This window comes from Bidens hawaiensis, unplaced genomic scaffold (assembly GCF_021521415.1).
Source record: "Bidens hawaiensis isolate Kalapana, Puna unplaced genomic scaffold, B.hawaiensis_p1.1 tig00002525_1, whole genome shotgun sequence".
Lineage (NCBI taxonomy): Eukaryota > Viridiplantae > Streptophyta > Magnoliopsida > Asterales > Asteraceae > Bidens > Bidens hawaiensis.
The window spans coordinates 743,785-815,873 of record NW_027491138.1 but is presented as its reverse complement, the minus strand read 5'-3'; the positions used below and the strand labels follow the sequence as shown (position 1 = coordinate 815,873).

The following is a 72,089-nucleotide window of genomic DNA, read 5'->3' as shown; positions in this document are numbered from 1 at the left end:
AGGGCTGTGGTGGTGGTGCTGGTGGTGTGGGGCTGTGGTGGTGGTGCTGTGGTGGTGGGGCTGCGGTGGTGAGTGGTGTCAGGTTGGGTGGAGGTGGGGTTGGGTATGGTAGAGTTCTCTGTTTATTTTCTCGTGTACCAAACAAGAGAAATGATTCTCATTCTCTATACCAATTCTCTTTCTCTACAATTCCATTTCTATTTCTATTTTCTCTCCTTTTCCATTCTCTGTACCAAACACCCCCTAATAGTTCTTGTTTTGTTTATGCAAAATCCAGTTACAAGATTTCGGACATATTATCAGAACTACTATTACTGGAAGTTGAGCCCATAGTAACTCAATGATCACCACTTATTGAGTTCCTTCATTAATGTTTGCTAAGGATTGAAAACCTGGTAATGGTGTAAGATCAAATGGTCTAGTCAAAACTTCCTGAAGGTGATGTATGACTAGTATATTCTTATGAATTTGGTTCATAAATATACGTTGGTGGGGATAAAAAAGGTACTAGGTGTCTAGGTGAGTTGATTGGTGGAATTTTTTTTGTTGGATTAGGTGATTTAAATTTAAAAAAAAAATTGGTTTTAAATGGTTGACTAGAATTTAAGTGGTTTTAGGTAATTTTCTATCTCAGATAGCGGATTACCAGTACACGTCAGCTTACTTTCCACGTGGCTGACCACGTCATCATCCATGTGGAATCTGCTATCTCAAATAGCGGATTACGCAGAGTTTCCAGATGATAAATGCGAGTAAAAGGACTTTGTGTTATTTGAGATAGCGGATTCCACATGGACGATGCTTGTTGAAAATTGGATAACGTGGACAGCCACATGCAATGCATACTGGCTTGTACTTGTAATCCGCTATCTGAGATAGCAAATCACCTAAAACCATTTAAATTCTAGTCGACCATAAAAATTAATTTTTTTTCTTTAATTAACCTAATCCAACAAAAAATTCTTGATTGGTGACTGTATAGTTTCTTCTTTTTAATCAACATCATTTGCATTGTTATTTACAAAATTCATAATTCTCAGTTTCATTATCAACTTGCGGACTTGTAATTTGACTATCCACAATTATGAAATCATCTCATTCTGGTTCTTCATGATCAAACTCACTTAAGAGTTAACCCAAACACCTCAAACTTTAATGGAATAATAGATTATATGAATATTGGTTTTAATTTTTAAATAATCTTAACTATGACCTATTGTCAAATAACAGTTTCAACTTAAACTTGGTTTGTGGCGGTCCCAACTAAAAGGGTATTTCTTTTTAACAGACCATGGCTAACGGTTGCTAACTCCGTTAGTGATCTGCTGACGCGGGCCTTCTTTTCTGGCCGCATCACGCTAGAAACCTGCAACTCGCCTACACTCTCCCTGATATCGTTACACCGTCTCCCTCCCTCTTCAAAACACATCGGAAATTAGAACATGAAGTAGATTTCATCTTCTTCCATGGCCAATCCCTAGATACCAAACCTGATCTTATTTTCAAAATTTTGAAATCAATGTTACACGATTTACAAAATAAACATAGGGCTTTTGTTAAGGAGATCAAAACGAGTCGAATGATGTGTCAATTACCTTGAATGGTGCACGATTAACAAGGGTGAACTTCACAGGAGACAACGACGGTGGCACGTCGGTTAGGTTTCAAGTGAGGGGGGAGAGAGAGAGAGACGGTGTAACGATATTAGGGAGAATGGAGGCGATTTGCAGGTTTCCGGCACGTTTCCGACGTGATGCAACCGAAAAAGAAGGTATACGTCAGCAAATCACTAACAGAGTTAACATACGTTAGACCCGGTCCGTTAAAAACAAATACCTTTTTAGTTGGGACAGCTATCAGCCAAGTTTAAAGTTGGGGCTGTTATATGCCAATAGGGCATAGTTGGAATTATTTAAAACCAATATTCCTAAATTATAAACGTGAAAATAATTTAAATACTCCAAACTGTTATATTGTTCAATATTAATCCCTACTAGCCTTCAAAAACAAACAGCACCTAAGTAGCGATAACCCAACTTTTAGTTTTATTACCAATAACAATCATAGTCTACTGGATTTTAAACTCCATTTATTTTTATATAGCGTTGTATGTGATGTGGCAACAGCTTGGACCTTTTCAATTTATTTGGATCTAATTTTTATTATGAAAATTCAAGGTTTTGTAGAATTTTGGTTGCTACTATGGCTAGCGATCCAAACATAAACAAATAAATAATTACGAGCTGAAAAGGTTTGATAGCCTTTTAGTTTGTTATGTGGCGATAACTTTGACTTTTTCAAAGTCATTGCCACATCACACGATACACCATAAAAAAAATAAACAGGGTTAACAATCTGTTATTTTGAGAATGTAATTGGTAAGTGGTAACTAGGGATGTAAACTGAACCGACAAGATTTTATTCGTGCTTGTCTGTTAAGTTCTTATCGGACAAGTGAGCAATTCATGAACATCTAACCGAACTAAATTTTGTGTCAGTTCATTAAGAAAATGAACTTAAACATGAATGGGTCACGAATACAAAACAAACGAACACAAATGAATGTCGGTGACAACGGTTTGGTCCGGCTACCAAACTTGTGTTGGTGTTTTTTTTAACATATATATTCATATGTTAATTTACATAAAAATTAATCACATAACACTCATGTGTATGTTTGTTTTATAGTAATTGGATTTTAGTATACAAACTTTGAGCTATTAATATGAACTAAAGAAATATATGACTAAACATATTATCTTTCACTTAGCCTTTTTAATGGAGTATAACCAAGTTAGTTGATGACATGGATGATGGTGTAAATAGTAGTGGGGCCCACCACATAAAAATAATCAAATAAAAAAATAGATAGTGGGCGGCATACCACCCGTCGCCACCACCACCCACCATCTCTTACAGCCTCTTTCTCCTCTCTGCCACCACCACCCACCATCTCTTACAGCCTCTTTCTCCTCTCTGCCACCCACAACCACCTCGCCTACAATCACCACCAAAATATCACATATTTCTTCCTCACTTGGCTGGTAAACACATATATAATTTGGAACACGTCAAACAAAGGTGACGCCATGGAAAGAAAAGCTTTTGTATATGACCACTCTATGTAGGTTGTGTTTTAAAATTTATCTTTAAAAAGGTTTTTACCATTGTACATGTATTTAATAGAAACCTTAATTGAAGTTAGTGCTCTTGGGAAAAACAACTCAATCTAGCCACAAGCGGTATACAAAAGGTGCGAAATTAATTTTCGTTTAGATAAACCTTTTTTCGACCGAATGAACATATGAGAATGCAGGCAAATAGGGAGTGAACCTTTGACAAACTTGAAAGTTCAGGTCAGCTCGGCCATGTAGTATTAATTATTAAATGTGCTACACTTACTTGGGAAAGCATGCATTCAACCGGTCATTACATGGAAATATCTAAGAAGGATCCTAGCCTTTTCAACCTAGTGACGTATGCATGTATCGGTAATAGGTGTGGGCTCCTGCAAAGATGTTCTTGGATTTGACCAATTCAGTCATTAACGAAGTTCAGTAATGTAGCTTTGTCAACCTATAGGTGTGCGTTGTGGAAAACATTAAATATGTGTACGTCCTTATTCATTTTCCAACCCCTATATAAATCCAAGCACCAGACCAGCATCAGGGCCAGAACACATACAGCTTCTGATAATGAAGTTCAATATGATTGTTACGTTGTTCTTGGCGGTTATTTTTACGCTTGTCTTGATTTCATCAGAAGCAAGAAACCTGCTTGATCTTGGCTTTCCACAACGCACACCTGGTATGTACTTCAGTAGTTGCGAACCAAAGATGTAATTTCAACAAAAAGTAACGAGTATGCACATTAACCGGTGGTAATGTGTAATCGGGTACCCGACGAGTTTAGGGTCGCCACTCGTCAGGTTGGGTATGTGATAAGATTTACAACTGGGTATAGGACTAGGATAAACTCGTTCCGTTGGTATCCTATTTGGGATCATTTGAGGACATTATATTTTCTAGAACAAGAGTTTTAAATGAATAAACCATATGTCATGCGAGAACATTTATTCTCATAGAAATGGAGTATTTTCACGTGAATTTAACTTCACACGTAAATATATACATACTACTATGTATTTGAAAATTTGAATGCATGTACGTTGATTATATTATTTTCGTTTGCGTTTACTCCATGAGTTATGAACAAAATAAATGTGAAAGGTAGGGCCAGGCCCGGCTCAAAGGTGTGGGCAGAGAGGGCGACGGCCAAAGACCCACCGGTTTTTTAGTCCATAAAATGTTGACGCATTTATATATATAATGTAAACCATATAATTCAATATATTTAATTTAGCTTAACCGGTAAACATGCCCCATCAAAACAAAGTTGCCCAAAGTTCAAATCTTGCAAAACTCATTTATACTTTCTAATTTTTTTTATCTTATTTTTCATTTTCATTAATAGCTATTATGTAATAAGCCCAATTCTTATTAATCTCATGTCAATAGTCATATTTTTTTCTTATTCATATTTAAAGAAAAAGAGACCATTTAATTTAAAACCAAAAATGATAGGATAACTACACGTTTTGTTTAAAAATTAAAAAAATATTTTGCTAATATACTTTCGTTTTGTTTATTGTTTCACAATTATCGTCGTATAATTTACTTTATATAATATATATGAGAGTTATTGGGTTTGTATTTTAGAGGCCCATTCTTCACTTGTCTTGGGTCCTTAATTTTTCAGGGATTCTAGGAAACGACCCTGGTGAGGGCAGTTGTTACCGGTGCTGGAAACCACCTGCAGGAGGATAAACGCCATCGCCTGCAGACCATATGGGTTGGCCGATATACGTGAGGACACAAGTTTGAGCGGGTTGATCGAGTAATAATCTATTGAAACTATATATGTGAGCTAATACCAATAACTATGATGTGCCATCATTCATGTACGTTGTACGCTGTTTAATGATAATATTTTAGTTGTTTTGAGGGGAAGTTCAAATATTATGTGGAAACTCATAACATTCACTGCATTCTTGCGTTTTTATTTAAGAGTTTGGAAAAGAAAAAATAATAAAATTTTTCTGTTTTCATTCTTGAGTATCTTTTTTTTTTTAAGAAAAAGGAAAGAGAATGGAAAGAAAGTTTGGTTTTTTTTCCTTCAAAACTTTCTAGCCAAATATAGCCTGATTGTAAAGGAAAGTTTATAGCTCAATACAATATTACTAATTTACCTATCTCAATTCTCTTTTCCATTTGACTATGAGAACATAATTGTAAAGTTACAATTTTTTGTCCTATCTTTTTCTTCCGATCTAACTCAAGAATGTAATTAACACTTTCTTTTCTTTTCTTTTCTTTTATTTTATTTAAACTCGAGAATGCCTTTTAACTATATAATTAATTTATTTTCTTTTCTTCCTCTGTCCAATCTTATCATTTATTTTCCTTGTATTTTAAACCCGAGAATGCAGTGTAAGTCTCGTCTGTCTTTGGGATCTTGATCCTTCTTCTAACCATGTATAGTTTCTAGCTAGAAATTTGACCCACGCGCGTTGCGGTGTATCAATACGCAATAGCATTAACATAAATGCATTATTGTATGTACATTATTTTTTTGCTAGAAGTAAAATATAAAGTTGTTCACATCTATGTCGCACGTTGAATTATACATTGGTAGTACGGTTTTCTTTCATGCAAATTGTTATATTTTTGGTCCTTAGAGATGTGAACATGTAACTACGCAGAATACCAACTCAGCTTTCTGTATTCGGTTCTGTAAAAAAACCCAAAAAATATTCACCACTATTGATGTGATGTGTAAAAATGATAAGGGGTTTATTACCTTGATTATGTGATCACCAACAATAATGTAAATCAGTTACCTGCAGGGATTTTCTGCAGAAGTGTGAATCTAAACTCGAATTTGGTAACCAATATTTGGTCAATTTTTTATTTGAAATCACAATATTCTTTAGATAGGTTCAAGGCAAAGCTTGATCTTAGTCATTTTCTGCAGAAGCGTGAATCTAAACTCGAAAAGTCAACAAATGATTAATCAGGCAAGTGGAATTTAGAATTTTTCACCTCAAATTGTTCTAATTTCCTATTTGGTCAGCTTTTGCATGCATAAGTTTTCAACATTGTTATGATGAAGATTTCTACCAAGCGCCAAGCGCTTATAGACTAGCTTGTGGTAGTAAGGTGGTCTAATGAGGTTAAATTCAAGTCCATATATAGTGGACCGAATTTAGACTTATGGCAATTTGCCACCGAAATGGGCATGATAGAGATCGAAAATAGTCAATCTCCTGATATACTCGTAGAGTGGGTTAGGCTCAAAAAACAAGAAAGAAGAAGAGAAACCAAATATGGGACAATTTTCTAATTATTTTTCTTATTCTTTTTCTCAAACGAGATTAAAATATATAAGAAAACAAAAACATAAAAATAGGAAAAGATAAACAAGGAAGCCTAATTATAATAAAATAAGGAAACTAAATAAAATATAAACTTAAATAATATTTACGATCATATCAGGGCATCTTCTATTCTCATGTTGTATAAAATGCATATGAACTAGTTATTTACCCCAAATACCAAACTGAATGCGGATGCCTCCGGTTAGTACCAAATATAAAGAACTTAGTACTCGTGAAATATAAGGAAATACGTTGGTAGTTGCATAGAGTTGTGAAGGTAGCACAAGCATAGGAGCAATAGTTCTTGGTTTTACGACAGTACTGTCCCGACATTCATATTACTATAACGGCCCTGGGTTGTTGGCTGTTGCAAAAGTTGGTTGTCTTTTCCATTTACATGGTGGCTGCTAACAGCCGCCTGTTGACCGCTGTTGGTGGCAAATATACTGAGAATTTGTTTGCACATTGATAGAATACAATCCCTTGCCTTCTCATTCATTATCATCAACTATTTATAACCACATAATACAATCATCTAAAATGGGATAAAGATACAACGATATCTCCTAAATATATGGATAGATTTATATTATTTATATCCACTATATACGTCTCCTATTATACCCCCGCAGTCGAAGCGGGAGGAGAACGTAAGCTGAGACTGGAGCGGAAGTCATTAAACAGAACCCGTGGTAGCCCTTTCGTGAAGATATTGGCAATCTGATAATGAGATGGGACATGAAGCACTCGAACTTTGCCTCGCTGAACAAGTTCCCGAACAAAATGAATGTCGAGTTCAATGTGTTTGGTTCGTTGGTGCTGAACCGGGTTCCCGGATAGGTAGATTGCACTTACATTGTCGCAATACACAATAGTTTCCCGATTAAGATGGTGTTGTAGTTCTAATAGGAGATTTCGTAGCCAACATACTTCGGCCACGGCATTAGCCACTCCGCGGTACTCGGCTTCAGCACTGGAACGAGATATTGTTACTTGACGTTTGGAAGACCAAGAAAGGAGATTGGGCCCGTAGTAAACACAGTAACCGCTTGTAGAGCGGCGAGTGTCTGGACACCCCACCCAATCGGCATTGGTATAGGCCAATAGGGAGGGGTCCGAAGAGCCGCTAAGCGTGAGTCCAAGGGAAGAGGTGCCTTTGATGTACCTGATGATGCGTTTTAGTGCGTGCCAGTGACCCGTTTTTGGTGCATGCATGTGTAGACATATCAAGTTGAAATGGCAAACGAGTACTTTTTCCAAACACACAAGATTGACAAACATGTTTATTCAATTTCTCAAAATCAATAGAACAATAAGTTTTTAAAGTACGTAATAACTTAGATCCCGGGTGACCAAGGCGTTGATGCCATAGTTGGGAAGAAATAGCTGCAAAGGTAGACGGTGTGTGAGGCTTGGATCCATTTGACGGTAGAAGAGGATACAAATCACCGCTGTTGTTGCATCGAAAGATAGGGGTCCGGGTCTTGTAGTCCTTCACAAGAAAACCAAAAGGGTCAAATTCAATGGAAATCCAATTGTCGGTGACTAACGGACGAACAGAAATAAGATTTTTGATTAACTTTGGGGCGTAAAGAACATGATTTAAATGTAAGGGAGGGAATGGTGAGGGTAGGTTCTGATTGCCATATCCGATTACCGGGATGGTTTGACCATCACCAACGATTATATTTTGATTGTTATTAAAAAACGATTTAAAATTACCTGGATTGTTGGTCATATGAGAGGTGGCCCCGGTGTCCATGAGCCAACTATCTGGTGGATTAAGGGACATCGTGTATAGAGCATGGTCGATGTCGGTCGGGGCATAAGCAGTGTTATACGCCTGAGCAGGACGAGGACCGAGTATGCCATTTCCAGTTCCTATTGTATTGGGCCTTGTGGGGTAAGGGCAGGGAGGGGTGGCCCATTGTGGCATTGGTGGGTTTTGAGCCCACTATTGATGTTGTTGTTGTGATGGGCCAGCCCACTGTTGGGTTTGTGAATTCCAACCATTATTGTTCCAATTGTTACCGGGTGGGGAGGCATAACCAGGGGTGTAACCAGGAGCAAATTGTTGTGAAGCAGATGGGATTCCTCGAACTCGACCCCAATTACTTCGTCCTCGGCCACGTCCACGAGAGCGACCGCATGCACGTCCGCGGTCAGCATATGGTTCCTGGTTCGAAGAAGAGTGGGACGGTGGTTTGGTGGTGTTGGTATGAAGGGCGTGACCGGCAACTTGTGCAGCATGTAATGCCCGATTAGCTTTGCGTCCTTCTTCAAAAATCAGCTTGGAACGAGCCGCATAAAAGTCAGGAACAGGATCGGTGGAGAGGAGGGTGGCCGAGGTTTCATACGCATCGTTGAGTCCGGTAATCAACTGGATAACCAGCTTGTCGTTGTCGACTGGAGCGCCGACATTAGCCAGTTGATCAGCAATGACTTTTAGTTCTCGACAATATGCGGACATATCTTTGAAATTTTCAAGTCGTGTATTAGAGAATTTTTGTTGGAGAAGAACTGTACGAGTGGCTTTGTTGTCTTGGAATATATTTTGCAGTGCAATCCAAGCATCATGGGCTGTTGTATTTTGTTTCAATATTGTGTGGAGAAGATCATTGGAGATAGTACCGTAAATCCATTGCAAAACAATGGCATCTAATCGTTCCCACGTATCCCCAGAATTATCAGGTTCTTTGCTTGCGGTGGCTGGATTTTGGCGTGGAGAGAGAGAGGTGGTCGGATACAAGGAAGGCACGACAGTGAATTTTGAAAAGTTCACTCCAAGATGAGTATTGGCTTGTTTCCATCTCTAGAGTGATGGGGATGTAGGTTTTGATATTCGAAACCGTGACGGCAGGATGAAGTTTGGAATCCATCGGTTATCGGTATGGAGTGGAAGAAGAAAATCGGTGAGATGGCTAGGATAGAGCCAGAGATGATGAGTAAGATAGAGAAGGCGGCTAGGGTTTTCTTTAATGGTTTAAGGATCGCTGGTATGATACCATGATAGAATACAATCCCTTGCCTTCTCATTCATTATCATCAACTATTTATAACTACATAATACAATCATCTAAAATGGGATAAAGATACAACGATATCTCCTAAATATATGGACAGATTTATATTATTTATAGACAGAATTACAAATTTTGTCCTTTAAAAATAGGCAAAAACCGGTTCGTGTCCTTTTCTAAGTTTCCTTGCAGGCGGTGTACTTTAAACTTTTTTTTCCTTCAAGTTTTGTCCTTTACGCTAACTGGGTTAGAAAAAGTCAGTTAAATGCCCTCACGTGAGACGCATGTGAGGGCATTTTTGTCTTTTCATCTACCTGCAACTTCTTCTACCTGCAACTTCTTCTTCCTCTACCTGCAACTTTATTATCACTATGGCCTCCATCTCTCTCTCTCTCTCTGTTGATATCCCGTCTACCATCACCGGCATACCATCAATCTTAAACCACGACCGAACCATCTTGGTTGTCAATCCAAGCCAGCAGAGGCTTCAGATACACATCATTACTAAGTCAAAGTCAATGATTTCAAATTATTCAAGAAGCTACACTTGAATGATAATGAAATTTATTCAAAGTCGCAACATAGCAGCGCAAATTGAAGTTCAATATGTAAAAGGTTACAACAAAACAACACAAAAAGTGCAGGTTAGTATCTTACGGCGGCGGAGAGAGGCGTCAAGACGCCACCGGACCACCGCTACCGAGGGTTTCCAAACATAACCCGGCAACTGTAGGTCAACAATGATGAAGAGATCGGTGGAACCCGGTAACAATCGGTAACAATCGGTGGAAAACTGGTTCGCCTGTTACCGTCTCCACCTAACCCGATTTTCCGGCGAGCCTACTTAACCTAACAAATCTGAGATCCGGGTTAATATATTAGGGTTTCGTGGTCGATTTAAAAAGTTTGGGCTTCGTGGTGGCAGTTGCAGGTGTTGGCTGTTGTGTAGTGGTGGTTGCGGTATGGTGGTGTGGTTGTTTCTGGTGGCCGGAATTTGTGACGGTGGCTGGCGGTGGCCGATTTAAGAAAGTATGGTCTTGTGGTGGCAGTTACAAGTGTTGGTTGGTGTGTGGCGGTAGCTGTGGGTTTTGTGTTCATGGTGGCCGGAGTTTTGGAAAAGGATGGGTCGGTGGCTTAGGTAGTGGTGGTGTTGGTGTAGTGAGAGGGAGGGAGAGAGTAGAGAGTAGAGAGAGAGAAAGAAGACGGGAAGAGAGAGAGAGAGTATATATTTAATATCTATTATTTATTTTTGTTATAATATATTAATTTATTTTTTAATTATAAATAACTACCAGTAGACGAAAAGACAAAAATGCCCTCACATGCGTCTCACGTGAGGGCATTTAACTGACTTTTTCTAACCCAGTTAGCGTTAAGGACAAAACTTGAAGGAAAAAAAAGTTTAAAGTACACCGCCTGCAAGGAAACTTAGAAAAGGACACGAACCGTAATTTGGCTTTTTTTAAAGGACAAAATTTGTAATTCTATCTTATTTATATCCACTATATACGTCTCCTATTACACATAAACCCATAACAACACTCTTTAAACCGTGTGTACGGGGTGGCCTTCTTGGGCTCAAAGCGCTCATAGCGCCGGGCACACCACCCCTTGGGGCGCTATGGGTTTTTTTTTTTGGCAAATTTGGCTTTGGTCGTTTTGTGCAAAGCGCTCCAAAATCACGTTAAGAAAAAAAAGAAGAAGAAAGAAAAATGTTCTAGCTAATAGAGTTGGGTGACGGGGCGCTATTTTTGGGCAAATTTGGCTTTGGTCGTTTTGTGTGTTTGAACTATTTTAGAAAGCAACTCTGTTTTGTTAAATAATATTTCATTATTAAAGTGTTGAAGCAAATCTTTATTCTCATGCAAGAGTAAGGTTACTTAGACCTACATTCTTATTTTCATTTCTTCAAAATTTAATAAAAAAGAAACGATAATAACATGACAAATACCAATTTGTTAAGAACAAAATGGCTACTAACTACTAAGTATGACCAAACACCAGCGTTGATCTACAAATTAGTATTAACAGCATCATCTTGAACCCCTATGTAAATTTAGGAGAAAATAGACAAAAAAACATAGAACCCCAAGCCTTCAATTAGGGAAAAAGATAACCTTTTGAAATTATCCCAAAACTAAGGACCACACCAATTAAGGTGGTAAATACAAAGAAGCAGGCAATAGGAGAACTCAGTGACGGTCTAATCATTTTGGTGATTTAAAGTGAATAAAAATTTAAGGCCTTTCTCAAACAAAAAAAATGGTTTGTAATATTCATTTTTTTATTCATTCTGCTTCACATTTTACCAAATAAATAAGTTACAACAAAAGCGAAAACAATTTCATTTCTCTCTTGATTTGCTTCTTAAAAAAACCAACCAAAATGAAAGTTTATTGAAACACAACATGAAGTAACTTGATTGGACGATATTTAAAAACATCTTGTGCACAATATCACACATATTAGACATTTTCAACTTGAGCATTTACAATTATAATGTTCATATATCATCTTAGTTTTGAGAGAAACGAACATTATAACTAGATTAATAGTGCACTTTAATCTTCCAGACTCCAAGCATTGTTTTTTGTTGCAATTGATACATTATTGTGTATGCTTAAGTTATTGAAATAATCTTTATTAAAAACAGAGTGCAATAGAAAAAATTAATAAATCAATCCTTTAGTTTGATAAAAGCAATTGGAATCGGAATACAAGAAAATACTGCGTTTCTCTTTACTTTTGGATTAAGCTGCTATTTCCAACCCTAAAGGTTAGATAAAAAAAATAATTGTAATAAGGGGGGATGAATGAGATTCTATACCAGGTCCACTAAATTACAAGTTTACAAGCATGACATTTTACTACTGCACTAGAGTAAGATTGTCTCATTATCAATTCAAACTTATTTTTTACATAGATTACTTATATATAGATTTTTTTTCTATAAGTTGAGGTCATAAAAACTTGGAGGCCTAAAACCTTAGCTTTGGGCTCTTCTACATACTGGCGGGCCCTGACAGAACTTCAATAACCAGTCAACCAGACGACATAAAATCTCTAACAACAACTCAACTACATGGATAAAATGCAGCAGCGAACCCGGCAGTGAAGGTGGGTGGTGGTATTGTGGGCCCCTATATCTATTTTTTTCAATATGGTTATTTTGGATTGGTGGGCCCTATTATCATCCACGATCACAAACTAATTAGCTTAGACTCTTTTAGAAAAAAAAACGTGGTTAAAGAAAATATATTATAAGTTGAGATTGTGCTCACAAAATTTTTAGTTGGGATTAAAGAAAATCAACAGCTTAAAGTTCGAATGATTAAAATCCAATTTCTCTTAATAATTGTTCTTACATTTATATTATATAAGAATTATAAAAGTGATTAAAATATTAAAACCTTTAATCAACAAACATAAACGAATAAACATTAACTAACATAAATGAATACATTATCGAATGTTCACGAACATAATTGAATGAACATAACCTTTGTTCATGTTCATTCATTTAGTTAATTGAATGAAATTTCTTGTTCATGTTCGTTCATTTATTAAACAAACGAATATAAACGAACTTCTCACCGAACAATTTGATAAACGTTCGGTTCGTTTACAACTCTAGTGGTAACAAAATAAAATTTGAGTTTTCCACTACTTAGATTGTTAGTATGAGATAATATTGACCAACGGTTAACAATTTAGATTATTAAAATCCAATCTTTCAACAAAGATCAAACATAATATTTTTTTCACAACCAGAAACTTATACGGGTTAAATATTAAAAACCCGAATGCACCCATGATCGGATACTTTACTAAACCATTCACATTGCACCCATGATCGGATACTTTACTAAACCATTCACATTAAAGTCTCTATGTCTATACTTTCTATATAATATAGAGAAAATAATAAAAAAAACAACTAAAAACAGGACTTGAAATCTCTGTAATAAATAAAAGTTTATAAAGAACTAAATTACACCTCATTTCATAAAGACTCAAAGTTAAAAGGTAGAATAGGGTGATACATAAACTAAAGGGGTGATACTGTGAACATACAGAAAGTTAAAACCCTAATAAAAACCCTGGTTCAGGCACGCCACTCTCAGGCATTTTTCAATCCAATCGCCATAAAAGGTATCATATTATCTTTCTTCCAATTGCTCTTTATCTTTCGATTGAATCTGTCAATTCTGTAATTTGTGCTTTCGTGTGTGGATGTGCGTTTAAACTGATTATAACGCCTTAGAGTATACTAATGGTACTCTGTTGATTGTTATGATTTTCAGATCGATTATCCCCAAATTAATTACAATAGTTATACTAACGATTACACTGATTATAACTAGAGTAGCTAAATTACATTTATATTTACTCTAGCTATGCTAAAAATTAAGCTACTTAGAGCATACGGAGTGGGCTGTAAACGAGACGAGCCGGCGTTAGTTCAAGCTCGACCTCGAAATTAACGAGGCAGCTCGGCTCAGCTTGAGCATGAGCTCGAATTTAAACGAGCTTAAGATCGAGCCGAGCTTTGGCTTGGTTACAAAAATGAGCCAGCTCGGCTCAGGTCGTTTAAAATCAAGTTTTTTTAGCTAGATTTATTCGAGCGAGCTACGAGTCAAGCTATGGGCCGTGAGTTTTTGAACAGCTTGAGATGGGAACACCATCACCCCCCTGGTTTCTCCCATATGATTTTCCACGGAATCCGGGGATAACTCCCCCTTTCTTTTGGATGATTTTTGTGTGTGGTGGGCCCTTTTGGAAGAAATGGGAAGAAGTGGAATGAAACCATGATGTCATAATTGTCAATAGCGAATATCGGTCAATAGCAATGGCCTACCAATATGCTACGTTGCGATAACGATGAAATAGCGCCCGCTATTTTGTGTTTAGCGGTAAGGTAGTGGAAATTTTTTAAGAAACTAATTACGGTTTTCATTAAGAAAAATAAGCTTTTACGATGGAATTGGTGAAGGGGCAGCTCTTTGTTCAAGAAACAAGCCTAAAAAATAGGTTTTTACATTTTTTGATATTAAAAAATAAAATTAAAATTAAAAAAAACCCTGAATGCCGCTATTTTCACGCTAAATGGTCATTATTTAGGGTATAGCAGCCTATAGTCGCTTCGCTCCATAGCTCTATTACTGCTTTTGACGACTATGCGTGATGTTTGGGGAAAAAGGGGAAAAGACCGGGAGAACAAGTAAAAAGCTGATGTGACGTTGGTGTGGCATGAGAGATAAGATGAGGAAAATGGGACAATGTGGAGGACTCCCTATGCTCTTATAAGTTATAGCTAGATGCCTAGATATGATATTTACACTTTTGGCACCGCGTGGATTTTTCTATTTGCTGTATACCATTTACACGATAAACACATTTTTACTTGTAGTATTCGGATCTGTATTTTTGTGATTTACTGATTGTTAGATGTTAGGATATTCAGTCTGTTTAGATTAATTTCATGATTAACTGACAACATTACATCAAATTTGCAGATTAGCTTACAAAAATGGCGAACCCAAAAGTTTTCTTTGACATACTTGTCGGGACAAGGAAAGCAGGCCGAGTTGTCATGGAACTATTCGCTGATGTCACCCCAAAAACCGCAGAAAATTTCCGTGCTCTTTGCACAGGTGAAAAAGGGATCGGGACTTCCGGGAAGCCGCTACACTACAAAGGGTCAGCATTCCACCGAATCATCCCAAATTTCATGTGCCAAGGTGGGGACTTCACGAGGGGTAATGGGACCGGGGGCCAGTCAATCTATGGTGCAAAGTTTGCTGATGAGAACTTTAAACTGAAGCACGCGGGGCCCGGGACTCTCTCAATGGCTAACGCGGGCCCGAACACTAACGGGTCGCAGTTTTTTATATGCACCGCTAATACTTCGTGGCTCGATGGGAAGCATGTGGTGTTTGGTAAGGTTGTTGATGGGTATAGTGTTGTGAAAGAGATGGAGGCCGTTGGATCTGATAGCGGTTCGTGCTCTTCAAAGGTTGTTATTGAAGATTGCGGTGAGCTTAAGGAGAATTGATTAATGACTATGAGCGGTTGTTTATGAGCTTGAATAATTATGTTTTGTAGCTTGGATTATTGTTTGTGTTTTGTTAAGATCAGTGACTGATGTAACATGGTGTTTTCAGTTTGAGGCCAAAGCTGTTCTTGAACATAATCATTTGGTTTTGGCTGGATACACAATTACACACCCCTTATGAACTGATTATAACGCATACAAGTAACTGTTTGGTTTTTAGTTTAAAGGGCCGGTCGTATGGTGTTCGTCGAATCGAATAACGAATTTTCAATTTAAATCAAATTGAATAATCCGAACAATTGTTTTTTTTTTCAGTATTCGTATTCAATTAAAAGTTGAATTATTCGATTTGTATTGGTATTGTATAACCAATTCGAATAAGTTCGATTTGAATTCGAATAAATTCGATCTGATTCAAGTTTAACAACCATAATTGCAAAACAAATATATAAATTTAAAGCAACTACAATACTACATGATAATAAGTTCAAAACTAAAGTACAAATAGTCTAAAATTCAAAATATTCAAAACGAGTAGTCAATAACACCTATAATAGGGTGGGGATTTTTGACGTGTGGTCAAAGGGGGCGATATGTAGTCCCCCCTGGGGGGGGGGGGGGGGGTTGTAGCCTAAAAATGTTCCCCCCCCTTCACCAATACTTGATCGCCACGTTAGCATGTTCATTACACAAATTGAAAAACTAATTTTATATATATATATATATATGGTAAGGTTAAAATGAAAACTCACTTGAGTTGTGAAAACCCACGAAAACCCTATGTAACATCGTTTTTTTTTGTTACATGTAATATTTGTTGTAACATTTAATACAAAACATCGAAACATAAAAAAAAATGTTTTGCTATTTTTTAACATTTTTTTACTAATTTTTATATATGTTTTCAGGAGAGAGAAAAAGTTATATTTATATTTACATTTTTTATTCACTTTAATTGTGGACCACAAGATTTAAACATTAATTAAAAACATGTGATTGAGAATGAGTTTCTAGAGTTTTCACAACTCAAGTGGGTTTTCATTTTATACTTAGCGTGTGTGTGTGTGTGTGTATATATATATAAAATTTATATTCGAATCGAATAATAGAAAAATAAATTCGTATTCGATTTATGTACTCGAATACGAATCGAATTAATTTTTTTAACCATATTCGAATCAAATTTCGAATGTTTTTGAATGCGTATCGAAATCTGAACACCCCCGGTACTAACTAGACATGCACAAATCGGTTATTCAAAACCGGTTAGTGGTCAACGGTCAACTAACTAGTTAATCGGGTCGGGTACTATCGGTTTTCAAGCACAAAAACCCTAACCAGTATAACCGGTTTCGGGTATAACCGAACCGGCTAAAGGGTAAATAAACGGGGAAAAAACATTTCAAAAAAAAAAGAATTAACCCTAATACCGCTTTTGGTTAACCATTTCCGGGACCAATATGAAAAACTGGTTATAAACCGGCGGCAATTTTCGTGTACCAACTTATTATAGATTTACAGGTTACTAAGCAGTTAAAGATTCGGCACCTGTTACAGTGTGCGCCTCTAGGCATTTATCTATAATAAATAAATACTTAAGATTAAATTTTAAGTTATTTAATAAATAGGAAAGAGAAATTAGGGAATTTAAATTTATGTTAGTATTTTTTTTAATTAAATGTTTTTTAAACTCAAATATTTTTTAATATACATGATATATAACATACATGCTTTTTTTGTTTTTTTAGGTTCATCTAGTTTTTTTTAATTATTTAATTATTACTGATTTTACTTTTTTTTTTCTCAAATTAAATGTCATTTTATTTTTTGAAATAAAGCATGTCCCAACTTAGTTATTAAATGCACAAAATGTTTTATTTTAGTAAAATTATATAGATAGAGACGAGGACTTCACGCGAATGCTTTTATACTTCACATATAAATAAAATAAATAATTTATTAAATGTGAATTAAAGATCAACATTAGTGTACATGATAAGATTTGTGTTGTATAACAAAAAAGAAAAAGGTAAACCAAAAAAATAAGAAAGTAAAATTAAATGATAGAAACGTATATATATTAATTATTTTACAAGAATTCAAATAGTTTTTTTTTAATTTTAATAAAAAACAAGGTTAATGGTGTATTTTAGGCATTTGGCTGTAATAAATAATTACTTAAGATTAAATTTTAAGTTATTTAATAAATAGGAAAGAAAAATTAGGGAATTTAAATTTATGTTATTATTTATTTTTAATTAAATAAGTGTTTTAACCATTTTTAAACTCAAATATTTTCTTTTTTTTTGAAAGGCAAATTTCATTAAACACCCAAAAAACGAACTAACTCCAAGACGGAGATAGTTCCAAGCCAAAACAAGGAAAACGGCTAAATTACATAAAAAAATTGAAAGAATGCCAACCCTTCCAATCTACGTCACTTTTACCCCTACTTCTATACCAAAGGAAACCCAACGACTTTACGTCCGAAATAATCTCAGTAATCTTTGTATTATTCTTCGTAAACACCTTCTCGTTTCTCGCCTTCCAAATGCGCCAACATGTTAGCACCAAGATGCCATGAAGAAGCTCCTTTTTCCGGTTCGAACTCCCCGACTGATCAACAATAGTCTGTATATCATTAATTGAGAATAAGAAGATCGGAGGAATGTGACACCACCGAGCGATTCCATTCCAAACTCCGTCAGCAATTCGACACACCGTGAACACATGTTCAGCCGTCTCTTCAGCTTCTCCACATAGGACACACTTGCAGTCTCCTACCAAGATATTCCGTCTTCTAAGGGCAACCTTTGTAGGAATCCGATCTAAAAAAGTTCGCCACATAAAAATGTTGCACTTAGCCGGTAGCCAACTACTCCATCGAAACGTATGCCCAACAGCATCTGTATTGAAACTTTTAATCCACGACTTAGTTTCCTGTACCGTTAGTTGCTGCAGTCGACCCTTATTCCATTCCCACGAATCCCGGCTCGAGTCGAGTGTAGTCCCTGAAACCATCTGAGAACACTCAACAACCTCAGCTATTTCCTGGACAGTGGCCGGATACTTCTTCCATTCCCAAGTTATAGCACCAACAAAGTCATTATTGCCGACTCTATCCGCGACCATACACCATTTATTCTTTTCGAGACGGAAGAGTGCAGGGAATAAAGTCTTCAAAGGAAGGGGATTTATCCAAGGATCAATCCAGAATTTAATACTGAATCCGTTCCCGACCTTACCTTGCATCAAACTACTAAAGCTAGAGCCATTCACTATAAGCCGAGAACCACTGTTAACAATCTTTGACCAAGTACCCGAAACATTCCTATTACACGGAACAGATTGCCACCGTCGTTTAGACCCATGAACAGCATCAACTACTTTCCTCCATATAGCATCGCCCTCCATTCGGTATCTCCATATCCTTTTGAGTAATAACGCATTGTTGCAATCATCCAACTTACTCAAGCCTAACCCACCATCCTTTTTTGAGCGAGTAACTACATCCCATCCAACCCAGTGGACTTTATTAGCTTCCAAGTTTCCTCCCCACAGAAACTTTTTAATCATCACCTCAAGCTTTTGGATAACCGCAACCGGGGCTTTAAACAATGAAAAATAATATGACGGGAGACTCTCCAAAACGGCTTTTATCAAAACAACCCTTCCACCAATTGAGAGGACTCTAGATTTCCACTTCGAAAGCCTGTTCTTGAACACTTGCACCACCGGCTCCCAATTATTAATTCTGTTCATATTAGCACCAACTTGAATCCCAATATACTTGAACGGGGTTACTCCCGGACGACATCCCAACTCTCCCGCCTTCACCCTAACCTCCTCCCCATTTTTCCCAACACCAAAAAGGGTCGACTTGTTAATATTAATTTTTAGGCCCGAACACAAATGGAAAATCCGCAAAATTCTGTTAAGCGTCCGGAAATTCGAATCCGACCATTCACCCATAACCATGGCGTCATCCGCATACAGCAAATGAGAAATACTAGGACCTTCATTAGGAAGATCAACGCCCTTGAATAGACCAACATCACACGCCTTTTTAATAAGACCTGAGAGTGCCTCCATAGCTATAATAAACAAAAAAGGGGAAATAGGATCTCCTTGGCGCATACCTTTCCCACAAGCGAACTCAAAAGTAGGAGACCCGTTAACAAGAATAGAAGACCTAGCCGATGACAGCACCCCATAAATCCACATACAACAAGATTCTGGAAAACTCATTTGCCGCATCACCATCAATAGAAATCCCCAATTCACATTGTCGTAGGCTTTTTCGAAATCAATTTTAAACATAAAGAACTCTTTACCACTTCTTCTAGCCCAAGACAAAACTTCACTGATGACTAATGGCCCATCTAAAATATATCTTCCCGCAATAAAAGCCGATTGAGTTTCATTAATCAGAGAACCCATTACCTTCTTTAATCTGTTGGCTAAGACTTTAGATATAACTTTGCTAACTATCCCAATTAAGTTAATAGGCCGATATTCTCCCAATTCCACCGGGTCGCTCACTTTAGGGATCAGAGTTATGAAAGACGACCCCGCCCTACGACTAATCACCCCATTGTTAAAGAAATGTTGAAAAATAATACAAAAATCTTGTGAAAAGTAAGACCAAAACTTTTTCACAAACCGAAAATTGAATCCATCTGGACCCGGTGCTTTATCACTCCCGCAACCGAACACCGCATCCTTAATTTCCTTTTCAGAAAAAGGAATCACCATCTCCTCTGCATCAGCCGCCTTGACTTGCTTTAACCCGTAACATGCGAGGTACGGTCGCTCACCCATATCTTCAGTAAACTTTTTTCTAAAAAAACCGAATACCTCTTTTTTTATTGCACTCGGTTTCGTCTCCCATCTCCCATTGATCATGAGGCCAGGAATCGAATTACGAGCTTTCCTAATATTAATCGAACCGTGGAAAAAACTGGTGTTTTCGTCTCCATCTTTCGCCCACTTGATCCGAGCCTTCTGTCTGAGATCTTTATTCTTGAAATCCTCAATTTCCTTCAATCGCTTTTTACCCTCCTCAAAAATCCAAGATTCCTCTGCAGACAACTCCCTACTCTCCAATATAACCTCCAGATCGTTCACCTCTTTTTTTAAACAAAATTCCTCCTCCACTTCATTAGTCAAAACATCTTTTATCCACAATTGAATTCCGCTCCTTATCTTCTTTAACTTAGACATAAACACCTCATCTGGCTTTCCCACCATTCCATTGAACCTCAACAAGGACCGGCTAACAACCTCTTCGATACCGTTCCTGTGCAGCCAAGAATTGAAAAAACGAAAAGGTTTCGCACCGAAGTTCCGAGACACAACCTTTAAAACTAACGGGCAGTGATCCGATTTCTCCCTAGCCAATGCCCGATACTCCGCATTGGGCCAATCATTAAAAAAGTTCCACGAAACAAAAATCCGGTCGATTCGGCTTAACTTATCTCCTGCAAGAAAAGTAAGCTTACGATCTCTCAAAACAAATTCACATAAACCCGATTCTTCAATAAATTCATTAAATTCCGAAGAAGCAACCGCATTGAACTTTGAGTTCCTCCTCTCGTCTCGGTGTCTAACACAGTTGAAGTCACCACCCACGATCCAGTACTTATCATCCGCCTCCATAATGCTCTTTAAATCGTTCCATACCAACCGTTTGTCTACCAACTTATGAGGGGCATAAACATTGATGAACGTAACTTCCTTTCCACTTTCTTTAATCACACCTGAAACGGCTAGAAAGTTCCTGTGCTTGACCACCACTGTGTTCACCAGCAGTTTCGGATCCCATAATGAAACCAATCCACCCGACCGTCCCGTCGCATCAACCCATTCATATTGAAATTCTGAATTCCCCCAAAAATTACCCATATCCAGCCCCGCAATAGACACAAATTGAGATTCCTGTAACATCACAAACCCCACCTCATTAGCACTTCGAAGATTACGAACCCAGACACTCTTACCCTCGGATCCCATCCCTCGAATGTTCAACGATAAAACATTCATTGACAAACAGATTGAGAACCTTCTTCCATTATCGCCTTAGCCACAGGACCTTCGAATTTCTCTATATTAGAAGCACCGAGCACCTTTCCCAGCTGAACTGTTTCCATGACTTCGTTCAACTGAGGATCTAGTATTGAGTGGGAGTTCTCTTCGATGCCGTCAATAGACTTGAAACCCATCGGGTTCACAACTTTGTTCAAATCTGGAGTCTGAAAAATATCCTGAGAAGCTTCAGTATTCGAGACCGAAGTTCTGGGCATTGGGCTCCCCTTCACAGCAAAAATATATCGGTCCAAATCGAACATATCATCTCCCTCTCTAAGCCTCTTCTTGGGCCTATCCTGGCCCACTGGTGAAATTGATTTATGTTGCCTGGATTTTTTACGGAACCCCTTCCCTTTCTTTTTCAAACTATCCCTACAATTACTCCCATCAAATAAATGATGATTAAAAGTTTCCTGAATTCTCGGACCGTTTCCTTCTTCAATGGCATCAAGATTGGAAGGTTGATCATGTTCCACAAAATTTGCACCTTCCAAATTAGCCCCTTGTCCGTTCCCACCCATGACCCCGGCGTTGACCTCATCCGAGCCCAAGCTCACTTCGTCTTCTACGTCCTCCGCCGCATAATCTTCATCTTCCACATTAGCTATGCAATCAGGAATCCAATCACCGGACTCCTCTTCCACCAGAATAGGAAAAACATTAGCCTTCCAATTCAAATTGATCCGTTGTTGAATCCTGCTCACCGAGTTACTTAGAACCCCAATCAACACATACGAGACATCATCATCTTCTTCAGATATGTTCGCAGGTTGGACCACAACACCGAATTTGGATCCAATGTCATTGAACACCTGTTCAACCGCCAAACACAACGGGACCCCATAGACTTTAATCCATGCAATACGTTCAAAATCAAGTACCTGTCCATCCCACTCTTCCATCCTCTCAAAAACCGAATCCCACACTTCTTTTCTTTCTAAAAACAACTCTTTCTTTTCTTTATCTTCAAACACGAGGATAACCAAAAAACCACCCACATACTTAATGCAAATCTTACTCTTAGCAGCCCGTGACAGCCAGTTCCTTAGATTTGTCAATGAATTAAAATCTTTTACCCTGCCAACCAATCCAAGGTCGCTCCAGTTCGACCGTACAGCAATTTCAGACTCCACCGTCACCTCCATCGTCCCCTGCTCTGGATCTTTATCAATGAGAGTGTCCCGGAAAGACCTAAGGCCAACAACACTCGGACCCGGCTTATCCGTAACCACCTCTGTAACTTTTTCCATAGAAACATCTTTCTGTGCCGCGTTCTCGATAACCGGCTGCCAAACCTTGGTATCCTTCCTAGGCATCTTCTCGCCATCCACAAACCTTGCTAATACTATAAATAACTTATAGCTGCCGATCCAAACGTCTTTGAGATCCTTCTCGAGTCCCACCGGATCCCTCATGTTACGAAAGGATACAAAACCAAACCTCTTCCCGAGTTTATCATATTTCCTAGCAATATACGATCCGTGAATGTCCCCAAAAACCTTCAGCACCGCAACCAGCTCTGCCGATGAACATCTCTCCGGCAGATTTGAAACAAAAACCTTTGTGATCACCACGTCCTGTTGTCTTGATCTCCTGCTGTTTTTCGTCGGAACATCATACCAAGTATCAACCCTAAAGCGTTCCCTGCCCGCCATTCTTTTTAGAGGTCTTAACTCAAATATTTTCTAATTACATGATATAGCATACATGATTTTCTAATATACATGATATAGCATACATGCTTTTTGTTTTGTTTTTTAGGTTTATCTACTTTTTTAATTATTTTATTATTATTATTGATTTTATGTTTGTTGTTCTCAACTTAAATGCCATTTTATTTTTTGAAATAAGTCATGTTCCAACTTAGTTATTAAATGCACAAAATGCTTTATTTTAGTAAAGTTATATAAATAGTCAAATAGAGATGGGGACTTCATGTGAATGCTCTTATACTTCACATATATATAAAATAACTGATTTATTAAATGTGAATTAAAGATCAACGTTAGTGTACATGATAAGATTTGCGTTGTATGACAAAAAGGAAAAGGTCAAACTAAAAAATAAGAAAATAAAATTAGATGATAGAAACACATATATAGTAATTAAATTACAAGAATTCAAATATTTTTTTTAATTTTAACTAAAAACAAGGTTAATGGAGTACTTTAGACATTTGACTATGATAAATAATTACTTAAGATTAAATTGTAAGTTATTTAATGAATAGGAAAGAAAATTAGGGAATATAATTTTATGTTAGTATTTTTCTAATTAAATAGTTGTTTTAGCCGTTTTTAAACTCAAATATTTTTTTAATGTGCATGATATAACATACATGCTTTTTTTTGTTTTGTTTTTTAGGTTCATCTAGTTTTTTTTTTTAATTTTGTTATTATTATTGATTTTACTTTTTTTTCTCAACTTAAATGCAATTTTATTTTTTGAAATAAAGAATGTCCCAACTTATTTATTAAATGCACAAAATGCTTTATTTTAGTAAAATTATATAGATAAAGATAGAGACGAGGACTTCATGTGAATGCTCTTATCCTTCACATATATATAAAATAACTGATTTATTAAATGTGAATTAAAGATCAACGTTAGTGTACATGATAAGATTTGTGTTGCATGACAAAAAAGGAAAAGGTAAAACCAAAAAAAAAAAATAAAATTAAATTATAGAAACGTACATATAGTAATTAAATTACAAGAATTCAAATAGTTAATTTTTTATACATGTTTTTTCTTTTTTTTTAGACTCATCTAGCTCTTTTTAATTATTTTAATATGATTGTTTCTACTTTCTTTGTTCCCAAGTTAAATGTCATTTTTTTTTAAATAAAGCATATATCAATTTAGTTATTAACTTCAAGAAACACTTTATTTTTAGAAAAATTATAAAGGCAGAGATAGAGGTTTTAATGGGAATGCTCTTATACTTCACACACATATATATAATAATTGATTTATTAAATATGATTTAAAGATCAACGCTGTATGTGATATATATAATAATTGATTTATTAAATGTGATTTAAGGATCAACGTTGTATATGATAAGATTTGTGTTGTAACAAAAAAGGAATAGGTAAAACTAAAAAAGAAAATTAAATTAAATAATAGAAACGAAGATATAGTAATTAAATTACAAGAATTCAAGTAATTAATTTTTGTTGCTTTTTAACTAAAGACAAGGTTCATGGTGCATCTTAGGCATTTGGCTATAATAAATAAATAATTAAGATTATACTGTAAATTATTTAATAAATAGGAAAGAAAAATTAGGGACTTTAAATTTGTGTTAGCTTGTTGTAGTTGTTTTTAAACTCAAATATTTTTAATCTACTTATTATAACTGGTGTTATACATGTGTTTTTTTTTCAAGATTCATCTAATTTTTTTTAATTATTTTATTTTTACTGTTTTTACTCTTGTTGTTCCCAACTTAAATGTCATTTTATTTTTTGAATTAAAACATGTCCCAACTCAGTTATTAACTGCACAAAACGTTTTATTTTAGTAAAATTATAAAGATAGAGATGGAGCCTTCAGCTTGAATGTTCTTATAATACATATATACAAAATGATTAGTTTATTAAATGTGAATTAAAGATCAAAGTCGGTGTATGTGATAAGACTTGTGTTGTATAACAAAAATGGAAAAGGTAAAACTAGTAAAATAAAAAAATTAAAAATAATAGAAACGTAGATATAGTAATTAAGTTACAAGAATTCAAATTATTAAATTTGTTACTTTTCATTAAATACAAGGTTTATGATGTATTTTAGGTATATTTTGGCTATAATAAATAAGTAAGATTAAATTGTAAGTTATTTAATAAATAGAAAAGATAAATCAGGAAAATTAAATTTGTGTTAGAATTTTTTTAATTAAATATTTGTTTTAGTCAAAAACTCAAATAACTCTAATCTACTTACTATAACTAGGTTAGAGCCCGTGTTCCACACATGTGAAAAATATAATAAAAATAAAAGTTATTATATGTAATACGTAATTTCAATTGTTTCATATAATAATTTTTATTATGACTTTTTTGATTAAGTTTTTGATACATCATGTACTATAATTTTAAGTTGAAAATCAAATCTTGATGCTTGATTTATTTCAAATAAAACATTCATACCAACATTGTTATATTAAATATCGTGTGTATAAAAATGATATTTATAACAAAATGTTGTCACTGATTTAAAAACTAAATTTACAAAGACTAAGGTTTTATTGTAAAAGAAAACAAATAAAAATATATTGTATTTTAAAATAAAGAGAGAAACGATGAGCAATCTTAAATGGTTGTGTTAAAGAGATATGAGAAAACAATGTCATATTGTGAATTGTGAAAATATTAACAATTAAATATAATTTTGGTTTTATACTTGAAGAGAAATCACATTTATATATATTAAGTCAAGAAATCAAACACAATTACTATTTTAGTGGAGTTGGTAAGCACATTTGGTTTGAAACATGAGGTCTTGTGTTCGAAACCCGTATCACACAATAATATATTTTTCAAAATTTTATAAAGCCTTACGGGTCATAGGTTATAATAGAATAACGAATCATGGGTCATAATATTGGGAAATAGTGACATGACATCTATTTGGCATTCTATGTGGAGTGCCTAGTTAAATACCACGTTGACAACTTGTGTTGCTTTAATAGTATAGTTAGATTAGATATACGTGTTTTTTTTTTGTTTTTTTTTATACTCATCTAGTTTTTTTTGTTTTTTTATATTTGTTGTTCTCAACTTAAATGCCATTTTATTTTTGAAATAAAGCATGTCCTAACTCAGTTATTAATGGCATGAAATGCTTTTTTTTAGTAAAATTATAAAAATAGAGGTGAAGGCTTCAATGTAATTGCTCTTATACTTCACATTTATATAAAATAATTAATTTATTAAATGTGAATTAACGATCATTGTTAGTGTACATGATAAGATTTGTGTTGTATAACAAAAATGGGAAAAATGTAAGCCTAAGAGAATAAGAAAACTAAAATAAATAATAGAAAATTAGATATAGCAATTAATTTACAGGAATTCAAATAGTTATACTTTACATAAAACATAAGACGTACAGGTCTAGTAAACAAAAGTAACTAATTTTGAAAAAAAAAAAAATAATTAGCAAGAAACAAACATGCATGTGACATTCGTCAAATTTCGATTCGTATTTGTATTTGTAAACCCGACCCGATGGGTCGTTTCGATGTATTAAATGTTTTAATAAAGTGATTCTCGACATTTAATGTTCATTATTCGTTGTTCATTGTTATAAATTCCCGAGCCTTAACGTACGAGTAAACGCATAAATAATCCAAAACCGAACACTATTTAATTCGATTATTTAGTTTAGGGTTAAAAGTGTAAAATTTGAAAACTTATTTTAACTTAAAAGAATTTAAAATTTCATTTAAAAGGTTATGAAACTTGAGGGACCAGAATGAAAATAATTCAAATTATATTATTAAAATACCCAACCCTAGCCGCCCCCCTCTCTTCCTCGTTTTTCCGGCCCGGTTTTCCGGCCACCGAAAAAACGGCTCCGGCCGCCTCCAACCTTCCTTTAAGACTTTTTTTTATATAAAATAAATTATATAAAACTCAATTATCTTCGTAAATACACCCTAACAACCTATTTAATTATCGTATAACAACCTATAAATCGCGATTAATACCCGTGATCCTCGCCGGAAAATCTGGATAACCAAATCAACGAATTAATGCGTATACGCTCCACCCCGTAGTATAAATAGAACCCAAACCTTCGTCACAACTTGCTCATCCTCTCCAACCCCCCTTTAATACACAGATTTTCTGTAATTGGGAGATTCTTTAATTTATTTTCCGGCAACCGGGTTTCGACCAAAATGATACATTATAAGGTAATTGTTATATGCTTTTTAGTGTTGATGAACCAACAAACAAAACCCCTAAACTTAATTGAGCAAACATGGAACAGAATCACCAATTGAAATTCTAGGGTTCTTCTTAAAGAAGATGAACCTGAAGTATATTATATATATATATATATATATTCTTATGTTTTCAATGAATGTAAACTCAGCTCAACTGGTTAACGCGTATGGACAACATCGAACCCGGGTCACGCATGCCTTCCTTCTTTTTTTTATATAACATGTTATTATTTAACCAAAATTATTAGAAACTGTTATTATATTTAAACAAGGGAAACCAAGCATAAACGAATGTTCACCCTAGCTCAACTGGTTACACACTGCACATGTAAACCTCAAGACCCGGGTTCGAAACCCGGGTCAGCCATATTCCTTTTATTTAATTTTTCACCTAATTAATAAATCATTTTTAATCATTAAAAATCAAAATAAATTTATAAAAAAAACCTTTTTAAATTAAATAAAAATTATGTAAATTAACTTTTAAATATAACTCACCATCTCACCCTTAAAAACCAAGTTTCTCGTTTTCATAAGCCGCTATTAAAAATCATTTAATAATTGCAAAGTAAACTTTAATTCTCTAAAAATCGTTTTGTTAAAGCAACAATTATATTTTCGACTTATAAACAATAGTTCAAGCTTTTTGAACATATAAATTTTGTTTTCTCGCCATTAAAGTGCTTAAATTGTATTAATAACCAAGTCGTCGTTAAAACATAAATAATAATATAATAATCTAAGAGCCATAAGATTCGTAATAAAATTATAAAATAATGACTAAATTCTAAAAATTATTCGTGCAATTAATCAACTTTAGAATCCCGTTAGAATAGCCGTTAAAAGTCGTGTTTATTCTTATTTATAGTTCGTACGGATTGACCGCTTCGGTTTCCTTTGACGCCTTCAAGTTATTCTTATTCCTTTTTCACAACTACTAAGGTGAGTTTTTCACCACCCCTTTTTAATCTTTTAATGTTTTGGGGTAGCATATGTATCCTTATGAAAAATTCAAGCATTGTTTCTTCTATTACAAAACTACAATTCGTATATGGACTTGTGTGTTACTTGTATTACTTGCACGATTGGGAAGCCTCATTAAGTATGATCATACGCCCCCCTTTGCACTCTGGTCCATTTGTACCGAGTGGAAAAGGGCCTCATTATCCAAGTACGTTGGTTGTTACCAATTGGAAATGACCTTACTTGCGCGATTATCCAAGTACGTTGGTTGTACCAACTGGAAAGGACTTGCTCGTTTATCACATGTCTATGAATTGTATGGTTTTTATGTACGTATTTAAACTGTGGAAACTCACCAGCTATATTTATAGCTGACCATATTTTATACATATGTTACATGTACCGTGATTAGAGGTTGAAGTATTGAAGACACTTAGATTACTTAGGGTATTTCAATAAAAGAACTATTGTGATGGTTATGTTTTGGTTTGAACTTGTATTGTTACTTTCGAACTTGTGTTACTTGACTTATTAAATGAATTAATGTTATTATGGTCACTTAATAGTGCCACGTGTGTTTGAGCAATCTGTACGTCACACTCGGGCGTTTCCGCTTAAGCCGGGGTGTTACAGATTGGTATAAGAGCCGTGGCTATAAGATAGGACATTAAACGTAGTGTTCTAGTTTAGCTATAGCTTAATTGTTTAAATTGTTTAGGTTGCATGATTATAAAATTATGTGGGCCTTTATTTGATTGTTTGAACGCACTTACTATTATTGCTATATTGCTTAATTCGTTTACGCCTCATGTACACAAAGCACACACAAGTCCAAGGCTTATGCCTAAGCAAAAATTTTCAAAATTTTCAAATCAATTTCTATTATGGTGTTCCGATAATTCTCTGCATAAAGATGACTCGTCATGGCGGGTATGTACTAACTGGAAGGGGGACGTGCTTGTTTCCCGAACTCTTGACACCAAGGTTCGTGTAACCTAAGGATAAGCAATGCGCATAAATCCCAATCAGTTTAGGGACCTGGTTGCTTACCTGGATAGTTCGGGAAGGGCATGAAACTTATTAGGCCAAAGCATACTACACCAAACGCCATACGATTCACCACTTTATGTTTTCAACCGTGATCATGTCCTCTTTGTGATAAGGATATGGTTGCACTCTTAGGGGTCATACAAGTTATGGTGGTTCATGCAACGTGTGACTCCGACCCTCTATGTTTTACAATGTGTTTTAATCGAAAGTCTGTCAAGTCGTGGTGATACACGAATAGCTAGCTTTTGGTTCGATTTACTTTCGAAATTTCAATGTTGTGTTGGAACACAAGAGTCCATGGTGGTTCATGAAAAAAAAAAAAAAAAAAAAACTCTAAGTTTCTCACAACACTTATTGTATTTATGATTTTTATATTTTAACAAACGTTACAAAAGATTTATTTTCTTTATGTATATCATGCACTATTCCAAGTCTCACGATTTTCGTCACCCTTGTTCGCAGAATGGCTTCCCGCAACCTTAAGCGTCGATCATCTAGCAGCAAGATAACCTCCCAGATTACCAAGCACTTGACAGCGGTCCTCCCTAATATCATGACCCAGATGCACCAGAACATCATGGTCAACGTTAACCCTCCTCCTCCCCCACCTTCAGCTCCCGTTGTAACCTACAAGAACTTTACTGATGCCAAACCTACCAAGTTTAATGGAACTCAAGGTGCCACTGCCCTACTTCAGTGGTACGAAAAGATGGAAAACGCGTTTTACCAAATTGAATGTCCTGATGATAAGTGAACCCGATTCGCTACAGGTATGTTCGAGGAAGGCGCACTTACGTGGTGGGTCAAGGAAAAGTCGACTCGTGGTGTTGAAGCTGCCATGGCCTTGCCATGGAACGAATTGAAGGATCTTATGACCCAAGAGTTTTGTCCTCCAAACGAGCTCATGAATTTGGAGGCTGAGTTTTGGAACCTCAAACAAGAGGGCGGTGAGCACTTAGCTTACACCACCCGTTTCAACGAGTTGAGCGTGCTGGTGCCGCATCTTGTTACCCCTACCTCGCGTGCCATCGAGAAATATATTAGGGGACTACCAAGGCAAATCCAAGATAGTGTCTTTAGTAGTTCGCCTAAGGAACTTGGAGATGCGATTAAACTAGCCGCAACCCTAACCGACAACCATGTCAAAGCCGGGACTTTGAAATTAAAATCATCCAAGAAACCGATCGAAAGACCCGCTGTTGAACCCAAAGAACCCAAACCCGAATCATCCAAACCCGCATACTCCTCCCACAACCGCAACAAGAAACGCAAGAACTACGCGCTAACCCAACAACCCACACCTTCAACCCAAGCCAACCCCATGCCACCTCTCAAGAAACCCTATGGCGGACCTCACCCGTTTTGTAGCACCTGCCAACATCACCATCCCGCCTATGCCTCTTGCCGAAAATGCACCCGTTGCAACTGTTACGGGCATCTTAGCCCCACTTGTCGTGAAACCACCATAGCGACTCCCCCGAGGGCTGCTCAACCAAATCCCCGACCCGTGCCATATGCCCAACCCGTTAACCAAATGCGGGCTTGCTATAATTGTGGTGAACTTGGCCACTTTCGTAGTGCGTGTCCACGACTCGCAAACGTGAACACACTTCGGCTGGCTCCTGCCCCACAATTCCAGCTCCAAGCTTACCAAGCCTACCAAGCAATTCAGCCACAAGTTCCTCAATTGATGGCTAATAAAGCTCCACCACTGCTAGCTATTCAAGCACCTGCACTTCATGAGGCTCAAGCCGCTCAAGTCGCTCAAGCCGTTCAAGCTCCTCAAGATAACCATGGGCGTGCTTTCATGATGAATGCCCACCAAGCACAACAAAACGGCGATGTGGTGAACGGTACGTTTCTTGTAGACGACCACTTTGCTACCATTTTATTTGATACCGGTGCCGATATGAGTTTTGTGTCTTTTGAATTTGAGTCCTTGCTTGCTAAGCCCCGATCTAGACTTAAGAGCTCACACACCGTTGAAGTAGCGAATGGAAAATCCGTGATGATCGACTCTGTTATTCGAGGTTGCAAGATAAATCTTAATGGCCACACGTTCTCAATCGACCTCATCCCGATGCAATTGGGAAGTTTCGACATCATAGTAGGCATGGATTGGTTGTCCTCTCACCGTGCCGAAATTGTTTGCTTCGAGAAGATAATTCGTATTCCGACTGCCGATGGTCAAACCCTTCGTGTTATTGGTGAAAAGCCTTCTCCTTCGAGTCTTAACCTCATAACGTGTTTTCAAGCCCAAACATACTTGCGCAAGAAGTATGTAGCGTTCGTGGCTCACGTTGTTGAAAAGAAGGAGAAAAAGATTGAAGACATTCCGGTTGTTCGTGAGTATCCCGAAGTGTTTCCCGATGACGTTTCTGGTCTTCCTCCCGTTCGAGAAGTCGAGTTCCGCATCGATCTTGTGCCTGGTGCAACTCCGATTGCGAAGGCTCCTTACCGTCTTGCACCCTCCGAGATGCAAGAATTGTCTACCCAACTCCAAAGAACTTTCGGAAAAAGGGTTCATTCGCCCTAGTTCGTCTCCATGGGGCGCACCCGTTTTGTTCGTCAAGAAGAAAGATGGTTCCTTCTGTATGTGTATCGACTACCGCGAGCTCAACAAGCTTACGGTCAAGAATCGTTACCCCTTGCCTCGCATCGACGATCTCTTCGATCAACTTCAAGGAGCTTCTTGCTTCTCCAAGATTCATCTTCGTTCGGGTTATCATCAACTACGCGTGCATGAAGATGATGTACCCAAGACCGCCTTTCGGACTCGATACGGACATTACGAGTTTAGGGTTATGCCCTTTGGGTTAACCAATGCACCCGCGGTATTCATGGACCTCATGAACCGCGTGTGCAAGCCATACTTAGACAAATTCGTGATTGTCTTTATTGATGATATCCTCATATATTCTAAGTCCAAAACCGAGCATACAAAGCACCTTCATTCCATCCTTGATCTCTTGAGGAAGGAACAACTTTATGCGAAGTTCTCAAAGTGTGAATTCTGGTTGAGCGAAATTCCGTTCTTGGGGCACATAGTAAACGAAAAGGGTATTCATGTTGACCCCGCCAAAGTTGAAGCCATCAAGAATTGGAAGACTCCAACCTCTCCTACTGAAGTTCGTTCGTTTCTTGGTCTCGCGGGTTATTATCGTCGCCTCATCCTTAATTTTTCCAAGATTGCTTTGCCCCTAACCGCTTTGACTCACAAAGATAAGCCTTTCGTGTGGGGGGCAAAGCTAGATGAAGCATTCCAAACTCTCAAACGTATGCTTTGCGATGCGCCAATCCTTGCTCTCCCCGAGGGCAACAAGGACTTTGTTGTCTATTGCGATGCTTCTAATCAAGGCCTCGGTTGTGTCCTTATGCAACGAGGTAAAGTCATCGCCTACGCTTCACGGCAACTCAAAGTTCATGAAAGGAATTACACGACGCATGATCTCGAGCTCGGTGCTGTGGTTTTTGCGTTAAAAATTTGGAGACATTACCTTTATGGCACAAAATGTGTGGTATTCACCGACCACAAGAGTCTTCAACACATTTTTGACCAAAAGGATTTAAACATGCGGCAACGTCGATGGGCCGAATTACTTAGTGATTACGACTGCGAAATTAGCTACCACCCCGGTAAAGCGAATGTTGTAGCCGACGCCCTTAGCCGAAAAACTCATGTCAAATCTATCTTGCTTCATAGTGTGACCGTCCAAACCGATCTCCAACTCCGAATCTTTGAAGCTCAACATGTCTCTGTCACCGAGGGTAATATGCACGATGAAATGTCTTGTGGCGCTGAGCTTCAACTCGAAACCAAGCGCAATGGTTTGTTGTATTACCTTAATCGTTTGTGGGTTCCCAATCGTGACGATCTTCGTACTTTCATCATGGACGAAGCTCATAAGTCGCGATATTCTATTCATCCCGGTGCGGATAAGATGTATTTCGACGTATGGTCCACATTTTGGTGGCCCGGTATGAAGAAAGACATTGCATTGTACGTCGCAAGGTGCCTTACTTGCGCTAAATTTAAGGCCGAGCATCAGCGACCATCTGGTTTACTCGTGCAACCGCACATCCCGATTTGGAAATGGGAAGATGTGACCATGGATTTCGTGTTTAAACTTCCAACCACTCGAAACCGCCACGATGGAATTTGGGTTATTGTTGACTGTTTGACTAAGTCGCGCACTTCATTCCGATCAACGAAAAATTCTCGGTTGATCAACTCGCTCAAATCTATGTTCAGCGCATCGTGTGTCGTCATGGTGTACCCTTGCGTATTATTTCCGATCGTGATAGTCGTTTTACTCCTCACTTTTGGTCATCTTTGCAAACCGCGTTGGGAACTCGTTTGAACCTTAGTACCGCCTATCACCCTCAAACCGATGGGCAATCCGAGCGGACGATTCAAACGCTTGAGGATATGCTTAGGTCTTGTGTTTTGGATTTTGGTGGAAACTGGGATTCTCATCTTCATCTGATTGAGTTCTCCTACAATAACAGTTTTCATACGAGCATCGGTATGGCTCCATTCGAAGCACTCTACGGTCGCAAGTGTCGTTCTCCGATTTGTTGGAATGAGATTGGTGAAACCCAAATCACCAGTCCCGAACTTGTCCAAGAGACCACTGATCGAATCGCACAAATTCGACAAAATCTCTTAGCCGCTCGTAGTCGTCAAAAGAGCTACGCGGATAATCGTCGACGACCTCTCGAGTTTAATGTTGGTGATCGTGTTCTTCTCAAGGTATCTCCTTGGAAGGGTGTTGTTCGTTTCGGTAAGAAAGGCAAACTATCTCCTCGATATGTTGGACCCTTCAAAATTCTCAATCGTGTTGGAAGCGTGGCCTACACTCTTGAACTTCCGTAAGAACTCGCGAATATTCATCCGACGTTCCATGTGTCGAACCTTAAGAAATGCTTAGCCGAGGAAAATCTCCACATACCACTTGACGAAGTGCGCATCGATGAGTCTATGCACTTTGTTGAGAAACCGGTGGAAATCATGGACCGCATGGACAAAGAGACCAAACGTAGCCGTATACCTTTGGTAAAGGTTCGTTGGGAATCTAAACGAGGCGCTGAATTTACTTGGGAGCGGGAAGACCAAATGCGAACTAAGTATCCCCATTTGTTTGATACGGATTTTTTTTAACCTAATTTCGGGACGAAATTGTCAAAAGTAGGGAATGCTGTGACATTCGTCAAATTTCGATTCGTATTTGTATTTGTAAACCCGACCCGATGGGTCGTTTCGATGTATTAAATGTTTTAATAAAGTGATTCTCGACATTTAATGTTCATTATTCGTTGTTCATTGTTATAAATTCCCGAGCCTTAACGTACGAGTAAACGCATAAATAATCCAAAACCGAACACTATTTAATTCGATTATTTAGTTTAGGGTTAAAAGTGTAAAATTTGAAAACTTATTTTAACTTAAAAGAATTTAAAATTTCATTTAAAAGGTTATGAAACTTGAGGGACCAGAATGAAAATAATTAAAATTATATTATTAAAATACCCAACCCTAGCCCCCCCCCCCCCCCCTCTCTTCCTCGTTTTTCCGGCCACCGGAAAAACGGCTCCGGCCGCCTCCAACCTTCCTTTAAGCCTTTTTTTATATAAAATAAATTATATAAAACTCAATTATCTTCATAAATACACCCTAACAACCTATTTAATTATCGTATAACAACCTATAAATCGCGATTAATACCCGTGATCCTCGCCGAAAAATCTGGATAACCAAATCCACGAATTAATGCGTATACGCTCCACCCCGTAGTATAAATAGAACCCAAACCTTCGTCACAACTTGCTCATCCTCTCCAACCCCCCCTCTAATACACAGATTTTCTGTAATTGGGAGATTCTTTAATTTATTTTCCGGCAACCGGGTTTCGACCAAAACGATACATTATAAGGTAATTGTTATATGCTTTTTAGTGTTGATGAACCAACAAACAAAACCCCTAAACTTAATTGAGCAAACATGGAACCGAATCACCAATTGAAATTCTAGGGTTCTTCTTGAAGAAGATGAACCTGAAGTATATTATATATATATATATATATATATATATATATATTCTTATGTTTTCAATGAATGTAAACTCAGCTCAACTGGTTAACGCGTATGGACAACAAATAAGAGACCCGAACCCGGGTCACGCATGCCTTCCTTCTTTTTTTTATATAACATATTATTATTTAACCAAAATTATTAGAAACTGTTATTATATTTAAACAAGGGAAACCAAGCATAAACGAATGTTCACCCTAGCTCAACTGGTTACACACTGCACATGTAAACCTCAAGACCCGGGTTCGAAACCCGGGTCAGCCATATTCCTTTTATTTAATTTTTCACCTAATTAATAAATCCTTTTTAATCATTAAAAATCAAAATAAATTTATAAAAAAAACCTTTTTAAATTAAATAAAAATTATGTAAATTAACTATAAAATATAACTCACCATCTCACCCTTAAAAACCAAGTTTCTCGTTTTCATAAGCCGCTATTAAAAATCATTTAATAATTGCAAAGTAAACTTTAATTCTCTAAAAATCGTTTTGTTAAAGCAACAATTATATTTTCGACTTATAAACAATAGTTCAAGCTTTTTGAACATATAAATTTTGTTTTCTCGCCATTAAAGTGCTTAAATTGTATTAATAACCAAGTCGTCGTTAAAACATAAATAATAATATAATAATCTAAGAGCCATAAGATTTGTAATAAAATTATAAAATAATGACTAAATTCTAAAAATTATTCGTGCAATTAATCAACTTTAGAATCCCGTTAGAATAGCCGTTAAAAGTCGTGTTTATTCTTATTTATAGTTCGTACGGATTGACCGCTTCGGTTTCCTTTGACGCCTTCAAGTTATTCTTATTCCTTTTTCACTACAACTACTAAGGTGAGTTTTTCACCACCCCTTTTTAATCTTTTAATGTTTTGGGGTAGCATATGTATCCTTATGAAAAATTCAAGCATTGTTTCTTCTATTACAAAACTACAATTCGTATATGGACTTGTGTGTTACTTGTATTACTTGCACGAATATTACTTGCACGATTGGGAAGCCTCATTAAGTATGATCATACGCCCCCCTTTGCACTCTGGTCCATTTGTACCGAGTGGAAAAGGGCATCATTATCCAAGTATGTTGGTTGTTACCAATTGGAAAGGACCTTACTTGCGCGATTATCCAAGTACGTTGGTTGTACCAACTGGAAAGGACTTGCTCGTTTATCACATGTCTATGAATTGTATGGTTTTTATGTACGTATTTAAACTGTGGAAACTCACCAGCTATATTTATAGCTGACCATATTTTATACATATGTTACAGGTACCGTGATTAGAGGTTGAAGTATTGAAGACACTTAGATTACTTAGGGTATTTCAATAAAAGAACTATTGTGATGGTTATGTTTTGGTTTGAACTTGTATTGTTACTTTCGAACTTGTGTTACTTGACTTATTAAATGAATTAATGTTATTATGGTCACTTAATAGTGCCACGTGTGTTTGAGCAATCTGTACATCACACTCGGGCGTTTCCGCTTAAGCTGGGGTGTTACAATGCAGCTATATGTAAAAATAATAATAAAAAAAAAAAAGAAATCATAGAAACGATCCACAAGTTAGTAGTGAGTCTAGTGACTATCAAAAGACAATACGGTGAATACGTGCAATCTTATCTAATGTGTCTTGGCTTTACTCTTTTCAAACAGTGGATATGTCTATTAAATTTTAAGAGTGTGCAAACGTTTTATAGAGAATTTGGATGACCCTTAAAATCATTTTGATGCATAAGTTGGTTAAATGGATGCCACTTAGGCTATGAATACACTTACATTCGAATCCAGTTGTATATGAGTCGCATCAGGCATACTACAACCATAGTAGCCAAACAGGCAAGTGCCTGATATTAATTGGTTTAGTGTGTATAAATGGTCGTAACTACATGGGTAGTCTTACCAAGGTGTTGAGCAGCCAGGGCAACATGTCTTAATGTGTCTTTATATTAAAATTATCTTTTGAGCCGTTAGTGCTATTTGCCAACAATGTGCTTTTTCAATAGTGTGTTTCAAGCATACAGGTGTAAGTTGATTGCAAGGATAAATTGCCGAATGAACTAAAGGTTGATAGTTGGAAACAAACGTGATTATGAATATGTATATTTTTGTCAATTCCGAAATAAACCACACCGAGTATTTCATTCTCTTAAAGCAACCCAAATCCTTGTTTCTCCCTACTAACAGTGTTTAAGAACTCGCTAGGCACTAGTGTTGTGGTGCGGCAGGAAATAACGATTAATCAGATTGGAATTTATATGTAACTTTATAAACATACACATTTATGTATAAATGTTTTTAATTTTGACCGATTTTAACCAAACAACAATTAATCAATATCGAGGAATCACCTAAACACGATTTTTACAAACATGCACCTTGGTACTAACCCAAACCACATGCTCTAATTATCACCGTCAGATTTCCACTCAATGGAAAGTAAACAACATCAACGGTCAAGATCGACCCATCAACTTGAGTGTACAAATGCGGATAAAGAATTAGAACCCTGTATCTGTTTCTGTTTTTGTCTCTCATCATTGTTTCCTCATTGTGTACGAGGATACAACTCTTATCTCTTTGTGAAAATTAAGGTTTGTTATTTCTCTTTTAGTTGATCATAATCTCGTACTATCAAAACCTAAACTAAAAATTAATCAGATTATGTTTTATATTCAAATTGATCAGTAGAACACTAGAACTTGATCATGTCAATATGATTATTGATGGAGTTACTTAATTTTTAGGTTTGTATTCCTTGTTAGGTGTTCTTGTATAGTTAGTTACTTTGAATTTTAAGAGTAAAGTGCCATTTTCGTCCTTGTGGTTTGGCAAATAATGCTAATTTAGTCCAAAAAGTTTGTTTTTTGCATATGGACCCTCCCCGTTTCCTAATTATTGCCAATTACATCTAAATCATTAACTCGTTAAATTGAATCGTTAACTCAAGGGTAGACATGTCTTTTCACTCTTTCTTTATTACTTGAGTACAGTGCCAAAATCGTCCTTGAAGTTTGGTCACATTTGCGAATTTCGTCCAAAAATATTTTTTTTCACAATTAGACCCTCGATGTTTCCCAACCGTTGCCAATTTCGTCCAATTTGTTAACTCAGGGGTGTTACTGTTATTTTACATATTTGTTTACATTGTTATTATTATTATTATGCTGAGCTAAACCCCTTATATGACAAAAAATAAAGAAGAATAAACAAACGTATACTATATTGGATTCAAACATAGAAATCGTGAAATGTTATATATGTCATCAAACAAACACATAATAATAATAATAATAATGTAAGTAAACACGTAAAAGGACAATAACACCCATAAGTTAACGTTGAATTTAGACTGAGTTAACAGTTTGGACGAAATTGGCAACGGTTGGGAAAATCGAGGGTCTACTTGCGAAAAAAAATATTTTTGACCAAACCTCAGGGACGATTTTGGCACTTTACTCATATAATAAAGAAATAGTGAAAAGACATGTCTACCCCTGACTTAACGATTAAATTTAACGATGTTAGTGATTTGGATGTAATTGGCAAGAATTGAGAAACGTGAAGGGTCCATATGCAAAAAAATAAACTTTTTGGACTAAATTCACATTATTTGACAAACCACAAGGACGAAAATGACACTTTACTCGAATTTTAATAAAGAAACTTGATTTTACTATTTTACCCTTTGTATCAAGCTAATTTTACTTTGTTACACCATAGTTCAAAATTTAATTTCACCCTTTTATTTTCATTGTATGTAACAAACTTTCAGTTGTTTCTTGTAGTATATGTAATGGTGGTGATTGACTATTTATTTGGGTTGACTTTTACCCGGATGTGCGTTGACTTGGCTTCAAAGGGGCACTTGGATCATTAACTTGAAATATTAGATTCAGCAATCTGGTAAAAGTGTAAAACTAGTTGAATAACATGGGCCCACCGAGAGACATGTCATCACAGAATCAAATGAATAGTTTTGTAAGTTCACTGTCAACCAGTTCGGTTGGTTTGACCGGTCAAAGCAATGCAATGTTGCGGGGTCAAGAATCACTTGAAGATCTTCTTGAGTTTCCTGAAAATGTTAGTGGTGGGAGTTTGCAAATTGAGGCGCAAAACGGTTTGATTCCTGTTGGTGGCAGAAATGGGGAGTTGGCTTTATGAGTGTTGATCATAATATTGTTGACTCGAATTGGAGTGAAATTTTAGCTGATGTGTAGAAACCAAGCTATGTTCCTTTTTAATTATTTGCATTGAAATCAGAATATGAGTCGGTGGGACGAGTTGGGCACATTAATCTGCTCTTATTATGTTGCTTAGCACTTTGCTAATAATATATAATGAGTATTAAATCAAACATTGTTGTGCAGCAATTGCAAATCATTCCTTGTCCTCCTGGGCCGAGTTTCGAATCATGTCCGGTCAGCAGCCCATCATCTACTGGGCCCGCAGTCAAACCTCGGATGCGTTGGACACCAGAACTCCATGAATCCTTACAAGTTGGGTGGTAGTGAACATGCGTATTTCATTTGCAATTTACATAATATATGTATATGTATGCATATACGTGTATATATACGCACACGTGTTGGACACAAGAACTTAATGATTTTATTGTTTTGATGTTTTACTTAAAGGAGCTACACCAAAAGGTGTACTGAAGCTCATGAATGTTGAAGGTTTGACTATTTATCATGTGAAAAGCCATCTGCAGGTATGACTATGTAACAAAGTTATTTTTGTTCTGAAAATAGTTGGTTTGACCACCAAAGTCAAAGTAATGACCCGTTTCAGATTGATGTTTTTCTGTTTTGATTCAGAAATATAGAACAGCCACGTACAGGCTCTGTTCCCATGCAATAGTCAGGAATTCTTGACGATATCGAGCTGGAACAACCTGTTCTTCCTGAATACCCTGATTCAAGGCCAAAGAATTTCCTGCCACTACCATATAGTATTCATCTCTACCCGGTGATAAATAAAGCATCTGTGCCCCTTTTGATCTCTCAGAAATTTTATAAAACGGACTTTCTAGAGACCCCCAACGGCCAATCCTCGCATGAATTGCTAAGGATCCAATAAGTCCAACATTTATTCCTTCAGATGTGTCAATTGGGCAAATACGCCCATAATGACTAGGATGAATATCTCGTATTGGAAAAGTAGCAGTTCGCGCAGTCAATCCCCCCGGGCCCAAATAACTCAATTTTCTCCCATGAACTATTTGTGTCAATGGATTAGTTCGATCCAAAACTTGAGATAATGGGTGTAAACGGAAAAAAAACTTTATAAGTATCTGTTAATGGAGTTGAATTTACCAAGTTCTGAGGAGTTGGTGTCCAGTTATGCTTAAGTGCTGCATATATGTTTCCTCGAGCCATATTTTCTAAACGAACTAAGGCCAACCCAAATTGCTCTTGTAAAAGATCCGCTACAGAACGAATACGTTTATTTTGCAAATGATTCATATCGTCAAGTGTACCCATTCCAAATTTGATTCGAATCAAACGATCCGCGGCTGCCAATATATCTCTCGGTAACAAAAATGTATTGTTCTGGGGTATATCAAGGTTTAGTCTCCGATTCATATTTCGTCGACCAATCCCTCCCAATTCACATCTTTGTTGAAAGAATTTTTTTTGTAAATCCTTAGATAAGGATTCAGAAAATACCGGATCTCCCTCTACACAAGCAAATTGTTGATAAAATTCCAAAATAGCATTTTCTTTTGACCCGATTTTTTTTTATCATTCAGAAAAGACAAAAATAGTTCAGGATAGCAAACATTCTCTAGAATTTCTCTTATATTCAACCCCATTGCTGATAATAGAACTAGAATAGATAGTTTTTGTTGCCTACTCACGCGAACTCATATCCTTGCTTTTCTATCAATTTCTAATTCTAATCTTCCTCCCCAATCTGATATTATGGTGCCAGTATAGACCGAAATTCCGTTATCGTTTAATTCTGACTGGTAATAAATACCGGGACTTTGCAATATTTGATTGATCACAATTCTATAGATTCCATTTACTATAAAAGCTCCCAGAGAAGTCATTAGAGGGATCTTTCCTATCAAAATTGTTTGTTCTTGGATATACTTACGCCTATCGTTTTTCCAAATGAGTCTCGCCGATACATATAATTCAGAAGAATATGTGAGTGATTCATACACAGCATCTCTTTCCTTTATCAGGGGTTCTACCAATTGATATCTTTCCAAAAATAATTCAAAGTCAATTTCTTGATTTGTATCTTCAATTTTTGGAAACTTAGAAAGCTCATCTGCCAAACCCTGATCAATGAACCTACAAAATCCTTCAAATTGTATCTGATTAAATCCAGGTATGGTGTATATACACATGAAATGCATATCTGATATCTTGGAAAAAAGATATCAAATTAAAAACGGTCGACGATATGTATATCGCATTTATGTTAAAAGTTTTTTTGATATTAAGTTAATTAATATTATATAAAACTATAAACAAACTAATACCGCATTTATGTTAATCTTCTCTGAATCAAGTTTATATTTTATAAAACTATCAATGAACCAATTAATATTGCATTAAAGTTAGAAGCTTTTCTGATTTAAGTAAATAATTTATAAAACTAGTTAAAACGTGTATTCAGTTTGTAGAGAATGTCTTTACTGGCCTTGCTGTGTTCTGTATCAAATCAAGCGTCAAAATTTTATGATGGGGGTAAAGCGTTGGAAATTTTAGTGCTGTTGGATTAACTTTTCGATTTAGGAAATAACGTTAGAGATTAAATGAGTTAGGTGACGCGGGTAGGACTGTAAATGAACCAAATGTTCGGTGAACTATCGTGAACCGCTCGGCGGGAAGTTCGTTTATGTTCGTTTATTTAATAAACGAACGAACATGAACAAAAAAATTGTGTTCGTTTAAATAAACGAACGAACATGAACACATGTTCTGTTCGTTCATTTATGTTCATGAACGTTCGTTTATTTGTGTTCGTTTATGTCTATTTATTTATTTTCGTTTATGTATTAATAGAAAATAATTAAATAATGTATTAATAGAAAATAATTAAATATTATCATCTGCTTAAGGGCTTTATATTTGTTAATTTGTGTTCATTTAAGTGTTTTCATTTAAGTTCGTTTATGTTTGTTTGTGTTCATTTACATTTGTTCATGTATGTTCGTTTATCTTTGTTCAGTTATGTTCGTTTAGATTTTAAACAAACGAACATAAATGTCCCCTTTTAAATAAACGAACATGAACATAAATATTTGTTCGATTAAGTGTCTATGTTCTTTTAAAGTTAAATGAACGAACACAAACATGCCATTGTTTGTGTTCATTCGATTCGTTTACAGGCTTTCATTATTCACATTGATGAATACATCGGTCTCAATCCCTAGGCTCTGTTGATGTTATTTGTGTTCGGTTGTGTTCGTGAACCGTTCATGAACACATTAATTTCCTTAATGAACGAACACGAACATAAAATCCCGTTCGGTAAGTGTTCGTGAACTATTCGCGAACACATTATTTTCTTAACGAATGAACATGAACAAGGCCTTGTTCGTGTTCCTTCGGTTCGTTTACAGCCCTAGACGCGGGTGTGCAGGCTCGATTTAATTCTAAATGTTGTTTGGGCTTTATAACAACACTGGTTTATAGTTTTAGCACTTGGGGCTTAAGTGTTATGTTAATTGGGTTTAATAGTAGGCCTTATTGTTAATAAAAGAAATAAAAGAATGGATTGGTGATTTACAAAGGCTGATGGTTATTAGTGTTTTTTCCCTGTGATTTTGAACTCTCAATCGTATTGAAAATAGAAAAAAAAAAAAAAAAAAGGGAACGACTCTTACGTCTTTCCTTTGAAAAACGTTCACATAAACAATCAGAATCCAATTCCATGAAACAGTCTGTCTAATCCGATAAGTCATTGTGTGTATCCAACAAATAGGTTTGTTTGATAGTAATTCACGATTTAGAGATCAATTCAGGTTTGATTCAATTGTCTACAAATTACATACAAGATTAGCAGGTTTGCTTGTTTGTTCAGTTTCTTGATTTTAAGTCGGAATGTTAATTTACACATATAAACATATATACTTTTGCTAGTCTAAAACCTAAATATATCATTTTTATACGCAAATAATAATAATAATAATAATAATAATAATAATAATAATAATATATCAATGAATCTATACAATAATGCAAATATATAAGCGATATGCTGTCGTGTATCACATTAGTTTAAGTCGTTATGAACATGAACAAGTCTAAACGCTAGTAAAAGTACACAGGCGACTCTTAGTGGCGTATCTTGTGGATAAAGGAGTTGTTTGTTTCTAATATACACGTATAAAACACCTAAGAAAACAATAATCAAGTTTTTAAAAGACACGACGACTAATGAGAAAGATGATTATCAATAAGATAAATGTACGATTATCAACTATTATTCAATTTAACGTCACATTACTTTATTTAGATGCTTCAAACCAGAGTAATCGCTTTGTAAACACACTTCTAAACATATGCTTTATTTGAGATAGAGACATTTGTGTCAACCTGTTTTGATGTTTGACTCAAAGGAGCTACACCAAAAGGTGTTTTGAAGCTCATGAATGTTAAAGGTTTTACAAATTATATCATGTGAAAGACCATTTGCAGGTATGTAATAAAGTTACTTGTAACATTCACCTTTGACTAAAGATAGTTGATTTGACCACCAAAATCAAAGTAGTGACATATTTCAGATTGATATTTTTTGTTTTGTTTAAGAAATATAAAATAACCAGGTACAAGACAAAGTTATCTAACCGTTTCGAGGTCAGTTTTACATCCATTGATTCGTATCCTCCTTCTGATCAAAATCCCTAAAACATCAATTTGAAATTCAGAAAAAATTTAACGGAGTATTTTTTGTTTTATTAAACGGAGATCCAAGAAAACAATATTGTGAAAGGTGGGACCGGTGGAAACTATTTTATGAGGTGCGGTTATTATTAGCCAACTGCAAAAAGGTGAGATTATTAAAATCAAATTTGCCTATTTAAAGAAGAAAATCCTTGGTTTAATTATATCGTTAATGTAGGAACATCACACCTTGTTCTGTCATAGCTTTCTACATTTACAGATAGCCAAATCAACAAAAGTTGACTGATATCAATTAGTCTGTGAAAAAATCCATGAAACAAGATGGAAAAAGTTTTTGAAAGCAGTTTTTTTCTAGATATAGCTTGCAATTTTGATGGGAAATTTTTAGGGAAAAAAAACATGGAAAAAAAAATCCACAATGGATGATAATTAAGATGACAAAGGCCATTTTATTCAGGTAGAACTGGAAAATAGCGATTCAATCGCATACATATCACATTTTCTTAAAAAAAGTTTTTTAAGCCCGTCTGGTTGCTGCTGCTGGCACCTGCACTGCTGCTGGCTACGTTGCTGCTAGCCTTCCTTTCCTCAATCAGATCATTAATCACTTCCATCTCACTAAGAATCACTTCCATCTATACAAGATCTGCAGGCTTGTATATGAGATGGAATGACTGATGTGACGATATGTCGCGTGCACATTTGGTAAATTCCAAACTGTTTGTTTAGCGTTACCAGGTTATCAACATATTTTCATATAACACATATTATAAAGATTCTTATTAATTTTAAAAGTTATGCAGCATCCGAAATGGTATCAATGATTCATAAATAAAAATTAAAAATTAACACCAGCCCAAATAATTCCAATAAAATCATTAACAAAATTGTTCTTCATACTCATATAGCTTTCTGCATTTACAGAAAGCCAAATCAAGAAAAGTTGACTGATGTCAAATTGTCAATTAGTTTAAAAAAATCATGTAAAAGATGAAAAAAGTCATTGAAGACTGTCATTTTATGCAACTTGCAATTTCTATGGGATATTTTTAGGAAAAAAAAAACATGAAAAATAAATTCAACCAAAAATCCATTTAATCAGGTAAAACTGGAACATAGCGATTCAATCACATACACATCACACTTTCTTAAAAAAAAAATCTTAAACCCCATCTGGTTTGCTGCTGCTTGATGTGCTGCTACTGGCTTCCTTTTCCTTAATCAAAGCCTCCATGACTTCCGTCTCCCTAGCAAGCATAGAACGCAATTCACTTAATGTCTCTTTACAAGTGATTTCGCCAATTGCATTCACATCATGCAAATGCTTCATCATAAGAATCCTCGTGTTCTCCTTCACTTTGGCTATCTTTTTTTCCAAAAAGGCAGCGTGGTTCTGCATAGCGTTTACACTGCACTTTTTCGATTCAACATACTTTTGAATCAAACGTTGTGCTTCAGCAGTCGATGGCCAAACAGTAAGAGGACCGCCTTCTTTGTCATAGATGACCAGGCATGCGTCTACATCACTAAACCTCGTCGTCAACTCAGACATCTTCTTGATCAGGCTTTTCTTCCCCTTCCTCATGGCTACACTCCTGGCCTCTTCATCTTCAATGAATTTGTACTTATTCGTTGAACGAGGCATGGTGTTTGGTGACTAAAACAAATGCATATACACCTCTATATATACACATGAAATGCATATATGATATATTGGAAAAAAGATATCAAATTAAAAACGGTCGACGATATCTATATCGCATTTATGTTAAAAGTTTTTTTTGATATTAAATTAATTAATATTATATAAAACTATAAACAAACTCATACTGCATTTATGTTTATCTTCTCTGAATCAAGTTTATATTTTATAAAACTATCAATGAACCAATTAATATTGCATTTAAGTTAGAAGCTTTTCTGATTTAAGTAAATAATTTATAAAACTAGTTAAAAGCGTGTTTTCAGTTTGTAGAGAATGTCTTTACTGACCTTGCCGTGTTCTGTATCAAATCACGCGTCAAAATTATAAGATGGGGTAAAGCGATAGCAATTTTACTGTTGTTGGATTAACTTTTCGATTGAGGAAATAACGTTAGAGATTAAACGAGCCAGGTGACGCAGGTGTGCAGGCTCAATTTAATTCTAAATGCTGTTTGGGCTTTATAACAACACTGGTTTATAGTTTTAGCACTTGGGTTTAATGTATATAAAAAAATAAAATGATGGATTGGTGATTTACAAAGGATGATGGTTATTATTTTGCTAAGGGTTTTTTCCCTGTGATTTTTGAACTCTCAATCGTATAGAAAATAGAAAGGAAAAAAAAAGGAACGACTCCTTGCATCTTTCCTTTGAAAAGCATTCACAGAAACAGTCAGAATCCAATTCCATGAACAGTCTGTCTAATCCGATAAATCGTTGTGTATATCCAACAAATAAGTTTATCTGATAGTAATTCACGCTTTAGAGATCAATTCAGGTTTGATTCAATTGTCAACAAATTACATACAAGATCAGGTTTGTTTGTTTGTTCAATTTCTTGATTTTAAGTCGAAATGTTAATTTACACATATCAATGCACAAATAAACATATATACTTTTGCTAGTCTAAAACCTAAATATATCATTTTCATACGCAGATATAATAATATATATCAATGAATGTATACAATAATGCAAATACATAAGCGATATGCTGTCGTGCATCACATTAGTTTAAGTCGTTATTAACAGGAAGTCAGGAACAAGTCTAAACGCTAGTAAAAGTACACATGCGACTCTTAGTGACGTATCTTGTGGATAAAGTTGTTTGTTTCTAGTATAACACACCCAAGAAAACAATAATCAAGTTTGTAAAAAAACACGACTAATGAGAAAGATGATTATCAATAAGATAAATGTACGATTATCAACTAATATTCAATTTAACATTACATTACTTTATTTAGATGCTTCAAACCAGAGTAATCGCTTTGAAAACACACTTCTAAACATACGCTTTATTTGAGATAAGAGACATTGTGTCAACCTGTTTTGATGTTTTGACTCAAGGAGCTACACCAAAAGGTGTTTTGAAGCTCATGAATGTTAAGGTTTTACAAATTATATCATGTGAAGACCATTTGCAGGTGTGTAATAAAGTTATTTGTAGCATTCACCTTTGACTGAAGATAGTTGATTTGGCCACCAAAGTCAAAGTAATGGCATATTTCAGATTGATATTTTTTGTTTTGTTTCAGAAATATAAAATAACCAAGTACAAGACAAAGTTATCTAACCGTTTCGAGGTCAGTTTTACATCAATTGATTCGTATTCTCCTTCCGATCAAAATCCCTAAAACATCTGTTTGAAATTTGGAAAAAACTTAACAGAGGTTTATTTTATTTAATGGAGGTTCAATGAAAACAATTAGTGTAAAAGGTGGGACCGGTGGAAACTATTGTCTGAGGTGGGGTTTATTATTAGCCAACTGCAAAAAGGTGGGATTATTAAAATCAAATTTGCCTATTTAAATAAGAAAATCCTTGGTTTAATAATATCGTTAATGCAGGAACATCACAGAAGAAATCAACTTCTGTTGATGAATGATGAGATAAGAGCAATGATATTAAAAACAAGTTTGTTTCAACTCTCTAAATGATCAACAACTTTTTTGTTTTCATGGGCCAACTGTTTATAACTTCCAATTAATGTGTTAAATTATGCATATAGTTGTATACTAGATGGAATGACTGAAATGACGATGTGTGGGTGTACGTTTAGTACAACCCCAAAGTGTTTCTTTAGCAGTACCGGATTTATCAACATATTTTCGAATTGTATAACGCATATTATATAAAATTCCTATTAATTTGAAAGTTAATCGGTATCTGGAATGGCATTAATGATCCAAACATTAAAAAAAATTAAAAAAAACAAATTAATTCTAATTAAAACCATTAACAACCTTGTTCTGTCATAGTTTTCTGCATTTACAGAGAGCCAAATCAACAAAAGTTAACTGATGTCAATTAGCCTATGAAAGTCATGAAAACAAGAAAAAAAACACATCAAAAAAAAAAAAATCCACAATGGATGATAATTAAGATGACAAAGGCCATTTTATTCAGGTAGATCTGGAACATAGCGATTCAGTTGCATACATATCACATTTTCTTAAAAAAAGTTTTTGAAATCCGTCTGGTTGCTGCTGCTGGCGCCTGCGCTGCTGGCCTTTCTTTCCTCAATCAGATCATTAACCACTTCCATCTCACTAAGAATCATACCACGCACTGCAGCCAGCTCCTCTACACTGTTGATCTCACTGATCGCGTTATCATCAAACAAACACTTCACCATAAGATTCTTCAAGTACTTGTCTTTCTCTTTGTCCATCTGCTTCTTCACTTTGGCAATGCTCTTTTTCATAAAGGCCGGGTGGTCTTGCCTAGCGTTTGCATTCCCCATTGTCAATGGCGATTCATCAAACTTTTGAATCAGACGTTCTGCTTCAGCATTCGACGGCCAAACAGTAGGAGGAGCGTCTTCTTTTTCGTACAAAACAAGGCATGCGTCCACACCACATAACGTCTTCAACTCAGTCATCTTCTTAATCAGGCACGCCTTCCTCTTCCTCATGGTTACATTCCTGGCCCTTTCATCTTCAATGAATTGGTACCTAATCGTTGAGCGAGGCATGGTGCTTTGGTGACTAAAAAGAAATGCATACACCCATATATATACACACATACACTTGTAATGCATATGAGATATCATGGAAAAGATATCACACAAAAATGGTCAACAAAACGCATTTCCGAATCAAGTTAATATATTAAACTATCAACAAACTAATATTGCATTTAAGTTTTTAAACTTTTCTGAATCAAGTTTATATTAATTTAAACCATCAGCCAACTGATATCGCATTTAAGTTAGAAGCCTCTCGAATGAAGTTAATATTTTATAAAACTAGTTAAAAACGTGTTTTAAATTTGTAGAGAATTTATTAACATTTATATTCACGCGTTAAAAATTTATGGTTGGGTAAAGGTTTTTACTTAGTATTTTTTCAGGTGCAGTGATTTTTGGCATGTAGATCTAAGGTGGGCGCGTTCAACGGCACGTCCCATAGTTATAGATGATGAGAAGTTTGAATACCTTACTTTCACAATGGTTATATGTTTATTTAAGAGGTTATGAAATGATTTAACTGACAGCCAATCTAGGTAGTCAAGCCTATTTGTCTAAACTATTGTTTGCACATGTTTAAAGGAGAGTGAACACCATGACTTTTCAAGAAACTAAATGATTGGTAAAAGTCTATGTGAAATATGTTGGAAAAATGAGATTTTTTTGTTAAGTATGAAAATGTATTTTTACAAGTTTTGGACACAGTTAATTATATGTATCTGCGGTTAAAATAAGTGGTGACTATTTTGTTTGTGGTGACTATTTTGTTTGTGTTCTATGTTGTGAGAGCCTCATAACAAATCAAACCAAGTCCAAAACAGAGCTAGGTTGAATGAGAAATCTATGCTTGAAGTTAGATGTTTGGATTGTTAAAACTGTCAAAATCAACAAAGTAGAAGTGGGATGCTGTCCCACATTGGTGAACAGATAAAACCATGAATGGTTTATATTGAGAAGCCTTAAACATGCTAAGGTTTATTTCAGGTTTTTGTTCTCCAACCCAACTCAAAGGCCCATCTTTCACCATGCAAGCATTGATTTTTACTTAAAAGATACAACACCCGTGTTGAATATGAATCCTCCTCCTCTTTTACCCGCCTTATTTACTTTCTATTTTTAATTTTCAAGCATTATAATTTACTGCTTTATTTCTTTTATGTACAAAATATGCATCAAGAATAAATATGAGTATTAAGTGTGAAAGCTTGTATGACCATTGTATTTTCCTTCTTAAAACATGGCAACACCAAGAGATACTTAATCCTATTTATTCCATCTCACTTGGTTAGATCATAAAACGGCAAATATAGAACCAAACAAAAACAAAATAAAGCGTGGTCCGCAGACTGCAGATGTTTTACCTCTTAAAAAACAAAGAGCACCTAAGTTAACTATGTTCAGGCTCCAACCACCCAAGGACCACTAGAGGATGTTTAGATACGTGCTGAAGTCATCATGGTAATTAGTTCAAGGAACAACAAAGTATTGTTCACATGTGTGGCTAAAGTGATCATTCGATTTTAAGTCAGAATATGTTAAATGTTTTGTGGTTGACCAACGGGATTATCATTATGATTATATCAGGATTCATGAAAGTAGGGTGTTAGAGCATTCTCATCCCATTCCCTATCCCTATATCCATATATATCACATAATTACACTAAAAAACACTACATTTCTTTCTTGTGTTCAATTAAATAATATTTTTTTATACTTTTTTTATTACAGTTTTCTCTCTCTACCCTATAATTTACAAAAAAATCACCACATTTTCCCCAAATTTACAAAAAATCACTAACTTTTCTCTCTCCACCCTATAATTTACACTCACAACCCCACTCTATAATTTACAAACCCTCCTCACATAATTTTAGAGGATGAGTTGGGAATGCTCTACCTGTATGGCCATGCTAGAACAATTTTACACATATAAATAAACATATGAACATCTACTTTAACTAACCTAAAACCTGTATATTTTTTTATACGTGAATAATAATAATATATATATCAATGAATCTATACGCCAATGTATCACCTTATTAACAGGTAACCTAAATGCGAGTAAAAGTACGCATGTGACTCTTAGTAACGTATCTCATGGCTACATGAGTGCCTGAGTGGTTTGTTTTAAAATAACTATATACATATAACACACCTAAGAAAATAATTATCAAGTTTGGAGAAAAGGATGACTAATGAGAAAGGTGATTGATTATCACTAAGATATGTTAAAAGAAAACTAACTAATAGTCACTTTAACGTCAGATAACACTAAACATAAGATTTGGTCATTTGAGATAGAGAGGTTAAGGAGGTAATACATGTAAAAATCCTTTAGATATGTAGCCAATCACATCATGTTGTTTTATTTGAATAATATAAAATTATATTTTTAAAAACTTTTAACTATTTACAGAAAACAAAAATGTGGTTGCCAACTCAACACAACTGAAATACATTTATTTGTTTTTCACTTTTCATTTCTATTTCTCTTTAAATTTCTTTAAAACTAGAGAATTCCATTTCTCTTTAAAACAAAGAGAAATCCATTTCTCAGCAGCCTCCTCATAGCATGTCACCACCTCGTCTCCGGCCACCACCTCGTCTCCGGCCGCCACCTCGTCTCCAAGTCTGCAACCGCCACCTCGTCTCCAAGTCTGCAACCACCACCACGTCTCCGCCGTTCGCAGTGGTGAACACAGAGATGGTAACCGGTTGTAGGTTGCAGGTGGTACGGGTGAACGGAGATTAGGGTTTCAAGTGGTGGTTCGTGGTAGGTTAGGGTTTTCAGATGGTCGGGTGATTGTGGTCGCAGGTGGGTGACAGTGGTGGTGGAAATCGGCGGTGGTCGCAGGTGGCTTCTGATTATCATCATCATCATCGCCACCACAACCACCACCACAAAATCTCCAAAGAGGCAGTGATGACAGATCTGAGCCTCCTTTTTCTATATCTTATGTTCCAAAAATTTGAATCTTTTTAATTTATTGTGTACTGTGGTTGAAGAAGGGGATTTGGTGGCGGCAGCCGGTGGTGGTGGGCTGTGATTGAAGAAAGGGCTGTGGTGGTGGTGCTGGTGGTGTGGGGCTGTGGTGGTGGGGCTGGTGGTGGTGGGGCTGCGGTGGTGAGTGGTGTCAGGTTGGGTGGAGGTGGGGTTGGGTATGGAAGAGTTCTCTGTTTATTTTCTCGTGTACCAAACAAGAGAAATGATTCTCATTCTCCATACCAATTCTCTTTCTCTACAATTCCATTTCCATTTCTATTTTCTCTCCTTTTCCATTCTCTGTACCAAACACCCCCTAATAGTCAATGGTATGAAGTTCACACTTTCAAAATGAAAGTGTGGATTCAAATCCTTACAAATGCGATTTTAGATGGAAATAAATCTGTTGCGGAAAAAAAAATTAATAATAAGGGTCAGGTTATTCTATAAAGAGGGATAAAAAAATGAGAAATATGAGAAAGATTTGTAGCAAAAAAAATAAAAAATTAATAAAAAAAATCATAACTCAAAATTTAATAAAAGATGAAAAAAGTAAAAACACATAAAGGTTCCCACCGTTTTCCTCGTTCTCAAAAAATAAAAAGTTACAACGTTGAGGAAAAAAGATACTGTGTCTTTTTATTAATCATCGAGTTTTTTGTTTATTTCGTCATTGATTGTATATTTTTTCCTTGACCTATTATGTCTTTTTTTTCTTGATATTGTGTTATATTACTCAACACTGTGTTATATTTTATTCAGCATTGTGTTATATTTTGTGATTTATTGTGTATTTTTTATTTATCATTGTGTTTTTTGTTTATTTTCGTTATTGTGTTTTTTATCTTGGCATTGTGTCTTTTCGTTGCTTTTTTTTATCGGGAATGATGGTGGAAACATTTTAGTTTTTTAATGTTTTGGTTTTTTTATTTTTATTTTGAGTTATTATTTTTTATGAATTTTTCTTGTGGTCACAAATCCTTCTTACATTTCTCATTTTTGTTTTCCTTTATATTTTAACTTTTTTCCTTAATAATAATATCCTATATCAGATTATCAACATTACATTCAGATTCATCAATGCTTCTTTGTTAAATTACAAAACTATTCCTTTTTCTTTAATTATTAACTTATTCCATTTACTTATTGTTTATCACTTCTATTAAATATTAACAATAAATATTAGCATTAAATATTAAAAATTAAATATCAAATATTGAATATTAGAATTTAAATATTAAAATTTAATTTTAAATTGTATTTTAACTTTTAAATATTAAATTTTAAGTATTTAGTATTATTGTATAAAGTATTAATTATTAACTATTAAATATTACATATTAAGTATCAAATATTAATAGCTAAATAATAAATACTAAAATATTAAAAATTAAATGCTAAATATTAAATGATACACATTAATTACAAATTATTAAGATATTCAATATTAAATATTAAATAGTAAATGACAAACATTAAATAATAAATATTAAATATTATAAATTTTAACTTTTAAATTTTAAGTATTAAGTATTAAATATTAAATACCATCAAAAATATTAAATATCAAAAATTAAATATTAAATACTAAAATATTACTAAAATCTTAAATATTAAATGCTAAGTATTATATGATACATATTAATTATAAAAATATTAAAAAGTAAAATATTATAATTATATTATTTGCTTTCCTAACTTTTTTATTCTTATCTTACGTGCATAAAAGACTATTTTGCTCCTTGCTTTATTAATCACATGCATTGACTATTTTACATAAAGTATTAAACATCATACCTCCTGAGTTTTAAGATGTCCATGCAACCTCAATTGTAATATGATATTAGCTGAGTATCAGGAATCTGGTGAGGTTGCGATGACCAGCTCACGTGACTAATAAAAAGTGTCAATCGATCAAATTTTCCTTTTAAATGTTCACATTTCAATCATTATTGATGGTTACATATTGTCTTTCATGTTGGTCACAAAACAAAGCATTATCTTCAAACAAGATATTACATACAGAAAATCCAATTGTGAAAAAACTCGAGAGTCGATTTGATTAGGAATGTAACACTTCTATCGACCATGTAATTCAGAACCCGGGTACACTTGCCTGGAGATCACTCATTTCATGTTATTTATACGTGATGGAAGCATCTAGTAACTTTACAGCCTTCTTTAGGGTAACCTGATGGCAACCTGATTTAACTTAAAAAATTGCATCCAAGCTCACCTGAAAAAAAAATAAATAAATAAAAACCTATAATTTTATTCAAAGATTGAAAATTATTATAATAATTTAATTTTAAATTTGTTGCATTTCAAAGGGCTGCAACATTGATATCTAGCTATTAACTTAATGCATTACACAGACACACACAATTCGCCAGCTTTGTTTGTGATGTATAGTAAAGTTTTAGCCACTTAAATTTTGCCAAGTGGTGTTTAATTCATTTTTTCTAGTTTATGTTTCACCCCCTTATAATATCAACAATATACACCTTTAACCCATTAAATTTTTTAATAACTTATTTTTCTCCAATAACTTGCGTTCGTTATTTTTTGAAAAAACTAAACACGTGGTTTTTTTCTCAACATTTCGATATAAATTTTATTAAAAACATACTTGTATTCCAAATAAAGCTTTTTTAGTTCCGTAAACCATACCGAGTACCGGTACTGTGACGAACCAAACCGATAACAACTGAGCAACATCAGTATTGGTGTCGGTTATCGGAACTGCTATTCATTTTATGGTTTTCGATCGATGTAAAACAAGTGTCGATATCCTTTTGAGCATATCACGACTTTAATTTTTGGATTATGCGAGGCAACTTTTCTATAATCTAACCATTGTAGATAAACTATTTTATTTTGTAACACATCTTTTTACCAAACCTAACTGTACGATTACCGCCCGAACAACACCCTTACTAGTACCAATATTCAGCTTTTATAGTTTTTGGTTTTGATACGAGTATTGTTTTAGTATTTTACCATACTGCAACATATTTATGCTAGTAACTTCTATTTGATTAGGTCTGATCCTATTGCAAACATCATTTTATGTTTTGTGCATATACCGAATTCCACTACTTAATTATACTAATACATTTCTAAACTTAAAATCACACATTTTAAGAATTACTCTAATAAATGAATACCTGAATTAACAGTTGAATTAAAAGGGGGCTTCAAGAGACTCATCCCATATATCTGCACTTCCATTAGAAGCATCATCTGCATCTTCCTCCATTGAAAGCCTTATATATTCCCGATGTGCAAACCGATCCCACTCAGTTAATGTTGGATTCTCACGCTCCTGTTTACCAAAAAACGGTTATTTACGTTTCTACCCTCTACTCATTTTAGTAGAAAAAAAGTATAAAAATGGATTGCATACCTGGCGAATGAGAAACGGATCGCGAGATTCAAAGGCCATGAATTTGTTAAGGTTAAATAGGATATTAAAACAACTGCCAGAAAGCTTGTTTCCTTTCAAGTCATGTAAAGTAAAATACGCCTCGTCCTGTAGGTTGAATATTTCTTCATTACATGAACAGCATCAGAGCTTTAATAAAGAATTTATGAATCAGCAGATTTACGGTTGCTAGCTTGCGTTTTTATCTAAATTAGATCAAACAAAATCGTGAACACGTTTAGCTAATAGCTAATGGGTTGTCTGTCAGGTCTGCGAATTGACTCATTTAACTTGTTTATTTAAGAAAAAGTGTTTATGTAAGAACTTAAACTGACAGGTAATTTTATGTCAAAATTTAAAAGAGAAATAACTAAGAATTATGTTTCATAGTTTAAAAGTAACTACTTCATATAATATGTGTAATTGTTGTAGTAAATCTTTAAGTTTAGTATTAATATTGAAAATGTAAAATAAAGTTTCAGGTTACATGAGTCGTGTTCGTGTCAACCCACAATGCAAAATTTAGCTAAAAGAAAAATGGGTCAAACATGATCAGTTTGGCCAGAAAATGGTTTTGACTTTTTTTGGCACAACCGGTTTGGGCCCTAACCAGGAATGACCAATAGGAAGCAAGTACCTGTGGTTTAATCATGTCGACTATCTGACATAATATGTCCTCAAAAAGAACAGGCTCTTGGGCCATACATTCCATCCTATGCAACTGCTCTTCATAGAAAAACTGTAACTCATTCCTAGTCAGCGCACCGTTTCCATCTAAATCTATGCACTTAAACCTGAAAACAAATTTTCATTTTTTCTAATTATAAAGGTATAAAAGATATTATTATATCATTATGCTAATGGAGTTATACCAGTATTCAAGACTAGGCTCAGATGATTTATCCTCTTCAGACAAAATGAAGTACACAAAATCTTCATATCCCATTTTCCCCTCAACATCACTTGTGAACTTTCTTGGAACCTGATATTTGAAAGTTAGGAAACGGCAGATTAGGTAACGGGTCAGTTGACTTAGTTCGGTTTCGGTCTTGGTTTTAAAATGCGCCCATCAGGAGTGCATAATGCGCACAATACGCTGATGAGATCACATGGCGCTCTAAATCACATAATGCGCGATGCAGTCTTATGCGTGCATTTCTGAGTCAAAAGTGAATTCCTTCATAGGTTACTTGTACCTTATGCGTAGACTGCTTGTACACAGAATCAAAGACTTATTTTGATTATACATAAAACTTCTTTGATGCACTACAGCTTCTTTTAAAGTTATTTATTTCAAATTTTCAATCTCTAATTTGTTAGTGTTTAAAAGTTAACAAGTTAAGTATTATCTATAAATAACCTTTTAGTATTTTTTTATTTTAATATAAGAGCCTCGCATGCGTGATGCGTTCGCATCGCACATCGGCTTTTTGAATCAAAATGCATCACACATCGGCTTTTTGGATCAAAATGCATCACACATTGGCTTTTTGGATCAAAATGCATCGGAGCGCATCACACACTTTAAAACCAAGATTCGGGTTGACCTCAAAACACTTTTTGTCAATTTTTTTTTTTAAATTAGCTTGTTAAATATGAAAATCATACCTGATTTTCGGGTTTTTTTTTCTTTTGATAAAATGATTAAAGCAGTTAAAAATAACTTTTGACCTTATTCGACTTGTTTCCCTTTAATCAAATTTTTTTTATATTTTATTTGTTTAACTCGTTATAGATACACCATTGTCTGAATTGATCCGTTTATAATAAACGGGTCAGATTGCCACATCTAGAATGTCGAGGTGGCAAAATGGGCTTGTTGGGTTTTGGGCAAAAAGTCAAAACAAGCCGTTTTTGTAGAGGTGAAACGGGTTGGCTTGAGTTGACCCAGAAATCCAGAATATTATAATTCTTCAAATAAACATTACAAACCTGAGAGAATATTCTGTCAACAATTCTGTAGGTAAGCGCGTGGTTACCATATCTTATAAGATTCTCTTTATCAATCAAGAAATCATGATCAGCGTCGAGTTCCCAGAACTTGCAATATATTACATAGAAGTGCTCATAAGAGAAAAACCTGAGTTAAAAAATGGATTTATAAATATTCCAGAGCTAAAAAGTTAGAACTTTAAAAATTAAATTTCTTGATAAACTATTACTTTAAAACTTTGTTTATGTCCTCTTCTTCATCAGCATGAAGCATTGCAGTAATTAAATTTCCACATTTGAGTTCCCTTAGTGTAAGACGACCGTTACCCGTTCGATTCACGTAGTAGAATATTCTGTATATTACTGTTTCAGCTGAAAATACCAATAAAAGTTTATCTTAAAATAAATAAATGAATACAATAATTAATAATAGAGAAAATGCATAAAACAGGATCAAACTTAACACTTTCTCCTTATTTTAGCAATCAACTAAAGGGGCAAAATGTAAATCACCTTTACAATTTAGTATCAGTTTAACCAACTAACCTTAATCTAACTGAATATATGTTTAAACTATAGGGGTGTAAACGAGCCAAGCTGCTCATGAGCTACTCAAGATCGAATCGTTATAAGCTCGAATTGATCCAAACTTAAATAAGCTCATTTAATAACAAGCCAAAGCCCCAGCTTCACTTATCAAGCTCGAGCAGACTCGCGAGCCTAAACAAGCTTGTTATTTATATAATTATAATACAACTACTTTAAAATATATGCACATATTAATTATTATATGGAAAATTATGATAAAATTTTTAAATAAGATATATTATGTTAAATATAAAAGCTATGTTTATAAAAATAACTATACACACACATTTTTTTAGTAATTCTATTTAAAAAAAATAAACAAACCAAGCTAGAGCTTGAAAAACCACTCACGAGTCGAGCTCGAGCTTTAGAAATAAAACTAGAAATGAGGTGAGCTCGAGCTCTGATAAGTTAAACGATCCAAGCTTGAACTTAGTCGAGCTCAGGCTTGGCTCGTTTACACCATAGTAAACTGCTGATGTGGCACTTGATGTATCTATCTGCCAGCATCACATAAGTAAAAATTCTTAATGAAAAAAAAATCAAATTAAAATTATTTAGAGGTATAAAGTAATCTTTTTATAACATTTAATAATAGATGTGTAAAAAGAATATACCATATCTCTCTTGAAATTCAGGTGTGCTCTGTAAGAATTCCAACCCTGGATGAGTTGTCAATAGTTCACGAAGAATGGGTTTCAAGTCCTCCTATCGCCAAATTAAATAACAATATTCTCAAGTTACATATATATGAAAAAAATATATTATTCAATAAAAGAATCATGGTGTTGAAAATTAAACACTTAACGATAAGATTCATGATATATAGATTCAAAAGTTGAGATATCTCTAATTTTGCAACAATGTGTAATTATTGTTTCAAGAACTCCAAGAAAGTCAATCTTGTTATTGACTTATTGGTAGAAATCACTACACCAGAAAAAGGTAACATTTTTTTACATCCACACGAGTAAGAAAAACGACCTGAGTTAGATATTTCAGATCCGGCTGCTTTAATAATGTAAATATCTGAGTTGCTTTGTCTTTTGTCAGCATGTTATTCACCCAAAAATCCACAAATGCATCCCTGAAAACAGATTCTCGTTATTAATTAATAACAATATAAGGTTAAAATGGATATTTTATGTTAGAATATATTAAGTTAAAAATCTCACTTGGTTACAACACCGGTATTAGCAGTATCTATCTTTTTAAAAAGAGTGGCAGAGAAAAATGATGGCAGCATGCATATTTCCTTTGTAACAGCTTTGAACTCTATTCATATAAACCAAAATTAGCAAAACCCCAAATTATTTCAGTTATACAATTCATGGTCTATAAAAGGTTATAATAAGAAACAAATGTCACCGTCTAAGGATAGGCCATTGGCATGACCATAGAAGAACTGGTTGCTTCTAAACAAAAATCGCTCCTTTAGCTCGTTAGGTAGTGGGCGCCCATTTTTAAAATAAAACTGCAACAATAACAACTATTTTAGTTAAATGTAAACATTAAAGAAACAATGTTACAAACCAAAGGTGGCAATTTTGACCCATACTTATGAGTGGGTCAGTTTGTGTTACGTTTTACATTAAAGGGTAAATTTGGCATTTTAGTTATTTAAAAATGCATTAATTGTGTGTTTGTAATTGTAACACTGTCTGCCTTAAAATAACTTGTATTTGGTATAGCATACCTGAGGTATTAACTCTTTGACGGGCTCGGTGATTACTTTCAAAGGAGAACCTAGAACAGACGGGCCCACCCGTTTTGTTAACCTAGGAGAACCAGAAGAGCTTCTTGGTGAAAGCGGAGGCACAGAGTTGTATGGAGACTTCGGGCTCGAAGTCGCTCCTGATATGTTTATTGGAACACCTGCCTTTTCCTTATTTAGGAAAGACTTCACCTATATTAAACAACACAAACATTTAGGCTTGATTATTATTACAGTCCTTTTTATAAACACTTAAGGATTCTAGCCTAATGCGGAAAGTTTAATTGTTAAGATAAGTTTAAATTTCAGTTATTTAAGAGGTAAAATAATCAGATAATCAATTTGCCTCTATCCAAAAACTGCTTAAAAGTGTCTGCTTACATCATCATACTTCCTTCCATTTATGAATAATGATATCGTAACCCGAATCGGTTCATCATTGAATTGATTAAGATCCTAACAAACACCTACCCATTCAAATAATAATAATAAATTACCAAAGCAGTGGTTTCGGGCAGCGAAAGCCATTGATCGAATAGGTTATTGGCAACGAAAGAATTGGACTTGATGGCCAAAGAAGAGACTTCATTGAGCTGCAACAATTCAGGGTCAAGACGAGCCACATCCCACCCATTATAAGAATCCATATCCATTATTATGATTATTCAATGAAAATATATATGTATATGTATGTCATCCAGATCTCAAATTGAACGATCACTGATTAACCCATCCGTTAATAATAGCAATCAATCTCGTTACATGTTGTAATTGTCGATGTTAGAAATCGAATGAAGAGACCAGAATTGGGTTTTGTGTTGTTAGGTTAGTGGGATGATCGGGGTGAAAGGATTAAAGAAGGATTTTGGATCATGTCATGGAGATTACATCAAACTATGAAAATGATGAGAGAACCCAGGAAGTGGGAGGGAGGGAGGAACAAAAAAATTTAGCACCTTTTTATTTTTATATTAATGTTTTTTTTTATCTACACTTTAACAATTTAATAATATTTTTCAAGCAATGCATGATACACCTTTTTCTTTTTTTTTCTTAGATTAATATATTGTTGGTGAGTCTGTAGTGAGGTGGTAAGGAACAGACTCGGTGGCATCAGGTGATCATGGGAAACTAGACGAAAATGTGACGTTCATTAGTTGGATACTTGAACTGAATGAGTATTATCTTGCGCGTTGTCGTGCCTTTGGGCGTCGCCCCTAGGTGAGGGTTTCCAAATTGAAAGGTGAGTGCATCCCGATGTAGTGAATTTCATTTGTAGCCTGTTTAGATGATTCGTTTGCCGTTAAAAAAATAGGGGTGTTTATTAAACCTATAAAAACATTAGTTTTTTTGTACAATTTTAAAATAGAATTGAACGGTTTGGTTTGCGCCTTAAACTAAAAGTCTGTTTTAAAAAACCAAACTGGATCGTTAATATCAAATGAAAAAGGCTATTAATGTTTATGTCTATTCTACGTTTATAAGTTAAAAGAATAGCCTTGTTATTCTTGTTTGCTCATCATTTGTTGTCTCTACTAGGAAAGTGCTTAACCTCTCTAATGCCGGTAGGTGAGAAAAGGTAACGGATACTAAGCACTTATTTGAACTAGAATCAAATAACACGTTGGCAAGTCTATCATTAACGAAGAATGTACGTAACACCACGAATAACACATCTCTTGCCGAACAAATAGGATCTCTCTTTGGCCTGTAGTATATCATTAATTTTCTGTGACTTGCGTCACTTATCCCTTAGATTTTCCACACTTTCTTTATGTAACTTCAGACAATTAGGTCTCTTATGTCTCGACTCTCGGGTCTCATAGCATGATGTTTTCGGGCATTGTTTAGCCAAGCGTCCATATGCGCCACACTTTAAGTTCCAGACCTTACATTACACTCTACCGTGTGGTTGCAATTATACTTCTTAAACTTCAACTTTATGTAAGAATAATGAATAAGTTGTTTTTAAAATCATTTTGGTTCTCAACAACTTTTATTTAGCTCTTGAGAATCAATAGCATACAAAGAGACAATGGAAGATATTACACAAAATCTATAATGGTTATGATGGATATTAAGTTGTTAACGAGCACATCATATGTCCACTACTTGATCTTCAACCGAGAGTTTGTCTTCACTAACATCTTCAACTGTTACAATGTATCATCTGAAGATAGTGATTTTTTTGAAAGACGAAATATATTAATACCAAAATGAGAACCTCCTAGCCGATAGCTAGGATCCCAAAGAACTTACAAACGAAAAGAAACCAAAAGAAGAAAACCATACCCGGAATAACATAGACGGGTACTATTACCGAGAAAATTTCATAAAAGTTAAATATAATAATAATAATATAACTGTTAGTGGACAATACAGGGTTGGATTAATATACCGTCTTCTCTTGTGTTCTCCATGAGTTGAAGGTAATCAAGAGTTTGAATGGATCCGGCAAAGCTAATTCCTCTAATAAAAGCCGCCACTGAATCAAAATCCATCAAACACGCCCACCACATCCACCAAAAAGTAATCACTTCCGGTCTACAAACCAACATCACAATATGCAAAAACCTCATCACTCTTTTATTTTCTTGCCATTTATTCCAACCCGCAACACTATTTTTCCAATCCATTCAAAATCCATCCGACATTACTCTCTGGAACTGTTTAATTTCCAACTACACCAAAAGTTTCATGTTCAATGAAGCTCTGCAACTCTTCCGAAACCTGCTGCATTTCGGTTTCTTGAAACCCGATAGTTACACCTACCCAAGTGTTTTAAAAGCTTGTGGGGGACTAGGGTTAGCTAAATTTGGTAGAATGGTTCATACCCATTTGGTTAAACACGGGTTTGTGTCGGATGTTGTTGTCACAAGTTCTTTGCTTGGTATGTATGCGAAATGCGGTCAGGTTCGGGTTGCACTCCAGGTGTTTGATGAAATGCCTGAGAGAGATGTGGCTTGTTGGAACACGGTGATGTCGTGCTATCAGCAAGATGGACAGTATGAGAAAGCGTTAAGGTTATTCGGGGAGATGAAGGATCACGGTTTTGACCCTGATTCTGTGTCGTTCACCACGGCTATATCGGCTTGTGCTAAGGTTATGAATCTCGAAAGAGGAAAACGGATTCATGATGAAGCGGTTAGAAACGGGTTTGTATCGGATCGGTTTGTTCAAGCTGCTTTGGTTGACATGTATGGGAAGTGTGGCTGTTTGGAAATGGCCGTACGCGTTTTTGATCAAATTCCGTTCAAGAATTTGGTTTCGTGGAACTCGATGATTGCAGGGTATGGTGCAATAGGCGATAGCGAATCCTGCATACATATGTTATCAAGAATGAACATGGAACAAACAAAACCTAATTCCACAACTTTAAGTAGTTTGCTTATGGCGTTTTCTAAATCAGCAAACTTGAAACACGGAAAATTCATCCACGGTTACATAATAAAAAACAATATAAAATCCGACGCCTTTATTCACACCTCGTTACTAGACATGTACTTCAAATGTGGAGCAACTTCATCAGCCGAATATGTGTTCAAAACAATGGTTAAATCACATGTTGTAGAGTGGAATTCGATGATTTCCGGGTATGTATCAGTAGGCTTGTATCTAGAAGCTCTGGAAGTTTATAATAACATGATTGCAGCCCGTGTAGAACCCGATTCCATCACGATTACCAGCATTTTATCAGCATGTTCACAGCTTGGGGCCCTAGAACGCGGTAAAGAGATTCACAAATCCATTATTATTGGCAGGTTTGAGTCAAATGAGATAGTTATGGGGGCACTTTTAGACATGTACACCAAATGTGGTGCAGTAGATGAAGCACACCAAGTGTTTGATAAAATGCCGGAAAGAGATTTGATTTCTTGGACTACTATGATTACAGCATACGGGGCACACGGGCAAGGGTTCAAAGCACTTAAACTCTTTCAACAAATGAAGAAATTGGGTATAAAAGCAGATAGAGTCGTGTTTTTAGCGGTTATTTCGACTTGCAGCCATGCTGGATTGGTTAATGAAGGGTGTTATTATTTTAACCAAATGGTTAATGATTATGGGATAAAGCCGAACGTGGCAGATTACTCATGTCTAGTGGATTTACTCGGTCGTGCAGGAAGGTTACATGAAGCTTATGATATTCTACAAAGAACGGCAAGTATTAGAGACAATGTTGAGCTTTTGAGCACATTGTTTTCTGCTTGCTATTTACATGGGGATTTGAAATTAGGTGAGGAAATTGGGGGTTTGTTAATCGACAAGAATCCTGATGATTCATCAATGTATATTGTGTTGGCTAATATGTATGCTTCGATTAAGAAATGGGATAAAGCAAGAAAAGTGAGATTGAAGATGAAAGAAATGGGATTGAGAAAGAATCCCGGGTGTTCTTGGATTGAAATTGATAAAAAGATTGAAGCTTTTTTTGTGGAAGATAAGTCGATCCCAAAAGCTGATTTGGTGTATGAATGCTTATCGATTCTTTCTGGTCATATGAACAAGGATGAGGCTTTGTTTTTGAGCATTGTATCAGATGTGTATGACTAGCTGTTTATAGATTTTTGTTACTAGTTTTATTAGGTTGTTTATTAAATTTATGAAATGGTTATGAATTTGTGTTACAAATAATAAGTTTTTAATAACTTAGAATCTAATGGATTGGCTATCAAAGTTGAAGACTTTTTTTCCTTTCACTGTATTGGTTCTTCTGGATGCTGAAATTAGCTTTTTACAGTATTAAAATGAACTTTCTTGCTTATAATCTTTACCTCTGTGGTAAAGCCAAAGTGTTTTAATTTTTGTTTCCTTAAGTTTTATGCAAATTGATGGTTGATCAATGTTTATAAAACTGTTGTGTTAAATATTAATACTATCAAGTAGTGTAATAGAGTAAATTGATAAAGAATAAACATACACAGTGAAAAAAAAAGGTTACATCAATCTCATTCACAATGCCTAAATAATCACAACTTGAAGGTTAATTAACATGTGGAAAAAGATGCCTGTGTATTAATAATATACACATCAGATAGGTTCAGGTGGCACCGGTTTTCCTCATCCTGGCACCGCTTGTGTCTGTTGCAGAAGAAGTTGCACTAGCAGCCGATGCCTTGCTGTCCGTTTGGGCCTGTGGTCCCTGCATATTATTCATTTCATAAAGTTTATACATATGTATATGTTGAATGCAACAATATTTAAAAGAGCCAAGTATACAAGGAACATAAATGAGACTGAAATTTTATGAGCCAACGAGTACAAGACGAATGACTTTCACCGATGGACAAATGATAGAGAAACCCATCGGTGAAAGTGTGCCCGTTAGAAATCAGAGTCCGCTCATATTGCATGTTTGGGGCCTGATTTTCCAACAGTTATACTAAAAGTAATCAAGATTCAAGACCCGGTTATCAAAGAGGAATGATATATATACCTGAGGGGGAGGTCTTTGTATAGATTGTGACATAACAAGTTGTAGAAGATCAAAAGACCTTGTTTGAGCATAGGCTAAAACTCTTTGGAAGTAAAGAGATGCGGAGTCCCCAGCCCTAGTTTTCAACTCGGACAGTGTACGATCAATCTCCGGTTCATGCTTTGAGATGTATGGTTTCAAAAACGACTCGTAAATATATTTTGTTCCCTGCAATAATTTCACCAAAATAAGAACAAAAACATCCATTTTTATTAAAGACTAGCTGGGAGAAACCTTACCTGTGTTTTGGGGTACCACAAGTATACACATATTACCAGCTTTGTTTCACTATACATTGGGAGCCTACAAAGTAATTTTAAATGTGTGAGGATTGGAGTTAATATTTTTTACATACACGAATAAAAATAACGGGTCGTGTTTAAGTTCAACAATTCTATAAGTCAGCCAGACACTATTGACATCCTTAAATTAATTAGTACCATCCAATGATAGCATCGCCAAAGGGATCCCAAACGGTCATCACAACAATTATTATCCTGAAAACATGACAATTATAAGCTTTAAGAAATGAGTTGCCTTTAATTTGAAACCTATACATATAACTTATACCAGTATTGGCACCAAAAGCAAAGTTGTTCCACATCGGGTTTATTTTTCTCTATAGATTTGAAGCATTCATAAGCTGGATAAGCATATGCAAGCAGCAGTCTAAAATTCACACCAGGTAACATGTATAGGTTAAAAACAAGAATAAATATTGTCACTTAGACACTTAGTAATGCATGATTAAGTATTCTCATTCAATTGTTAATTAAAATAACAAGATTTAATGATATTATTTTTTTATAATTGTTGCATAGTAACCAAGTTTTTATAAATGTTTATTCAAAACTGATTACAAGCATTTTTTAATGATGAAACCTAATTATAACTGAAACCATAATAAAAAGAAAAATTACTAAAGAAGGACATAAAAGGAATCAATTATTTTAATGGTTATACACAGATGGAAAAAATTTATATATATATATATGTATATATCTTAAGAATTCTTTATATTGTTTTCTGCAAAACCACAAAATGTAGAAAAAATATGTATAGATGGTGTGAATGAGAAACTGTATAAATATACAAATAATTGAATTGCTAAAGTAATAGTCATACTAAAAAAGGTGGCAAAAATTAGTTATAAATAATTAATTGTAGTCAAAATCGGTTTTTAAATCATTTGAAAGAAAATAGTTGGTTATGATTCTAGAAAACATTAATTAGTGAGGTTATGATTCTAGAAAATATTAATTAGTGAATTATGTGGCAATTCTAGAGATGGAAACCTTGTAAGCTTATGTGAACATCCTATTTGAAGGCCATGTGAGTATCTTGTTTTGCTTTAATAGTATAGTAAGAAGATTAGCATTAAGATTAAAATTAACTGATTAATTATGTGGAAATTATAAGCATAGAAAGTGGATGACATGGAACATTAGGTGGACACCCTAGGAGAAGGACAAGTGAACAAATTGGTTTTTCTTAATATATTAGTTAGATTAGATACTTAAAGATGAGAAACTAAAAAAAATCATCACAGTAATGTTTAAAAAAACATATATACATGAATTGAAGGGTTGCGCTGAAATACATAGTCTTTTAAAACTAGGAAGGGTACGGACCTTTATTGAACTAAAACTAGTAGCATTGGAACCGTCTCGTCGAACTCTGTGATATTAGATTTTAAGTTTTCATTTTTTGATTTTTAGCTTGTAGATTTTAGAATTTTTGTTCAGATCATTGTGTTTTTTTCTCAAAATTGTGTTATATTTTACTCAGCAAGTGTTATATTTTTACGATCCATTGTTTGTTTATACCCTTCCTAGATTTAGTAGACCTACATGAAACCATATACATAATTAAAAAGAGTATTTGATGAAGCCATACATAAGCAGACGGTTGAGCATATATCCCAGCATCTTGCTCTGTCAACAACAAACAGCAATTGATCAATAAGTGCGTATATATAATCCTCCCAAACACATATAATAACATCGCATTTGCAGGTACAATAATAAACGGTTAAAAAACAATAATAACAATGGTCAACCCACAAGATATAGACAAGAGGCTTGAAATCAAGATATCATGAAGGCACAAAGCCAAAACCTATGCGCACGGCGCATATCACATATGCTCACGCATCACATATGCTCACGCATATCATATATGCTCACGCATATCACATCTGCGCGTGGCGCATCTGCGCGTGGCGCATATCGCATGCTCACGCATCATATATGCTCACGCATATCACATCTGCGCGTGGCGCATATTACATATGCTTGCGCATATCACATCTGCGCATGAAACATCTGACCGTGAGAATAAAGAGAAGACTTCGCGCATCCTCAGGATAGGCGCATATCACACGTGCACATAATCAACCTCGTCCTTATCCAAATCAGGATAAGGACAACCTTGATTGTGCTCGTCAGACAACCTTCCAGAAGGTATCCTTTAAGGAATAAGAATATGCTGATGTTGACAGCTGCCAATGAAAGGTGGACAACTCAGCAAAACCCATGTGCTACCACGTGATTGCACATGGGTCAGGTAAAATGCCTGGGTCAGAGAATAATCAATGAAAAAGCACCAGGTGTCCTAAGGACACGTGGCGCAAAGCAATAGGAGGAGGCCAAAAAGGCCCTAATGGGATCTGAGCCCAATCATTGGAAACCCTAACACTATAAATACCACACCACCTCCACAAGGGGAGGTAAGCAAGAAAATACATTCCAATTCCTTACTCACTCTCAGATTATTATTATCTTCTCCTACAATCTCTTATTCTCACACCGGAGGGTTACCCCAAAGAGGACCCCTCTGTCCCTTTCTGAGGGGTAAGTTCACGGTGCTGCTCGTTTTGTAGGTGGAAGAACTCATACTCCGGAGAACCATCGGTGAAATAGCATACTCATACCCGAGGAAAGTTGATCGTCTACTAGTGAGCCGATCCACGTTTCTTCATTGGCGCCATCACCTGTTACAACGGCAACAAAATCTCATCAGTTCTCTCTGAAAAACTTCACCATGGTTTCTGGTGTTCGAAACAGCGATCAAGTTCTGGAGGATATTGAGCGTGAGGATGTTAATGGGGGACAGCAGTTTCTGAGGGTGCCGCGTGATTCTGCGCGCACCACCAGTAACCATCCCTTCATCACAACTCCTCATAGCCAGACTGAAACTCCTCCAGACGATCTCACGTTCCAAAATTTGACCGGCGCGAAACAAAAAGGACCAATGGGTCCAGAAGATGAAACAAATGACCCTAAAGAATGGCTCATAAACGAACAACGGCGTTTAATGGACAAATACAATGAGCTGGTCAAACACAAAAAGTTAGCCGACCTAACACAAAGGCTCGCGTTTGATAAGCAAACCATTCAAGGAACAACAAAAAGGGCGCGCGCGCCGGAAGATGGTCACTCTGTTCACACTGAACACGCTGATTTTAGTGATGAAGAAGTGCACAGCATGAGGAAGACGCGAGATACTCATGCAGGAGGCTCACAGCTCCGCGCGCACATGAACATGGCGCCTGGAGCCAAAGCCGATCTGGATCTGTACACACCGTACAACCCACCAGCGAGAGGGCAAGTGGACGTAACCACACCGTACAGGCCAGCCATCTTGGTGAAGCATTCAAAATTCACTGAGCGCATTGCGAAGGCTCCCATTCAACACAAAACCAAGATGCCAAGTGGGTTGGGCAAGTACGATGGCACAACAGATCCAGACGATTTCTTACAAGGTTTTTATAACACTGGAAACCTAGAAAGCTGGACGATGCCAACATGGTGTCACATGTTTGCTCGCTGCCTCACGGGCGCGGCGCGTGTCTGGTTCGAAAGCTTTCCGACTGGGCAAATCGATGGGTTCGAAGAGCTATTGGAGAAGTTCCAAGCTCACTTCGTACAGCAGCGCAGACACACGCGCGACCCTGATGACATCATGAACTGCGTGTGCAGGAATGATGAAACGATTGAAGACTACATAACTCGTTTCAATCAGGAATCTCTTGCAATTGGAGGTATCACTGAGCAACTCTTGCGCGTGGCCTTTATACAAGGTGCGTGCAGTGATCAACTCCGCAGAGCTCTCGTGAGCAGAGATGGCATGCCAACCACTTGGGCCAAGCTAATGGAAGCATCGCGAGTCTTCGCGCGAAATGAAAAACAAATTGCCCAAGATAGAGCAAGAGAAAGAGGGAACCAAGCAGAAGCACCGCGCAACAACGAAAGGAGGGGCAAACAAAACTCTGTATGGTCCAGGTTGCAACAAACCAGTTTTTCTCCCGCAGAAAAGCAGGCGCAACCAAGCTCACCCCAGCCCCAAAAAGACAGTCGTAATCGCGGAGAGGGTGACAAGAGGGAGGGGGCAGAGAGCTTAACAGACCTCTACCAAGAATATGGACTCCCCTCACTAAAACGCCTTCACAAGTGTTAAGCACAGAGAATGTCCAGTTTAAAAGCCCCAAGCCACTACACTATAAGGGACCACCAAACAGTGGCAAGTATTGTGAGTTTCACAAGTCCACAGGGCACAACACCGATGCATGCCACCATTTAAAGGATGCGATTGAAAGAGATGTGAAATCAGGCAAGTTGGCTCACCTGGTGAAAAACCCAAGACTAGAGAATGAACAACCAGATGGAGCCTCAGCCAGCAAAAAGTTCAAAAGAATCTGTGTAGCCGAGGGAGGAAGGCAAAGGCAAAGATCGAGAAAGAGAAGCGCGCAAGTCCAAGGAGATTGGCGCGAGCAACAAGTAATCTTCCCAAGAATCAGGGGAGGCCCTTCTATTAGCAGTCCTCTAGTCATCACTACACACATTGCTCATTATGAAGTGTCAAAAGTCCTGGTGGACACTGGCAGTGAATCAGACATCATGTATATGCAATGTTTCAGGAAGTTGGATCCAGCAGACCAAGCAAGGCTCGAAATTGTGAATGCACCAATCTCGGGTGTTTCAAATGAAATCATTCACCCCTTAGATCATATACAATTTGAACTAACTATGGGGGATGAGAAACACAAGCGAGCTGAAATTGTCAACTTCTTGGTCTTGCCCACCACTTCATGCCACAATATGATCTTGGGTAGAGGAACGATTGCCCAATTCAACGCCATACCGTCGCCAGCGCACGGCGCGTTGGGGTTCCCAACACCAACAGGTGTAATATTTGTATACCGAGATCATTTGTGCGCAGTGACAAGTATTCCGCGGGAAGGGAGAATGAAACTTCCAATGGCAAACAACGCGCCAGAGGAATGGATTCTCAACCCAAAATTCCCAGAGCAAACAATCACAATTGGAGCTACGATATCAGACGACACAAGGTTGAGAATGAAAAGATTGCTCACAACGTATATGTCGGTCTTCGCGTGGCAACATTCCGATATGACTGGGGTTCCGCGAGACCTGGCGCAACATTCTCTCAACACGTTCAAGTCCGTAGAGCCAATTGCTCAAAAGAAGAGAATCATGGGGGGTGAGAAGGCAAAGGCCATGAATGAGCAAGTAGAGGATCTACTACGCGCAAACATCATCCGCCCAATACGATACCAGACATGGGTAGCCAATCCTGTGATGGTAAAGAAGAGCAACGGGTCATGGAGGATGTGCATTGACTTCAAAGACCTCAACAAAGCATGTCCAAAAGATTGTTACCCCCTCCCAAACATTGACGCGAAGGTGGACTCCGTGGCGCCATTTAAGCTCAAATGTTTTCTGGATGCCTATAAGGGCTATCACCAAATTCAAATGGCACCACAAGACGAGGACAAGACTGCCTTCAGAACCGACAAGGATGTTTTTTGTTACACAAAAATGCCCTTTGGTTTGAAGAATGCGGGAGCCACCTACCAAAGACTCATGGACGCGGTTTTCAACGAGCAAATTGGAAGAAACCTAGAAGTCTACGTGGATGATTTGGTGATCAAAAGCAGGGAGGAAAAACAAATGCTCAAAGACATCGAAGAAACCCTTTGGCGCCTAAAGGAAGTAAACATGAAGCTCAACCCGAGCAAATGCACATTTGGCGTAGAAGAAGGGAAATTTCTCGGTGTAATGGTCACTAATGATGGTTTCAAGGTGAACCCAGAGAAGGTGGAGGCTATCCTTGACATGCCCTCACCATCCACCATAAAAGAAGTTCAAAAGTTGAATGGTAGATTGGTATCAATCAACAGGTTCCTAGCGAACCATGCAAGCAAATCTACCCCATTCGTTAACACATTGAGAAATTGCCTAAAGAAAAGCCAATTCAAGTGGACGCCTGAGGCCGAGCAAGCTTTCAGTGAGATAAAAGAATGTCTGATAAATCTGCCTGCGCTCACAGCTCCACTTCCTGGCGAAACTCTAACATTGTACCTGTCAGCAGGAGAGCGCGCCATCGGCGCAGTGTTGTTGGTGGATCGCAAGGGAATCCAAACACCAATCTATTATGTGAGTCGGGTGCTGACAGATCCTGAGACGTGCTACTCCATCATGGAAAAGTTAGTTTTGTCACTAACACACGCGTCGCGCAAGCTTCATAGATATTTCAATGGTCATCCTATTGAAGTTCTGACTGGTTACAACATCCAGCAAGTCTTGCGGCGTCCCGCACTCTCAAGAAGGCTGACAAAATGGGCGCTGGAATTAGGAGAGCACACGATCGCCTATAAGCCCCGTCCAGCAATAAAGGGACAAGTCTTAGCTGATTTCATCGCAGAAATCCCTGAAGGAAAAATTGAAGAGGCTCAGCGCGA

The 72,089-nt window shown here is 35.9% G+C and overlaps 6 protein-coding genes across 6 annotated transcripts; 2 read left to right on the top strand and 4 right to left on the bottom strand.

Moving 5' to 3' along the window:
* Positions 1-14,895: 14,895 nt before the first annotated feature.
* On the top strand, positions 14,896-15,606 carry LOC143619879 (peptidyl-prolyl cis-trans isomerase CYP19-3-like). Its single transcript, XM_077091704.1, has one exon. The coding sequence runs from the start codon at positions 14,987-14,989 to the stop codon at positions 15,509-15,511; it is 525 nt and encodes a 174-aa protein (XP_076947819.1). The 5' UTR covers positions 14,896-14,986; the 3' UTR covers positions 15,512-15,606.
* Positions 15,607-45,693: 30,087 nt separating this feature from the next.
* On the bottom strand, positions 45,694-46,176 carry LOC143620053 (agamous-like MADS-box protein AGL80). The gene has a single exon (XM_077091845.1). The coding sequence runs from the start codon at positions 46,174-46,176 to the stop codon at positions 45,694-45,696; it is 483 nt and encodes a 160-aa protein (XP_076947960.1).
* A 2,514-nt stretch (positions 46,177-48,690) lies between these two features.
* LOC143620052 (agamous-like MADS-box protein AGL80) lies at positions 48,691-49,152 on the bottom strand. Its single transcript, XM_077091844.1, has one exon. The coding sequence runs from the start codon at positions 49,150-49,152 to the stop codon at positions 48,691-48,693; it is 462 nt and encodes a 153-aa protein (XP_076947959.1).
* Positions 49,153-54,115: 4,963 nt separating this feature from the next.
* On the bottom strand, positions 54,116-60,503 carry LOC143619981 (serine/threonine protein phosphatase 2A regulatory subunit B''beta-like). The gene is made up of 13 exons (XM_077091791.1): positions 60,348-60,503; positions 59,833-60,042; positions 59,505-59,610; positions 59,312-59,411; positions 59,121-59,223; positions 58,754-58,844; positions 57,779-57,920; positions 57,549-57,696; positions 56,489-56,598; positions 56,254-56,410; positions 55,599-55,724; positions 55,360-55,517; positions 54,116-54,428 (listed from the first exon to the last, which is right to left on the bottom strand). The coding sequence occupies exons 1-12, from the start codon at positions 60,501-60,503 to the stop codon at positions 55,377-55,379; spliced, it is 1,590 nt and encodes a 529-aa protein (XP_076947906.1). The 3' UTR covers positions 54,116-54,428; positions 55,360-55,376.
* A 1,775-nt stretch (positions 60,504-62,278) lies between these two features.
* LOC143620031 (pentatricopeptide repeat-containing protein At5g27110-like) lies at positions 62,279-64,404 on the top strand. The gene has a single exon (XM_077091828.1). The coding sequence runs from the start codon at positions 62,296-62,298 to the stop codon at positions 64,402-64,404; it is 2,109 nt and encodes a 702-aa protein (XP_076947943.1). The 5' UTR covers positions 62,279-62,295.
* Positions 64,405-64,891: 487 nt separating this feature from the next.
* Positions 64,892-67,254, bottom strand: LOC143619970 (HVA22-like protein i). Its single transcript, XM_077091781.1, has 6 exons — positions 67,223-67,254; positions 65,897-65,995; positions 65,767-65,823; positions 65,566-65,629; positions 65,288-65,494; positions 64,892-64,993 (listed from the first exon to the last, which is right to left on the bottom strand). The coding sequence occupies exons 1-6, from the start codon at positions 67,252-67,254 to the stop codon at positions 64,892-64,894; spliced, it is 561 nt and encodes a 186-aa protein (XP_076947896.1).
* Positions 67,255-72,089: the final 4,835 nt, after the last annotated feature.

What these genes read in the sequence shown, in the direction of transcription:
- LOC143620052 (XM_077091844.1), bottom strand. Translation starts at nt 49,152, where the DNA reads ATGAGGAAGAGGAAGGCGTGCCTGATTAAGAAGATGACTGAGTTGAAG.
- LOC143620053 (XM_077091845.1), bottom strand. Translation starts at nt 46,176, where the DNA reads ATGCCTCGTTCAACGAATAAGTACAAATTCATTGAAGATGAAGAGGCC.
- LOC143619879 (XM_077091704.1), top strand. Translation starts at nt 14,987, where the DNA reads ATGGCGAACCCAAAAGTTTTCTTTGACATACTTGTCGGGACAAGGAAA.
- LOC143620031 (XM_077091828.1), top strand. Translation starts at nt 62,296, where the DNA reads ATGGATCCGGCAAAGCTAATTCCTCTAATAAAAGCCGCCACTGAATCA.
- LOC143619970 (XM_077091781.1), bottom strand. Translation starts at nt 67,254, where the DNA reads ATGCTGGGATATATGCTCAACCGTCTGCTTAT. An exon ending in ATGCTCAACCGTCTGCTTAT is followed by an intron (nt 65,996 to 67,222) that starts GTATGGCTTCAT and finishes TGTGAATTTTAG; the next exon opens with ACTGCTGCTTGCATATGCTT. An exon ending in TGCTTTTGGTGCCAATACTG is followed by an intron (nt 65,824 to 65,896) that starts GTATAAGTTATA and finishes TCATGTTTTCAG; the next exon opens with GATAATAATTGTTGTGATGA.
- LOC143619981 (XM_077091791.1), bottom strand. Translation starts at nt 60,503, where the DNA reads ATGGATATGGATTCTTATAATGGGTGGGATGTGGCTCGTCTTGACCCT. An exon ending in AATACCGGTGTTGTAACCAA is followed by an intron (nt 59,224 to 59,311) that starts GTGAGATTTTTA and finishes ATCTGTTTTCAG; the next exon opens with GGATGCATTTGTGGATTTTT. An exon ending in ATCTGAAATATCTAACTCAG is followed by an intron (nt 58,845 to 59,120) that starts GTCGTTTTTCTT and finishes ATTTGGCGATAG; the next exon opens with GAGGACTTGAAACCCATTCT.